Source organism: Gymnoscopelus braueri (genome assembly GCF_963280865.1).
Source record: "Gymnoscopelus braueri genome assembly, chromosome: 22".
NCBI classification, from domain to species: domain Eukaryota; kingdom Metazoa; phylum Chordata; class Actinopteri; order Myctophiformes; family Myctophidae; genus Gymnoscopelus; species Gymnoscopelus braueri.
The window spans coordinates 22,194,232-22,266,320 of NC_137624.1; the positions used below are offsets into that span (position 1 = coordinate 22,194,232).

At 39.9% G+C, this 72,089-nt stretch overlaps 4 protein-coding genes across 5 annotated transcripts; 1 reads left to right on the forward strand and 3 right to left on the reverse strand.

Moving 5' to 3' along the window:
- Positions 1-3,713: 3,713 nt before the first annotated feature.
- LOC308078229 (apelin receptor B-like) lies at positions 3,714-5,589 on the reverse strand. Its single transcript, XM_080419349.1, has one exon. It carries the CDS (start codon positions 5,413-5,415, stop codon positions 4,339-4,341), a length of 1,077 nt encoding a protein of 358 aa, XP_080275475.1. The 5' UTR covers positions 5,416-5,589; the 3' UTR covers positions 3,714-4,338.
- An 18,544-nt stretch (positions 5,590-24,133) lies between these two features.
- On the reverse strand, positions 24,134-38,225 carry LOC308077999 (TBC1 domain family member 10A-like). Its single transcript, XM_080419032.1, has 9 exons — positions 37,648-38,225; positions 34,662-34,761; positions 33,918-34,025; positions 32,854-32,960; positions 30,992-31,106; positions 30,482-30,547; positions 29,072-29,261; positions 28,277-28,431; positions 24,134-27,840 (listed from the first exon to the last, which is right to left on the reverse strand). The coding sequence occupies exons 1-9, from the start codon at positions 37,860-37,862 to the stop codon at positions 27,442-27,444; spliced, it is 1,455 nt and encodes a 484-aa protein (XP_080275158.1). The 5' UTR covers positions 37,863-38,225; the 3' UTR covers positions 24,134-27,441.
- Positions 38,226-40,777: 2,552 nt separating this feature from the next.
- On the reverse strand, positions 40,778-52,840 carry LOC308078109 (protein phosphatase PTC7 homolog). The gene is made up of 6 exons (XM_080419190.1): positions 52,309-52,840; positions 48,522-48,701; positions 46,120-46,318; positions 44,775-44,898; positions 44,514-44,643; positions 40,778-43,319 (listed from the first exon to the last, which is right to left on the reverse strand). Exons 1-6 carry the CDS (start codon positions 52,508-52,510, stop codon positions 43,261-43,263), a joined length of 894 nt encoding a protein of 297 aa, XP_080275316.1. The 5' UTR covers positions 52,511-52,840; the 3' UTR covers positions 40,778-43,260.
- Positions 52,841-55,988: 3,148 nt separating this feature from the next.
- LOC308077867 (uncharacterized protein) lies at positions 55,989-61,119 on the forward strand. Of its 2 annotated transcripts, none has more exons than XM_080418838.1 (2): positions 55,989-56,096; positions 57,419-61,119. In XM_080418838.1, exons 1-2 carry the CDS (start codon positions 56,068-56,070, stop codon positions 58,797-58,799), a joined length of 1,410 nt encoding a protein of 469 aa, XP_080274964.1. In that variant the 5' UTR covers positions 55,989-56,067; the 3' UTR covers positions 58,800-61,119. The 2 variants fall into 2 exon arrangements, with proteins under 2 accessions (XP_080274964.1, XP_080274965.1); XM_080418839.1 differs by having other exon boundaries at positions 56,046-56,122.
- The last annotated feature ends 10,970 nt before the right edge of the window (positions 61,120-72,089 follow it).

The following is a 72,089-nucleotide window of genomic DNA, read 5'->3' on the forward strand; positions in this document are numbered from 1 at the left end:
ACTGAAGTAAGTACCCCAGTCTCCCTTGGGGTCAGGTGGGGCATGCATCTTTCTTGCACCAGGGACCAAGCAGAGAGATGCTGCTGAAAGACAGGATATCCCCGGACAGGAACTCGTAACTTGCCCACCCGCCTCTTGACTTTCCTGCCTGGCCTGCTGACTCTATCCTGTCCATGATGTCCGTCCGTCCTTCTCTTGGAAGTGGGGGTGGCATGTTGGAAGGCAGGCAGCAGGAAGCCAAGGGTCCGCCAAGACGTTCCAGGGGTCATCTCTCCAACCCGCCATATTATGGTCAGGCAGGCTTAAAGTCCGGTCCTGTCCCCATTGTTCAGACTTAGGAGAAACGTGCATACACTTCCTGCATGTCTATTTTCTGCATGACCTGGTTTATTTGGCTCTGATTTATGACAGCTGGAGATGTGCTTCTGGCACAGGACTGGCCACATGGTCTGTTTTAAAACAGGGCAACTGCAACAGCTTGACACCCATTGATATGCCAATTGAGTCAAGGTGTGTTCCACACAAACCTCTGCCTTTCCCCCCACATCTTTGATCCCTTTTGATCTTGTGAGCAATCCATTTGGTGACTCTAAAAGCCTCAGACGTTTAGGGTGTGGTATCAGTTTCTGTCCAGAATTTGTCAAGTTTCTGTTTCTTTTCTGGAATGAATGATGACAGATAGGTTTCTCAGGTGAAGGCAGTGAGGTTATTTCTTTCATGCGATTTTTTAAATTAAAATAACAATAATAATTAAAAAAATACTGTATTTGTATGTATCTATATCTGAAATTCATTTTTGTACTGAAATTTGTACTCTTTAAAGAAGCAACCTAACAGTGAAAACATGCACCTCTTGTTCAACATAGACAATATTTACAGTTTTATTTTAATAGTCTGGCTGCACAAAACGCTTCATTAAATGTTACATGACACCAGTCGGTTATCTGTCTGGATAGTGGTTTAGTTGTTTGTCATTTTCTCAGTGAGTGAGAGCTTTAGCCCTCGGGATTCCCCATGGCAAGGCTGGTTCTGTGTATAGACACACTTGACACTGTTATTAGAGAGGAATGTTGATCCGAAAACATTGTGTAATAATTGCTGAACAGTCAGCTTACTTGTATTGGATTCCTTCTGTGTCTCCTCAGAAAAACATTGATAAAGGGAAAGAAATCTAATTTCTTTCATATTCTTCTGCATGGCACAAACACTATGGCTAAATGAGAAATCCGTTGTGGCAGGAGCAAGGATCATACCATGAAATCTTTGTAACGTGATCACTTTACCTCCATAAAACTTGAAAACCCATGAATCTAATCTATTCAGGTTGTGTTTCACTGCAGTCTTTGACTTTGATGCCGACAGCAGGTGGGGGATAATGTGAAAGTTAGTGTAAAATTCATCTATGTGAGATTGTCTGGTTGACATGTTTTTTTTAGACATTGTGTACTACAGTAGTAGGTAGGTGTACCACAAACTATGCTGATGAACTATGTCTGATCAAATTAATATGAAATATCGAAATATTGAATCAAGCAATTTAAAGAAAGTATTGGGTGCACACATAAGGTTGAGTAGATGTGAAAATGACCCCAGAAGTGTTTTAAAGTGAAATACCCCTTTACAGTAACTAATCAAAACCATGAAATAAGGTAGAAATGTAATCAATACATAAACTGACACATTCTATAGTGAGCTCAAATTCATAGAACTCTTTCATAAAGAATTCTTTGTACTTAACATAATTCGAGAGCTGTTTCCATTGATGAGCTAATTAGTAGCTACTTAAAGGATACCACCGCATACTTCCATGTTGTCTAGTGTCACATACTAGACACGGCAGGCCTATAAGTTCCCACTAGGGCAAGTTTCACAACATGCGTTGTTGAACAGTCCAATTAGAAGTATGTCAACTTGAATTAATACAGTACAATATTTTCTTAATTATTATGATGTATATTGTTGTGTATGTTTTACTTGAGAGCACACATTGCCTTTTTGTTCATTACTGTACTGTACCACTTCTCTCTGTATCTGTAACGTAACTGCTGTGAATTTCCCCCGCAGGATCAATAAAGCTCTATTCTATTCTTTGATTATGATAGATATGTCTATGGATTAATGTGAAGAGACGCCAACCTGGTGTCCCTATTTTGGGCATGTCGTTATAGGCGACATTCTTCAAAAATATTTTCTTTAAAAAAAGGAGATCTACGCAATGCGACACATTGTGAGCTTGTAGATTGTCTATTTTTGTCACACAACACCATTGTACGACAAAGTATAAATCAGGCTTGAGCGTTAAAAGAGTATATTCACTAAGGAAACAGAGATGATGTGTTTCATTTTGTTAGCATTCTCTGAATACAGTAGCAACACAAGCTGAACTCAGTACTATGCGATGGATTAAGACATCAGCTGTTCATTACATGGTGCTAACGGGGACAATTGTTCACCACTACTGGAAGTCAGTGGACTCAGGATTAGGAGCCAATCTTCTCTCCATTTGCTGATGGTGATTAGGCTATGTCCTGAAAAAGCTCATTACGGCAAAGTCACTGGATGTCAACTTAACCACTTAAGCCCTATTTTATACTTTGGCTGTTCGAAAATTCAAGGCATTGTTAACTTAGAGCTCGGCAACTTTTGGAAAAGTTTTGAAAACGTTTTGAACATTTTTGAAAAATGTCACCTATAATGACATACCCAAAATAGATGTGGTTAAAGGTCAGCACTGCATCCACGTGGTGTTTCTTTGCAATAGACTCAAAATGATCTCAACAATGTACCTTACACTGACCACCGGTTTAGTATGGATCATAGATAATGATTTTTTTTTACTTAGTAATAAAAAATATATATAAATGTTTTAGATGGTTGAATTGGTTGGACTTTTTGCTTCCTCTAACTAAAAAGGATTAGAGGCCATCTTAAAACTGCTGACATGCTAATTTGAGGCAAAGCAGCTCATTGTCTTTATGGCAGACGAATGACAGCGACAAAGCAAATGTGTTATATACCTTAACAGAAACTCATGCATTGGACATAATTCTGACCATCAGTGTGAGAGAACTGTGAGGAGCCATGAAGCAAGCATGCTGGAAGAAGGAAACAGAACTCCAACGTGCATTTCCTGTAGACACTTGCTTTGATTTTAGCCTCACAGAACACAATGGAAGGGAGAATGTCTCCCCTTAGCAATTCACTAACAGGAAGAGGCACATGCATTGAAAATGACTAAATTCATTCCAACAAGTCTTAACAGGCAATGACAAGTAACAGACAGACCAGGGAGAATTATTTTTGGTTAATCCACTTTTTTTTTTATTATTACAAATCATAAAGATTAACTCAATATAATGCATATTCACAATGTATATTCACATAATGTACTCATCAACGGTCAAGGTTTCTTTATCGTTCCAAAGAGTTCACCACCGTCACACTTACATTCAATTACAGTAACAAGACAAATCACACACACACACACACACACACACACACACACACACACACACACACACACACACACACACACACACACACACACACACACACACACACACACACACACACACACACACACACTTTCGTCTGTCAGAGCAGCCAGTCAACTTTTAATTGGGCCCCCCACCCTCCTCAAAACATTTGTCAGCTGCCATCTGTCTGTCTGTCTGGGACCCCCCCCCCCCCCACCCCACCCACCATGCCCTTGTCTCTCCTTACAACACTTATCAGACTCTCGGTCACCTCTTGCTGACTGGCAACCCCATTCACACATACACACAAAATACTGTCGACTGGCGTGTATAGATCACGTAAGAGGGAGGGAATTGCACCTCAAGTGCTTACAAATGAAAACAACAACAGCATGTGGCAAAATCATGAATAACACAATTCACAAGAGCTAGAGGACATCAGAGTTCCAAGCTCTACACTTTGCATCAACTCCACATAAACCAAAAGAAACATACGGGTCCATTGGTCCATTTGACACACATTCCACCGTGTCCAAAATGCTTGCATTGTCCTGCAGCTTGTTCCTTTGTTTTAAGAAGTTTGGTTTTGCATCAAACATCCCTTCCACTGAAAGTCAGTGAGGAAAATGTCTGTGGTCAGAGCTAATACACCACATTCCTCACTTTTCTTTATCCAGTCACACAGGTAACATGTTTAGTTTTGTTTATACTCACAGTCCACAAAACCATAGGGAAGTAAAAGATGTCACCCTGTCAACTGACCAAATAATGCTCAGCTGAAACACTTTGATTCACCTGCATTGTTTAAGTGGAGGTTGGACATATTAGTCACCCGTTTCTTGACATACTACGTGTGGTGATGTCACACCTTAGTGGCCAGGGACTGAGCCTCTGTCTTTTGGGAGGATAGCGAGATGACAGGGCTGGCATGCAATGCCTTCTTTAGGTTGAGCAGGCACAGGCATTGGGAGCGAAAGCGCAGGTCAAAGAAGGCATAAAGGAAGGGGTTGAGGCAGCTGTTGACGTATGCCAGGCAGGTGGCGTATGGGTGAGCCAGGAGGAGGAAACGCAGGAAGGCACACGTGCCAGGAGCCAGGTCCAGGTAGGAGAGTGCATCAGCACTCTTCACCACGTGGAAGGGTGTCCAACAGGCAGCGAACACCACCACCAGTGTGGTGATAATCTTCAGGAGTCTCCGCTTGCGTTGGTCTTCCTTGCGCAGGCTGTTGAAGTGGCGGGTGACGGTGCATCCGATGAAGCAGTAGCACACCATCATGGCCAGGAAAGGTAGAATAAATCCCAGGACTGAAGAGGAGAGGCTGAGACCGGCCACCCACAGGTTCTCTGTGTCCTTATCTGTTACCACCAGGCTGAAGTCCATGCCGCAGGAGGTCCGGTTGACTGATTCATCATGTTTGGTGGTGCGGAAGATCAGAGTGGGGGCAGCCAGTAGACCAGACAGAAGCCAAATGATTGTCAGGGAAGCCCTCATGTGGCCCCGGGTGCGAAGCTGTGTGCTGGACAAGGAGTGGACAATGGCCAGGTAGCGGTCAAAGCTCATACAGGTGAGGCAGAAAACGCTGGCGTACATGTTCAACAGGACCACGTAGCTGCTGATCTTGCAGAGGGCCACTCCAAAGGGCCAGTGGTAGCCCATGGCAGTGTACACTGCCCAGAGAGGCAGAGTGACCACAAAGGTAAGGTCAGCTAAAGCCAGGTTGCCTATGTAGACATCAGCAGCCCGCCGCTTGCCCTGTGCTCGCCATACAGTGAAGATGACCACTCCGTTTCCAGACAGGCCGAGGATGAAGATGAGCATGTAGAGCACTGGGATGACAGAGTATGAAGGCCCCCACTCGGAATAGTCACACATGGTGGAATTTTCGTTCTCCTCATAGTCATAGTACTCATCATAAAGACTTTCATTTGGCCCCTCCATCTCCTTTTGTTCCTCACAGATGATCCGTTCTTGTATTTGAAATCTGTTAGGCTAGGATAGGATTTAGTTTCAAATGAATTAAGGTTAGCAAGTAGCAACAATGTCCAATGTAATAAAGACTAAAATATTTCTGATGTAAATAAGTCCGAGGAGAAGTGGTCTTGTCAGCACTCTGAAATCTGTTGCTTGCTACATCTGATCTGAGCGGCCTGGCCTTTATATACCCTTGCAGCACTATGTGCCCTTCTAGGACATCCCCTAGCCCCCCCTACTAGGACATCCCCCAGCCCCCCCCCCCCTCCCTTTCCCCTCTGTCTCCTCTCTGGTCTGAAGAGCACGCTCATTCACAGCACACACCCACCATTCTCTCTGCTCATTACATATGCGCTTGAAATAATTACACGATGATCAGGCTATCACGAATAATGTCACAACAAAAATAATTCAAGCAAAATAAAGCAGAGTTTCCATTGTAAAAATGGGTCAAGTAATAATTAATAACAAAATAGAAACCCTGAATGAATGTGTAGAATATCTACATTAAATATCTTCAATGATCACAAATGTATTTATTTAAGATATTATTCGTTTTTTAACAGTACATATTGATTATATATTTCTACACTAACTACGAACCGTGTCTTGACATGTCATGACTCACAGGTTGTTTTACCAATGAGCTGTTTTACAATTAATTTGTCAATGCAGGTTCGTTCTCACACTGGAGCACTGTAGGCCTACTCCAAGTTGACTACTCCAATAGACTACTACAGCATTTCCATGTTAATGTTTGTTGTTTCATGGCTGTACATGTTGAAACATGTATTCTACTGACAACTAAATGAAAATGCCTTGAGCCCTAAGGAACTGCTGTGCAGATATAATATGTCTACCATTTTAATAGAACTTTGCTGCTATAATGAATACATCGCTTTGCAGGGTGCCAAACAGTGAACCCTTTGAAAATGTAAACATTCAGTAGACAGTTGAAAAGGATGTTCTCGAATTACTTCCTACAGTGCAGATGATAATTATAAAGGTAATATAGTATGACTAATAATACTACTATTAATAATAATAATAATAATTTGAAGTAAAAACCACTGGGTGTAAAGATAATGAAGAACAGAAGGTTAAACAGTCAAATTAAGAATAAGAGACATTTTAGATAAAATCTAACATCCAAGGGTGAAATGATGTGTCATGTATTTAATTGTGTCAGTAAATCTGGAATGATGTCACAGTTTGTGAGTCGTGTCAAGAGGATTATTAAGGCATATTATAAGTGCATGATTACGTTTGTCAGTGTAGTTAAATAAACAAGACGGGTTCTAATAATGGCGTGGCTTCCCTGTTGATCTCTGACATCATGTTGATGACATTAAATTGATGATGTGAGTCTAAATATGGTGGGATGGTGAATCTGAGATTTATAATTCCCCCAATTTAATGTGAAAACATTCAGAGATTTACTTCCTTGGCCGCCTGCTCAAGAAATTTGGCATTAATCTGCCTAGTGGTTTGCAAGAGCTGTGGACACAGAAACAGACAGATACACACAGACTCTCTTCTAGACGGCTTGCCCCTATAATCTTGTAGGTGCCACAAGATTTAAAAGAAAAAATGTTATTATGATGAAATCATAATATATACTGTGATTAAACGATTACTAAGCAACTAGCCAACTATCTCTCATCTCATCTCTCTCCCTCTTTCTCCGTCTCTCTCCTCATCCTCTCTTCAGTCTATGCTTTGATAGTTAAACCGACCTTTATTGATCCCGCAAGGGAAATTCAGTTGTCATAGCAGCACCGGAGCATGAAACACAGGACAGATATAGCCACAAGATGACATCATATTGATGATGTGAGTCAAGGGTAAAGAGATACGTCTAAGCTTCAAGATTATATATATTTTTTTAAATAAGAGGAAGTAAACAATACAAGGATAAGAAATAAGTTACTAAAAAAACAAAGGAGATGTATGGCCTTGCCTAGACCGCTGCACTTGGGCTGCCCAGGATTTGCATGTTGTATGAGCTATTAACAGGTATAAATATAAATGTAATCAAAAATTATGTGAACAATCTATCCCCCATACAATCTATTATTGGTAAAACATTTACAGGTTTTAGCCTAGGTTTTCCCTCTTTGGTGCTTGTATATGTGTCTGTATGCAGTGACCCAGGTGGGAAAGCTCATTCTACAGCCTGTTCTGTCTCTCAGCAGAGTGGCAACAGTGGCGCCAGGGCACTGACTGTCTTAGACACAACTAGCATATCACTCAACAATCTTCTCCTCCACCGATCCCCTCCTCCTTCCTTCCATCCGAGCCCTCTTGATCCCTCGCTTTGCCCTCTCCTCTGATTAGGAGAACCAATTCCCACTTGTTCAACTATTAACCAATGTCATTTACACTTTGTTTTTGACATCTATTATGACACAAGGTCATGGAATTTGTAATTATACTGATGAGATTGTTTTTACGTGTCCACCGTTGTCCCTTCTTAGTTGTCCCTTCTTAGTTGTCCCTCTAGCTTTTGTCCAGCCAGCTCTTGCAGGCCATTTGGCAGAACAGGAAAAGATGCAGAGAGAGTTTAGTCACAGCTAGCTTCCTATCTGTATTCCAATGGAGCTGTAGTGTATTTATACTTGATCATTTGTTTTGGATTGTCGGAGTTGACAGGACTATGAATCTACAGATATATTAAGAATTGGTGTCAATTACCTCATTCAACCCACCCACTGACTGTAGCACGGAAATGTTATGAAGACGCAAGTTTTTATCAATAGAAAATGATGGAAAAATTAAAGCAAACCAAGGCACTGTAAGAAACACTTTACTAACTTCTGTGCATATGATAGAATGTTGGCTCCGCATTTGATTATGACAATAATACTGATAAGTAATCCAACATTCCCTAAGAGTGACAAGTTCCGATGGAACAGATGCATTCCATCTTGACCACTGCTCCTTTCTCTTGCAATTGTGCAATTTTCTTAGTTGGAACCAGCAGTCCTGTTTCCACAGAATAGAATGTTTGTCCTCTGACTAATTGCCCACCTGTCTTTCAAATCGATTGTTGTTTTTGGTACTGTGTGCTGTTTATCCTGCTAGCCCCTTATCCTCTCCTGTGTGGCCTGGTGCTGTAAACCACACACCATGAAGGCATTGAAGAAGCTCCTTGTCACGTTCCGCACGCTACCCACACCAAGGCATCTCAGTTGCCATCATCTGACTGTGATCTATCAACAAGTCAATAACGTATGAGTTATCTGAGGCACATAAAAGGGATAAATACTGAGACCACAAATATACACAAACAGACACAGATAGACACGTAGGCTGGCTGGCAGACAGATAGAGAGACGTGCACACATGCACACAGACTCAGAGAGACTGACACGCAATAACATCATACACACTATAGTGACAGACAGAGGATCCGTATCTGTCTGCAGGGCAGCTGACACCCCTTTTGATCCTCTAGTATCGTCACATGACCTTGTGTGTTAGCCGGTTTATGAGCCAGGTTCTTCTGGTATCTGTGGCGCCAAATGACTATACGTTTGTGGAGTTGTCCTTTTGTGTGCGTGAGAGAGAGGGAGACCGAGAGTGAGAGAGAAACACAGCTCTTTTTACACATTTCTTTATTCCCTTTTAATTGCACATACTTTGATTGTTTTGTTCCACTTTTGCTTAGATAATGTAAATACATGTTTTCTCATGCCAATAAAGCCTATTTGAATTGAAATTTAATTAAGAGAGAAAGAGAGAGAGACAGACAGACAGCTAGAAAGAAAGAGAGAGAAAGAAAGTGAGACAGAGAGAGAGAAAGAAAGTGAGACAGAGAGAGACAGACACAGAGAGAGAGAGAGAGAGAGAGAGAGAGAGAGAGAGAGAGAGAGAGAGAGAGAGAGAGAGAGAGAGAGAGAGAGAGAGAGAGCAAGGGTTTCAGACGGGTGATAGGACGGGGCGGCCTGACAGTTGTTTGATGTGTGCATAAGCTGTCAGAGACCAAATACATTGGCCCCCTGCGGTGTGACAGCAGGTTCTGCGAGGTTTGATTTGTGATCTGACCAACGCCGGGCCAGAGACAGTAGGCACCACTCTTATCTATCTCATGATACCACACACACAACTGATAAGAACTGCTGATAACAACCTGTCAACCTGTATGATAAGGAGAATCTCTAGCAAAAACTGAGCCACTAGTCAGTCTGACCTGGCGTTCCTTAATTCACAGCCGTATCACAAGTACACAAGTAACACCTTCTTCACAGCTGGAGAGCGTGAACATTTGGCCTTTTTTACAAGCCTCTTCCACTCCCCCCCGGACCCCCTTTAAGCAGGTTTAGATTATTGACACCAGCTTGCTAAACACCGTGGCCACCTAGATTGACAAGGCACACCACTGGTTGTCAAAGTAGGGTCCGGGAACCCCCAAAGGTCCTTGAGGGTGTTCCAGGGGGTCCCCACTCCCAGCTCCTAATGAGCTGTTGTGAACTTGTAGATATTAGCTATTTAGTAGCTATTTTTGAAAAATGTTGACAGATGTTGTCAAATGTTGACTAACCTCCTCTCGTGGTGGTCCCTAGAACACAATCTTTTCAAGGGAGTCCGTGGCCAAATACATATCAATTTGGGGGTCCTTGACATGAAAATCTCTGAGAACCACTAATTTACACGTCTCAAGAGCCCGGTGATCCATCCGTTCTAACAGGCCAGTGTGACCTTAGGCTATCTCAGCAGTGACTGATAATAGATCATACTTTTGACCATGTTCACATCAAATCTTTCAGTTGGGAAATCTGTTCATTTGGGTGAGCTAAATGGTCATACAACCAAGTATGAATTAGCCATAAGAATGTGTGACTAATGTCTCTGACTCATATTTCTCTAATTGCTTTGTTTTGTGCAAATAACCAAAACAATATTGTGATTGCTCGAGGCCATATGACAGGCTTGCGTGATTTTGTGTAATGTTTACCTTTTCATAAAAATGTATTTTTACGCTATCTGTATCTAGATCAGGGGTCTTCATCGTTTTTCAACCCAAGGACCCCGCATATACCAGTATGTATTGTGTTGCAGATTAAACTTTTTCATAGATTTCATAGATAGCTTCATAGACTTGTTTGACAGCACTATCATCAGTGTATGTTGGATTCATGTTGATGTGTATTTTCACGATTTAACTACTTAAACTGTCAATACTTAGTAAACTTGACCTTTCACTCTTTACTTGGTCTGCTCATTTTTCCCTCTACACCAAACCTGTTTGTAGATAGCAGATCTACAAGTTCACAATGCCTTGCGCTGCGAGGCGTTGTGAGCTTGTAGATCTGCTATTTTTGGCCAAAGTTCTCCTCAGAATAGGGATGCTGCGGTTCAAGTGGTTACTGTAAAACATTTTTTATCCTATCACACAAAGATTTGGCGGCCCCCCCCTGTAGTAACTCTGAGGACCCCCTAGGGGTCCCGGACCCCCTGTTGAAGACCCTTGGTATAGATGTATATCTTTATTTGTTCTATTTAACTATTTTCTATCTCTTTCCCTTTACTCTCACTCTACCTGTTCTCTCTCTTCTCATGGAATACTACAAAACGATGCACAAAATAAATAATTTCACCCACTGCGTTACACCTGTAAAACTGTCATGTGACAAATAAAACTTTCTTTTAATTCTCCAACAGTATTTGTGATAGGTGCATGGAATGAATGAGTATGAACAACACATAAATAAATAAAAACTATTATAGTCTGTCATTTATTTACTTTTATCCTTGGCCAGTTTTTCCAAACTTTCAGTCCCCCCCCCCCCAAACATTTCCTTTGTGGATACCTGACAAAGCATGTAGTAGTATACAACACTTCCCCATAGACACACACACACAGTAAAATCCCCAGTGTTAATTTAACTCAAATTGTAATTCTTTTGCAAGTGTAAACATGACATTTTTGAAAAACCCTATATACTTTTAAATTGACAGGGTCCCCTAGGGCTCTCGGCTCTGTACTTGGCACCTTTCTTTTTCCCTCTACACCTGGGGCTCTATCTTGGGCCGAAGTGGCTAAACTCTCTATTTGGGGATTTAGCATGGCGCAAGGGGCGTTCCCATGCAAACGTTGCTATTTTCCAACACCAGCCTTATCCCTAAAACATCTGCGCTACCCGTTACATTATGCATAGTTGTGGTTTGGGCGTTACATTCATAAAACCAATCAACGTGCCAGATGCCACTGCCTTTAAGAAAAGACTGCACAAGCAGTCACACTTTTGTGGATTACAGTAAAATTGTAATGACAATCACATTCACAATCACTTAATTCAGAAGTGCCGGGGCGGTGCGTCCGTGTCCACTCACTCTGCAGCCGCACTGAGGCGCTGATAACGTTAGAAACTATACACCCGAAGTTTGCTCCATACGCTCTAGCCTTATTGCCTTTCAATAAAACCATATTTGATAGACATAAGTATCACCTACATGTTACTGATTAATTATAGAGTTATGTTATATTATTGTAGCCTAATCTGTTCTTTAATTCCTGCGCAATGGATTAACGAAACTGAATGCATCGCCCCCGACGCGCAGCACAAATTACTGTCTTCTTTGAATAGACTATCATCTTATATAAACACAATTGACACAAGGAATTGACACTCTCACTTCTGCTGATAATAGGAAAATTATAATCACAGAGATTAGTTGAGAATTAGGAGAGAGGGAGCTTCTGAATGTTGTGCCGTTGTGCACCCGGCACATGGCCAATGCAGGCACACTCTACCAAACATAGCATAGTGGGTGGTTTTAGAATCCGCTATGCGCTTTCCCAAACGTGTGTAGTGTGGGCAAGATAGCAATTTTAGAGATAATGCAACAACATGCCCACGGCCACACCTATAGAGGGTAGTGTGGCCGTAAGATACCGTTTAGGGACAGTGCCAGTGCGTAATTCACGGGTAGGCGCCGCCCAAGATAGGACCCTGTATCTCTTTGCCACAAATTGCAGATCTACAAGCTCTATGTAAAGGAAGTATTCGCACATCCACTTCATTCGGATGCAGGTGCGTTGGACAGTGAAAACTGAAGCGAACATGATATATATTTTTTCATGAACAAAAAATCCAACACACTGCTCTTGCTCAGATCTACAAGCTCGCAATGTGTTGCAACGTGACGCGTTGTGAGCTTGCCTTGTACATATGCAATTCTCGCCGAATGTTCACCCATTTATTATGACATGAACAGAATAGGAACACTACTGTAGGAGTCAAATGGTTAAGTTAACACTGAGCATTTGTATGAATGTCAGGCACACAAACATCTCAGGGTTTTTGTGTCCTGATGAAATAGGACAAGCGAATAAAAAGGCGGCCATTATTGGTTTTTCCTCTGTGCAATTAGACAAAGTGAAAAATGGGCAGCATGCGGCTGCTGTGCTGTATTTATTTTACTGTCTCTTATCAGCTCCTGTCAGAGGACATGGAATTAATGAAGAGAAAAAGCCCAGGCTCCTTTGTTCAGTCTGCCTTTACTGTATGAATGACTTGCCTGTATTTTGATGGCAGTCGATGTGCAAATTGTTAGAAAACAAAGTCTGTTCTAACCATCGACTCACTGTCACTTAAGCCCCATTTAAAGTTTGTGTCACGCGCCAATATAGCCAATCTACAAGTTCACAACGCATTGTGGATGCAAGGCATAGTAGATCTGCTAGCGTTGTAGATCTGCTATTTTCAGTGTGTGACACTATCTTACGATGGAGCATAAATTAAGCAATACTGAGATCTTCCTTGGGTATGTTTGAGAGACAGGAGTCTATTATGAATCATAATAATCAATTTCTATTATATAGCCTATCAGTTATGACAATATAAATATAGGTCAGTTATAATAACACTGTTAATATTACATTTTGTTAAATTCCAACAAAACCCTTTGTTTTTCCCAGTTCCACAAGGTGTTTTCATGACCTATGGCCTACATGCTTGCAGCTATCCTGGACCTGCCGCTAACCTGACCGATATTATATTGGTGTCAAACCCACAAACCCACTGTTTGTGGGTCAGCCCATCCAAATCTCTGTGGTGACACAATTTCTGCTTCTGTCCCCTTGTTGTTGTTTGCTGAGGCAGCAGGAATATAAATATTTATCAAATATAAAGGAAGGAGTGGGAAGTCCCAGATTGCTGTATCATATAAATAACTTGCACTCAGGGTCACCAGTAAAAAATACACTGTAACCTTCTTGGATAGGACAGGGAAATTAATTTAACTCTGAAAGTGGAAAACAACACTGACCGTTTTCAGAGTTACAGTCATCAATATCAAGGCTTCAGAAGAAGTACTAGATTTTTGACTTAATTAAAAGTATCAAAACCACAATTTAGAAATACTCTATTAAAAGTAAAAGTCCTGTATTAAAATATTCTTTTATTTCTTCATATGCTGCTGTGTAGCTTAACCTATAATAATACAAAATCATTTATCAGTTAATGTACGTTTTGTAATAATACTATAAATGTGAAAAGTAACGCTAATGTTAATGCGCTCATATAATTGAAGTGGAATCAAAAGCACACTAAGATGTAGTGGAGCAGAAGAGTAAAAGTACCTCAAAATTGTACTTAAGTACAGTGCTTGAGTAAATGTACTTTCCACCGCTGCACTGCAGTAACTCATTCCCAGTGCCCATGAGCAGTTTGTTTCCATTGACAGCTGTGGCAGTGTCACTGGTGAGAGTATGTTTCCTGTCTGACACAGGATAGGGACCAATAACTTAAAGGTGGGGGATGGAGTTCGCTCCTTAAGTCACTGAGGATTATTGACACTATGGCAACAGGGTTGTACATGCCAAGTGAACACTAGAATTAGCACTATAATTGACTATTATTAGATATTGTCGCTATTGGGCAATAAATACACTTATACGTCCAAATCCAATCCATTACTTTTCCAATCCAATTATTATTTTGTCACAAGCTCTTGTTAAAACCCACAGACAGACTTAACCACTTTCAACCTTGCATAGTTTTTTCAAAATCAAAACATTAAAAAAAATTGCTGTACTGTTAGTAGATCGGCTATTTTTGCTACATTTGCACTACACTGTCAAACGATGAAGTATAAATGGGGCATTCATTTATGAAAGAAATACATAAAAAGATGAAATATGGAAATGCAAGGTTTCTGCCCAACAGCGACAATATTACATTTGCTGTCTTTATCCTGAATATCATCATCGATTCTCCATTCAAAATGTTGAAGTAGAAGAGATAAGGCCTCGTGCCTCATGTCTTCTTCAGTGTAAACAGCGGAAAAATAGCAGCAATAAAAACACAACCCCTCTTCCTGTAGAGAAGGTCTACAGGCAATCCTTGTCTTGGGCTTAGAACCGGTTCACATGCTGGCCACTCTACAGGGCAGTAGAGTGGGCAACATTCTATAAACTGTGAGGGAAATGCTCCAAATGTATTGTAGGATTTAGTAGGTTTCTGAACTTTTATCCTTCACAAGTAACATGAACCTGATGGATTTTTATGGCTGTCGGGCTTCACAGTGTTTGTGAAACTTAAGCGCCCGCATTTATGAAAGAAATACATAAAAAGATGAAATATGGAAATGCAAGGTTTCTGCCCAACAGCGACAATATTACATTTGCTGTCTTTATCCTGAATATCATCATCGATTCTCCATTCAAAATGTTGAAGTAGAAGAGATAAGGCCTCGTGCCTCATGTCTTCTTCAGTGTAAACAGCGGAAAAATAGCAGCAATAAAAACACAACCCCTCTTCCTGTAGAGAAGGTCTACAGGCAATCCTTGTCTTGGGCTTAGAACCGGTTCACATGCTGGCCACTCTACAGGGCAGTAGAGTGGGCAACATTCTATAAACTGTGAGGGAAATGCTCCAAATGTATTGTAGGATTTAGTAGGTTTCTGAACTTTTATCCTTCACAAGTAACATGAACCTGATGGATTTTTATGGCTGTCGGGCTTCACAGTGTTTGTGAAACTTAAGCGCCCGCTTCGATTTACTTCAAGGTCTAGAAGACTCATGCATAGGCCTACATCTCACACACACGCACATGCACACACACACACACACACACACACACACACACACACACACACACACATACACACACACACACACACACACACACACACACACACACACACACACACACACACACACACACACACACACACACACACACACACACACACAGTGTAACACCCATGACTACACCAGTTGGAATACAATAAGCTATTGTAACCTCAAACCAAAGGTCTTGCCGCCCATATGGTTTTATCATTACTCTCAATTATAACAGAGCTGTGAGGTCACTTTCTGCTGTACGTATTAACGCATTTATCCCTCACACTTTCTGTGCGTACGTACGTGCGTGCGTGCGCGTGTGTGTGTGTGCTTACAATCTCCACAAGACTGTAAATATTCAATCTACTCTCCCAAAAGATATGAATGACTGTGAATGAAGTGTAAATATTGTGACATGTTCTGCTCATTTACCAGCCCAGCTCATTTGCTACGTGCTAGGGAACCAGACCTTCTGTTTTCTCTCTACTCTATCTGACTGTTATCAGAGTCTGCTTCTGCGGCTTCCCATCCATATCAACTTAAGTCTGGTCCAACTTTCTCAGGGCCAGGGTAAAGAAGAGGGTTCTTGCTTACACAATGACACACACTAACAAGGCCTTGCATGCTCAAAGGTGTGCACATACACTCTCACTCACGCATGCATGCACGCACACACGCACGCATGCACACACACACACACATGCACACGTACGCACGCATGCATGCACAAACATCAATATATGGCATGCACCCACAGTCCTGCCCCCCCTACTCTATGGGTATCCTCTCTGAGCCCCTGGTTTCCTTGTCAGGGAAAGAGGGAACTAGATGGACAGGAAGAGAGGAGACAGTAGGGATGTGACACAAGAATAGCAGGAAGTGACTTCAGATCAATACAGATTAGCGCGAAGAGCACCAACATGTAAACACTGTAACAAACTTCCCCGAATCCCCGGTGAACAGATAAACAAGAAACACGTTCCCCTTGCCAGAAGTTATTCACAAACACGCTATACTGTAAGCAACTTGATGAATAACATTTAAACAACAAGCCAAAGAATAAGCAGAATACAAGGCCCTTGCAGACCATTAAAACACAAACTATTCTAAATTTAATTCTGAGCACAAACGAATTTACCATAAAATAACTGAACATGCAATAATCACAAGTTTTGAAGTCTACCTTATACTTCACTTCTCTTTCACAAATATACAGTAATTTGTCAAATACGCCTATTGACCTCTGTTTTGGAGATTAACCACTTAAGCTCTATCTTATACTAATGTTGTTGTTGTGATTTCTTGCATGAGAATAGCGAAAATAACCAATCTACAAGCTCACAACCTGTTACGAAGTGGCACTTCAGATCAATACAAATTAGTGCAACATGTAGACACGGTAACAAACTTTCCCTGTGGACGGATAAACAAGAAACATGTTCCCCTTGCCAGATAAGATATTCACAAAAACACGCTAAGCAACTTGATCCAAGGCCCTTGCAGATCAATAAAACACATGGAAATTAAATCGTAATGTAAACTATCAGAGCTTGTCTGAAACTCTTCTCTAATTTAACTTCTGAGCACAAACTCCAATGCTGTGTCAAATAATGGTAAGCAGGTGTCATTTATACTTTGTTGTGCGACATTTCTTTTTTAATCTTTAAAAAAGAAAGAAAATTATCCCAAAATTGGGACATGCCCAAAATAGGGACAGCAGGTTGAAAGTGCCTAAAAGAAGAGCCATCACCAGTTTTTTTATTTAAAAAAGTAAGAAAAGAAAATAGTCTATTTTCTGCAAGCTTTCATCCTTTCTCCCCATTTTTGCATTTTACAAAATTACCAAGGACATGTCCAAATAAACACAGTAGGGACACATCGATCACAATATTCTACAAACCATAATCAAGTGCAAAGCAAAGAACAAAGCCAAGATGTGAGATCATTATAGGAGCAACTATTGTACTCAAGCTACTGTTATTCTGAAAGAGCACCATAAAAGGGCACACACACTTCCTGTCCACTGTCCATTGAAAGAGCATCTGTCTGACCCCTGATGCCCTCTACCTGACGCAGCTTCCTGCTCCACATGTGCAGGTTCACTACTAGAATGTTTCAGCAAAGCCAGTGGTGGAAAAACATACTCTCATTTTTTGCTTGGGTAAAAGTATCAATACTGCAATGTAGAAACACTCTGTTACAAGTGAAGTAGCCTCGATCTCCAGGCTTTTATTGCTTAGTTTTGCTAAAAAATAAAAGCCTGGCCCAACTATAGCCTGTACTGGGTATGAGGAAGTGTTTCATTTCCCAACCAACCAGAGTGCAGTGGGCGTCGCTCGTAATGTTGTGTTAACGGGGCGGGGGTTGACGGACAGATCGGTGAACCAATGGGATCAGGCGCCGTCTCTCGCCGGCTCTATACACACGCCCCTTTATACACGAAATCAGGAGGGTTGCAGCAGGCTACAAGTGAAGTAAAGGTCCGGTACTACTACTTGAGTAAAAGTACAAAAGCATTGGCATCAAAACATACTTAAAGTACCAAAAGTAAAAGTACTCAAGATACAGAATGTCCCAGAAAGTTTTCAAATGTCTAAAATGTCACAACGTGTCGCACCGCAACGCTTTGTGAGCTTGTAGATCGATCAGCTATATATTTTCAAATAGCCAAAGTATATAGGGTGTATATATAGGGCTGAAGTGGTATATAAGTAACTAGTAACTAAAGTTTTCAAATAGTAAAAAGTACAATATTTGCCTCTGAGATGTAGTGGAGTAGAAGTAAAAGAGTTGTGTAAAAGAGTTGAGTAAATGTACTTAGTTACTTTACACCACAGATCAAAGCTCACCCTCCCATCAGTGGAAATGTTGCAAATATTGTCCATAAGGCCTCAATTCTCTCTCTCTAGCTCTCTCCCTTTCTCTCTAAATATAAATCTAAATATTCGATATTCAAGGACATCAGTGTTTGTAGGTCTAGGACTACTTTCTTGTAGAAATTATTATTGTGTTGAAATGTTATTATAGGTATTTGGATTGAGAATTGTTTACAATTTATACGTTGCCAAATTTGGTAACAGTTTTATAAAAGCAATAACTCAATCCAGGCCAAATTGTCATTATATCACAGCTAAGGGGGGTGTCAGCCCGATCTGTAATGCGCCTTGGCTGTGATACAGCTATAGTTCTACATGACTGTAGATTAGAACTATAACTCTGTATAATGGTGGTGTTTTTTGTTGTCCGCCCTTGACCTCTACCCTCTCTAATCCTCACTGGGCAGGCCACAATACATGGAGGCAGTTGGCAGGCAAGGGGATAACTGTTAGGGGGCTCACTGTTTGTTACCAAAAAGCTTAAGAGGAGCTTTACAGCTTTAAATGAAGTCAGACTCTAATCTCCCAGACGCTTCAAACATATGGCCCTATAATATAGTACTTTTCCCCACCCCCCAAAAAGAATGTAACAATGCATCTTCACAATAGATGATTAGAGGAAGGATTCGTTGAGGGCCTGCCCCTCAACTGTACTCCGAGCTGAAATAAAGGTTATGATGATGATGATTCGTTGGTAACCCTTTTGACAGGCTATTACTTACACAGTAATAACTGGAATGCATGTGTGTGTGTGTGTGTGTGTGTGTGTGTGTGTGTGTGTGTGTGTGTGTGTGTGTGTGTGTGTGTGTGTGTGTGTGTGTGTGTGTGTGTGTGTGTGTGTGTGTGCGTGTGCGTGCTGTATGTATATAAATAGCACAGTCACCTACAGTATGTAGTGTGGCGGCAGTGGTGGTGGTAAAGTGAACATTCTATCTGAAGTGCAGTATAATACTGAACAAGAACAAATGACATAAATGTAAATTATGACTGTGATAACAGTCTGAAAACAGGGCAGTCCCTCGACCTCCGTGGGAGGCGTTCTTTCGCGCCCAGGCCGGCTGGGGAGCGGCGGACAAACTTGGGTGCGAGCCGTTAGATGCGCCTCGCCAACCAATATCCAATGAGCTGTCTCTGAGGAGCGCTATGGCACACTAGCATTGCATCATTTGCTAACGTCTATATCATGCTAAAGCTATACAAGCACACATACCTGAGATATACAAAGTTTTTGAAGACCTGCAGACGATCTTCCGACATCTCATGACATTGATGCTGTTATTATCCTGTTTAATGAAATGGCAATTTCTAACTTCACGGCACTCTGTCTGCCATATCGAAATCTGTGATCGCCCCTCCAGAGCAGGGGAACTTAGGAAGCGATAGCGAACCAATCATGAAAAAGTCCTGCTTAACGCCCACATTTCGAAGAAACGCCCCTTTTTCGGGAAGAGACACACTTTTTGACGGCTATATATAGGACTGGTTACCCCAGTCAAATATAGCAGTAAAAATCAGAAACCGCAATACACAATGTGAACAGAATCAGGTTACAGCTTTAATAATTTTCCTGAGTTCAGAAGTCTTATGGCCTTGGGATAGATACAGTCCCTGACCCTGAGTCTGCTGGACCGACCTCCTTTGGGTACAGAGGCCGCATGGCTGGCAATCTTGTCCTGGTGTGCTTAGCTGTTTTAACCACCCCATGTAGAGCCTTGTGGTCATTTGAACATCTTCTGTGTACCAAGCAGTGATGCAGCCAGTCAAGAATCTCTATGTGGTGCACCTGTAGGGTATCCTGGAGTCCATGTGGAACCTCTTCAGTCTACAGAGGAAGAAGAGGCTCTCAATTCCTCTCTGTAAAGGATGCCTCGTCGTTGTCAGCAATCTGGCCAATGACGGTGATGTCGTCTGCAAACTTCATGATGGAGTTTGAGCTGTACATTGGCCCCACAGTCATGAGTGAACAGGGAATACAGGAGGGGGCTGATCACACAGCCCTGGTGGGACCCAGTGCTAAGAGTCAGTGTATGGAAGAGGTGCTGGTGCCAATCCGCACCACCGCCATCTTCCAGGTGGAAGAGGGCAGTGTGGAGGCTGAGGGCGATAGCGTTGTCCATTTACCTGTTTTGGCTGTATGCAAACTGTAGTGGGACTATTATATTGTAGCCTGGAAAACCGGACGATTCTGCCAGTCCGAATTTCTTTTTAAACGTGGTTCGGCACTGCCTCTTTCTCTTGCTGAATCGAGTGCTGAAACAAAGCAGTCGCTACATTTAGATCCCATAACCCGAGGGGACGGGTGAGACAGACTTGTGATTGGCTGAGACATAACCAGCCTCTGTTTTGATTTCACAATAAAGGTTGCAAATAAAGCCATTGCAGCTAGATTTTAAGCCTTAGCATAGGTTCCGTTAATCAACAGCTTCTGATTTGGAAATGACTATATGGTAATCCTCAGTAAAATGATGCACTTGCTGATGTATGCAGTGCCAGTAACTGATTCCGTGTATTCATCAATATTATTTTTAGGGGCAGCCGTAGCTGAGTGGGTACTTCTGGTAATCAGAAGGTCGCCAGTTCGCCCCCAGCCCACCCAGTCTGTGTCCATGAGCAAGACACTTAACCCCTTACTGCTTCCCGGCGCTGTATTAATAACACTTCTCCACTGCTCCTAACAGTCGGATGGGTTAAATGCCCAGGACAAATTTCAAGTATTTACAAATGTACAGTGACACATTGTAAATAAATGACTGTAACTTACCATGGCCTGTAATTATTACATGAATACATAAGGTCCTAAAGTAACCCTCCCCACCAAGATATCCTGAGGCTACATCAGAATTTTGTGACTCTTACTAAGGTCTGTGCACAGCCCAGGCATCTATTGTAGCCTCAGGATATCTTGTCGGTATTGCCTCCTACCAGGTTTCGGAGTTACTATTTATATGTAATATAAAGTCATTGGCTGCAGCGGTGGCAGTAAAGTGAACATTCAAAAGTGCAGTATAATGGCCCACAAAAACAATTGCAGTAGAGATCATAAATGGCAATATAAAATGTGAACGTAATCTACACAGTCAGTATCTGTAAACTGTAATCCTGTGACTGTTCATATCACTTTGAGTTTTATATTTGTCTCCGCCAGGCCGAAGGCGTGGCAGAGACTATGTTTTGCACCCTGTCTAATCTCCGGCACCATTGGGCTGATCGCAGCACAACTGTGCACGCACACTCCCTGGGTGCCAGAGCAGAACCTCTGCCCCAATTTTTTCACATCGGCCTGTTATAGCGCCTCCAGGAGGACGCTTTTTTTGCGAACCACATTTTTTGACAGTACTCCTAAAGATTTTGTCCAAACGTCACGCAAATCGGTACACAGTATTCCATCCTGATTGGCTAGATTGGCTTCCAAAGTTTGCAGGAGTGCTCTGTTTTGAACAAAATGCCTCAAATAATGAATGCAGCGTGCTATTTCCGTGAAATTTTGCACACACATTTCCACTAGGCAGAGGAAGAAATGCCACTTGAATTTGCCCTGCATTTTTCACATCTGCCTTTTATAGCGCCACCAGGAGGCCGACTTGTGTAAAAAGAAATATATATATTACTTCATATTTTATCAAAATTTCACGCAAATCGGTTAGATTTTTCACATTCCATCCTGATTGGCCTAATTGACATCTAAGATTTGCAGGAGTGGCCGTTTTGAACAAAATGCCTCAAATCATGAACGCAGCGTCCGGTTGCGGTGAAACTTTGCACGCACATTCGCACTACATTGAGGAACAAATGCCACCCTTTTGACATTGCCCTATTACAGCGCCACCAGGAGGACGATTTTTGCAAAAAGAATATTGATATTGCTCCTACAGATTTTGTCCAAACATCTTGCAAATCGGTACACATTATCTCTATAGCCAAGTGATGAAGATGGATCTCTCCGATTCTTCATATTCCATCAACATTGCAGGCCCACAATAACCCACGTAAATAGTCGAACTACAAGCCAGCGATGAGTGGCATTGCGAGCTTGTAGATCTTCATTTAGAGATTTCTTTGTAGAGAAAAATACTAGCAGACCTAGGATGGAGCCCTTCAGGACCCCGGTCAACTAAGTATAAGTATAGGGTTTAAGTGGTTAAGAAAACTGAACAATCAAAATGCATGTCCTAAAATGCTGAATACAGCTTGTGTGTCTGTGGGCCAGTCTTACTTTGTCGTGCGGCTGTGTTGCTCATTTTCGGTGAGCAACACAGTTGTAGAAGGTATAAACTTGACTGGAATGCCACTGACTGAGCACCAGTGGAGAGGGACAGGTGGAACGGCAGACAGACCAACAGTGTTTACCGAGAGAAAAAGTAAAACGATAATTATAAGCAGGGAGAAAAACTGAAAATATCCAAATGACAGGCATCGTCAGACAAAAGCACAGACCACCATACATAGAAATAGAAACCATTTTGACGACCCTGAGGGAATTTCAGGAATGTGAATTGTGAACACAAATACTATGACAGGCTGTATCTGTCATCAGATCAGATCTGAGCTGTCCTCTGCCTCTTGTGGTAAACCATTTTCCTTTGAGTATAATAAATTAAAACCCTCTTCTTCATCGTCACCATTTACACCGACTCTTGGGCCCTAAGAAGGCCTGTATTCAGAAGTCTCCTACACCCATTCACTGAGACAGATTAAAGTCTATTTTATACTTCATTGTACAACTGTGTCACTCATCCAAATAAGAGATTTTTCAGGTGAAAATTGTGTTTTCCCCTAGGAAATCAGTTATTTTCAGTGAGCAACATGGTCATAAGATTAAATATAAATTAGGCTTAAAGCAATAGGACACATTGGTAGAGGGTTGGGTTGTGTAGTTCCCTTGTCAACTCCAAAGGTGCGAAAGATGTAAAAAAAATAGTTGCTCCATTGATTAGAAATGCATAATAAAAAATATACTCCTCATTGACTTACATTGCAACCGGAAACAGCTCTCAAAGTCACCGTTTTAGCATATAAACAAATGCAAACTAAGCTGATTCTGCCAATATATAACACCCCAGCTTTTTTGTTTAAACAAATGTCCACTTCATGTTGATTTTACTATTTAAAGATTCAGATCCACAGATCCAGTCCGGGTGTTCTTCCTAATATAAATAGCTAAATCAACAGGAAGTTGACATTTGAATATATACATTTATTGCGTTCATTTATGTGTAGGCTACAAAAGATGAATTTGAGAGCTGTTTCAGTCACCATACAATGTAAGCCAATGAGGAGCAAGGATCAATTTCTTATCAATGGAGCAACTATTTCACCCACCTTTGAAGATAATACATCATGGCAAGGTAACCTACACAACCTAAACCTCTACCAAAGTGTCCTATTGCTTTAAAGGGAAATGGTTGAGTTTGGCGCTTGGGTAGAGCGGGTGTTGTGGGAATTTGCCCAATTTGGGATGCAAATTCCTTACAGAGCTGAAAGACTCTGAGAAACAGGTGTCCAAGAAGTGTACTACTGTGTGTGTGTGTGTGTGTGTGTGTGTGTGTGTGTGTGTGTGTGTGTGTGTGTGTGTGTGTGTGTGTGTGTGTGTGTGTGTGTGTGTGTGTGTGTGTGTGTGTGTGTGTGTGTGTAGAGAGGGGGGGTCTTGAGTGATTGCACTAGATGCATTGAATGGGGCTTATTCAGACAGGTCTGTCAGGCGTTTGAAATTAGGACAAATTTTAATTGTGATCAAGAGTATGACATTTTATTCATATAAACGTGATTTGGTACAAAACATTCGGTACATACAATAACAGTAATTTACTGATTAAATTTGTAAAATGAGAGGGAGGTTGTAGGCTACTATAAATATTTGAACATAGAAGAACAAGTTAACAAAGCAGGTTTCTTCCACAATAGATTCTTCAGTAATGAGCAGTGTGTAGCTTCATACTGGACATATTGTGATGCAAAACCCACTGAAAGACAGTTAAAGATTTGTGTCCCAATCCTGTGACAAAGCTAACTGGCACCCTCTACATGACAGCATAGAGAACTACTAGTACCTGCTCTGTTAGTCGATACTAGATTGTCAGTTGGTTTGTGTTGGATAATTGTGCATACACCAAAGCTTAACATAAGTATAACTCTTAATCTCTTAACAAGAAATGGCTAACTTATATGGCACTATAACCACAATGCTGTTCCATTACAGCTATTTGAGTTTCGGGTATTGCTTCAAATGGTGATTTGTATTTGTCAGCTATCCCAGTTGTCAAAACAAAGCAAATTTCTAACCAGATAACAGTTTTATGTCCCCTTCACTCAGTTTAAAGTTGACTTGCACTTTATAAATCAGCTATATGAATGTACAGTATGTACAGGCAATCTCTTCTAAATTAGTGTTGAAAATACAAATGGTATTACATGCAGATATAAAAGGTTCATTGTTATCTTAGACTCTTTAAAGGATTTGGCAAATAAATGGATGAACGGATGAAAATAAACCTCTTTTCTCCAGACTGTTAAAATCAACACATTTAAGACAAACTTCTTTGCAATTAGTGTCTACAGTAAATATATCATATGATTGATAACAAAATTGCGGAATTGACAGAGACAGTTTAGCATTGATTTTCCTATAATGGGCTATAACTGACAGTTAAAAAAAAAGGAAGAAAAAACAAATATCGGTTCGCATGCACTTTGACATTTAGCACATTTTGCTGTCCAACCAAATAATTTAACAGTGCAGGATTGCTGTATTTGGCTTTTTCTTTTCTTTATCTACAAAAGTTGTCCATTCAATCAATATGAAAATAAACCTCAAATTATGGGAAGGTAAAAAATTCATATACAAGAAAAATCTAATAGTGATCATCTAGTGCAAAAGATACATCCTTGTTTAATTTTCATCCAATTGGTGTCCATAGAAAATGTGTGTCCAATATGTTGCTTGTGTACTTTTCACCTCACATTTAATTTGCAGTTGTGGGGTTGGAACAACATTTTCCATTTACAACATATTGTTCTTCATCTAAAGATTTTTACATGTAGACTTGATCCCAATTAACCACATGAACCCTTGCTTCCCAATTCTTCACAATAGGAAAATAGTCTGTGAAAATAACAGATCTACAAGCGTGCAACATGTTGTCATTATTGGGTTGTGGGCTTGTAGGTTTGCCTTTGCCATTTACATATAACGAAGTATATAAGGTTTAAGTGGACCAAACAAAACATAAGCATAGTGAGGACTGTTCGGTTCATTACTTCATTTAGAGTGCAGTTATTGAGGTTTCAAAGAAAAAATAAATCGCTCTCTCACTGTTCAATGTAAAGATACAAAGTATGCACTTTCGGTGGAGTTTCTCTCACTTCATTTTCACGGACATCCACAGAAAGAAATGGACAAGCATTTTGATGGGTCGAGGCCCGAGGGAATCAAACATTTAAGCATTGTATACGTATTCTCCCATACTTCATTCAGAACATAAATTTTAATTCTGCTTTCCCTCTCCCTTACTCAGAACAGAATATATGTTAAAAAAAAGAATAAGTGAAAAAAAGAATTTAATTTACAAAATAAAATAAAACGTCTTTGGTTTGGTACTTTCCCTGCTAACTTTTTCCTTCATTGGAGTCAGAGTCAACACCTAATATCAGTTTTCACACTCTCCAAATTGCTGCTGGTAATGGCTGAGAACCATTTTCACGGTGCCCTCAAGTGTTCAACAACAGCAAACAAAAAGACACAGACATCTTCATTCCAGCCAAGAAACCAACCTATATTATCAAACTGTGCGCGGATGACTTTGAGTTTTAAAGGTGGTATAAGTGATATTCTTTGGTAAAATAGAAAAGGTTGTTAAAAGGTTAAAAATATACATTCCAATAGTAACCATTGCTATGTAGTGCTTGTTCAGTAACAGGTGTTTCTCCATCCCTTTAATAAACAGAAAATACAATTTCAGGTAGGGATAGCAAGTGTATCCGATCAGAAGAGATAACCCCACGCAAGATAATTTGTCAGCTTCAATCTTATAGTGTTCAGGTCCAAATTAGTCTGCACGTTTTTTTGGTTCATTACTTCCATTTTCACTTGTTTAATCTGTATCCTGTATGAGTTCTCTCTCCTAATTGGATACAATTGGTATCCTGACCAGAACATGCGCTTTCTTTTTACGAGCTGGAGAGACGGGATGACGGGATGATACAGCAATGATTGCTATCAGAATATAGAGCTTTTGAACACTTATTTTAATGTAAAAATATCCTTTACACCACCTTTAAATGTGAACAATTTGATTCAGTATAATAACTTAGGATAAGCATGCAACTACTGTGCTGATGTAGTGATTGTGTGTCAAGAGGAAGACTATCAAAGGAAAAGTGCTATAGGAATAATCCCAGTTAAAACTAAATCAATTTCATTAATAAGAATTTAGCATTCAAGATTATCACAGGAATCATTTTAGAGGCAAATCATTGCACCAACATTTGTGATAGTCAGTGAGTGTATTTTCCAATAATATGAAGAAAGACTAGTCCGACTCTCCCACTGTCTAAAGCATTCTCTGTGTGCAAAACAACATGGTCCCCACTCCCCAACCCAAGTTGCTCATTGGACAATGCATTTATTACATATCCTTCCAACTGAGTGCATGTATGGCTAGGGCTATGGAAGGTATCAATTACACTGAGGACTTTGATGATTGTCAGATGTGGTTTTTGTGTGTGTGAGCGAGTGTGTGTACGTGCGTGTGTGGTGCAGGTCAGTTGATCGGACGGACTGGTATACAGTACGTTTAACCACTTAAGCCCTAATTATAGTTGTAGGACCAATAGCAAAAATAGACAATCTACAAGCTCACAACATGTCACCTCGCGACACAATGTAAGCTTGTAGATCGCTATTTTCTGTATTTTTTATGTAATTACCTTAACATTTTGGATATTTTTTAAACATGTTTTTTTTTGTTTTATGTTTTGTCTTGCCCAAAATAGGGATGCCAGGGTTAATGCGGTTAAACTGGAAGGGGTGGGAATCCCGATCTTCACTGTTACAGGTAGGTGTCGTGCTCTCCACTACTCAGACTCTCATTGGACCCTTGGATAGGCATGTGTTTGGGGAGAGGTGAGGGGTCACTGGGAGAAAGGTACGGTTTGGTCATCTCTGGCGGTAGAGAGGTTGCTTCCGTATTATTTTCCCCTATGGTCTTTTCCTCTGTCTCTTCTCTTCCCTGCACATCACTCTTAGATGCTAACGGAGACTCCACTATGATAGTGGGCCTCTGTCTCAGATCCTGCCGGCTGGGGGGATCGGCAGTTATGATCGCCTTGGCACCGTGCATTCTCGGAGGGGACTTACAGTTTAGATCACCACGTGTTTCTTTCCATTGCCGCAGCTGGGCGAGGTGCTCCTTCTCGATGTCTCTTTCCGATATCTGCAACTCGATGATCTAAAACATGCAGAAAAGACAGAGAGAGTATTGATAAACGGGTAATTTTAAAAATGTATTAAGATGTTATATGTGGCTTGGCCAAGTTTTTACTTTGAAATATGAGAATACATATTCATGATTTTAAATGAATATTGTCAATTAAAAAAGGTAATATTTAGGCTACGGTTACATTTTTAGGCTGCATTGTTTGTATTTGATTTTCCACTAGGTGACGACACAGTGTATTTTGAGACTGAATAAAGTCGGTTTGTAAGTGTTGGAGGCTAAAAGATTATTGGCATATTATTTCATAATTCAAACAAGAATTCAATTAGATGGCTGAGCAACCACACAACATAAACCATGATGCTACTCTAAGAATATCTACTGTATATTAGTATGTTACATTTCTGATCCAAAATACTTTTTGTGAGTTGTTGTCAATATAACCTACCTCCCGCACTAGGAAATTGTCTTGCATGTAGCGTGGCTCTATCGCCTTCAGCAGTGACATTGTCTCATACAGGCCTTGACAGCTCTTAAGTTTCTCCTGAGAGCCCAGCATGCATTTCAGCAGCACCAGGCCAACTCGAAAGATGATCTTCACACCTGAGAACAGTAACATCAGCCAACATACATTAAGAACAGTGGTTCTCCCTTCCTTTTAGATGGTGACTGCATTGTACTGAATTGCCTTGCAGGGAAATGTTTTCCCACATCTTCTAATTTCTCAGATTTCTGCCCTCTTGCGCCTGCACCTCCCCACCCTTCTGTGTTTGCAGCACAGAATGTCTACCAAAGTAAAAGTTTGTAATGTTAAAGATTGTGAATTTGGCTAGATAATTTATGGCATTGGTTATATCATGAGTCGATAATAAAATAAGTAAAGGAGGGTGAGTATTACATTGATCTTGAGCACTTGTTATATCTACAGACAACCAGAACAAACAAAACCTTCACCCTAGGCATCATAATGTCTGCGTCTTGTCCAGTCATGTTAATGTGTGTGTCTTGTCTTGTCTGTAACATAATGCAATATACTACAAACCCACTGTTGTAATGAGCCAATCCCACTGTTGCAATGAGCCACTGATCATTTGCACAACTGTCCAATGGAAAAATACATTAATCCCTATTTTAGTCGTACACGGTGTCTACAAGCCCACGTTTGCTTTTTTCCACCGATAATGACATGCCAAAAATAGGAATGCCAGGTTGAAAGTGGTTTTAATGAATTCATTCATCTTGCCTTCACAGAGGAACATGTCCCAAACACGCAGAACTGAGGCCCACGGCAGAGTCCGAGAGAAGGCACACATGAACCACTCAGTCATGTACAGAATGGGTTCCAGCTTGTGCTTCTTCAGGTGGCGGTAGCCCACAGGAGACACCCGCTTCAGTAGAGCATTGAGGATCTCTCCATCCAGCTGGATAGCTTCCTATGGGTATGACAAGGGTCAGCATGGAGATGGACAGAAAGGGAAATGGAGAGATAGAATGAGTTTGTGTGAGAGAGAGAGAGAATGAGTGTGTGTATTTGAGTGAGACAGACAGGCAGAGAGTATGTGTGTGTGTGTGAGTGAGTGAGTGAGTGAGTGAGTGAGTGAGTGAGTGAGTGAGTGAGTGAGTGATAGAGAGAGAGACAGAGAGACAGAGAGACCGAGAGAGAGAGAGACACACACACACACGGTTGCATAATTGCTTAATCACAGTTAATACGCGCTCTGTGTGTTATGCCATGGGAAGTAAGAATGAACAGAATCTTCTCTCTCTCTTTAATCTGATAGACATTTTATCGAGGCTTCATTGCCTGGTCACCCACTCATGGTTGTTAAGTAATTAGTGTATATCATGGTCAGGCTAGAGACACACTAGCAGCAACATACCCAGTACTGAGAGTGTCTTAAGACTGACTGTGTAACACATTGTAGGAGGAATCAGCTGGTGTCTGACATACGTATGCCATTTGTGTGTGTTTTGCTTGTCAAATCAGGTGATCTTAGTCTCATTCTAGACCTTTAACCACATGAACCCTGGTGTCCCTACTCTGGGCATGTCATAATAGGTGAACACATACAGTACAGCAAAAATAGCACATCTACAAGCTGATAACGCTTGTGAATCGGTAAAAGATTTGGTGTAGAGGGACCAAGTATAGACCCTTGGGGGATCCCGGTTAACAAAGTATATAGAGTTTAAGTGGTTAAATGCCAGGATTCATTTGACAGCTCGAGTGCCAGTAGTCCATACACAATCTTCAGTATTCAGAGAGTTAAATGAACATTGAGAATTTTACTGTGTAGTAATTATAGACATAGTCTACATACTAAAATTGCCTTACATTTGGTACAAACGGACAACAGTTGTAAGTTGTTCAATTTCCAACACAACATGTTGAAAATTATGTTTAGTTTTTGTTGGATTTTTTCCAACTTTAAAAGAACTGACTGAGCAAAACATTTGTTTACATATCCCTGACAATTATTAACATGCTGAGCAATGTGAATATGTAATCTAATTTTAGAGTCAGCTTAACTGTGTAGGACCTTCTCTAGTTCACACTTTTCATCAAGTGATGAACTAGACTAGACTCTAGCTGCTAGAGAATGTGCCACAATTCAGACTTTTTTCATTCAAGCTAACAAGATGTCAGTCTCACCAGTCCAACACTGTAATATCCAGGAAGGTACTTCTCACAGATCTGGACCAGACCCCAGAATGCCTCCTACAATGAAACGAAAATATTTAGTATTTTAAGTCAAAGGCAAGGCAAAGCAATTTTATTTATAAAGCACATTTGAAACAAGAGTTGCCCAAAGTGCTGAACAGTATGTGAATAAACAGTATGAAACATAACCGACAATAACAGAAGGTTAACCACTTATTAAATGGATATTTCACTTTCAAACATGTTTGGGGTCATTTTAATGTCTACTCTGGCTTTTGTGTGCACCCCAGTGATTCAATATTTAAGATATTCAGCATAAGCAGGGATGTGTGTTTTCAATGAGTTTATCATGGCGTGTCTAATAAAATGAATATGAAATGTCTAAATATTGAATCAAGAAACTGTCTTGGGTGCACACAAAAGCCTGAGTAGATGTTAAAATGCCCCCAGAAGTGTTTTAAAGTGAAAAAAAAAGTGTGTGTGTGTGTGTGTACTGTGTACCTCTGCTGGCATATGCATCAGAAGCACAGCAGCAATGGGAGCCTGGGCCTGACAGTAGCCCTCTTCTGGACGATACAGAGTGTAGGCCTTCAGCACACGGAACAAGTCTTGCTGCCTACAATATGCAAAGAAAAAGACACCACCATTTTAAATCACTCTGACAAGCTGGCAGTACAAAGGGCTATAAAGGGCTGCTTATCCAACGAATTATAAAACCAAAACAAATTCCACTTGATTAATCATACGGATATGTAATAAATCATAATTTGGAGAACCTAATAGGTTATAGCTTGGTTGTATACATATTTTGCTTGTCAAATCTGCCTGGTAGCCTATATTTTTGGAATTTCCATCTGCTGTAGTCTGTGGACAGTTCTTTTTTAGATTCTGACACTATACCAAAGATCGTTAATATAGGAAGATACACAATCTCCATTGGAGCCACTAGAGGTGAAATAGTACATGTAGGAGCCAAGTGTGCACTAAAGTGGGTTATTGGTATGTGATTGATGAAGGCACCGCATTGGCACCTAGGAGGTGGGAGTGTCGCTGTGGGTGGCCTCAGTGTCTACAAGGTGGTGGCTCTCACCTGCTCACTCTAAGGATGATTTGATCTTGGAGGTGGGGTGAGCTGGGAGAGCTACATTTTTGTTGACCGCATTTTTTGTATTGTTAATTGCTCACTGTTTAAGTTATTTGGCGCACATATTTATTACATATTTATTTGTAAATTGTAATAATTTGGTGACACAGCACAGTAAATACTTTTAAACTTGAGCATTTGTTTGGTACTGAGTTTTTACATTTTTAATGCGCGTCATACAGTTTTTAAATCTCCCAGGCTTAGCCTGCCGGCTGATTATTCATTGGGACTATTATCAGCCGCAACAGTACACAAATCCTACAAATGGTCTCCTAAGTAGGCGTGGTTTGCATCTCCCCCTACCATCACACCACCCTCCCCCTCCCCTCTCCCTGTCTGCCAACGTCATGTGGATGTGCATTTGTGTATTTTCTTCATTAAAGAAAATAAATGCTTTACATGTTTGAAGGTGCACTGTTATTGGCAAAGATGCTTTTAAAGAAACTCATAAAATTCCCACCACAAACTCACACGTATTATTCAGTCTTATGCTAGATGTGCTCCTGTTTTGCTCAACATTGTAACAGGTCCTTTTATTTATAAGGTATATATTTTACCACTATAGAATATAATGGGTTTAGCATGAATGTTTAGCAAAATGTCATGATTCCCAAATCAATCCCATTCCCATCAACCAAGACAGTTAATAATGGAAAATTATATTATTGAGCATTGGAACACACATTTTATTACATTTTTTAAATGTCCATAATGATTTCACGTAGGCCTACTACATTCACATATAGAATCTCAGTATCAGTTTTTAGAACATCTTATGGGGACAGAGCATAGAGTTCAAATCTAATATAATAATACAATATAACATAAGGGACAGACAGAGCCCTCTATGTCTCGTCCGTCAGACTGCAGATGGACTCTTCAGATATCTTCCCAAATCTCGCGAGAGTGTGTTGCTAGGATAGAGAAAAGTCGATAACAAAGTTGATTTTCCCCTCATTTGGGTCTCTAAAAAAACAATTTTACTATGAAAATATTGTACATATTGTGTGTCTTGTGACGATTGGGTCCAATATTTAGTTCAGTGACCATGGAGCTAAAGAATGATTCAAAAGCTGTGTTCACGTTCACTCTTCCTTTCGAATCAATGGACTCCAACTTGCTTCCTGTCTGCTAAAAAGGTGTCCACCTACGTCACGCAGAAACGGGAAGTAAACCGGAGAATGCGACTCTTGCTATTTCCCTCTTGGACTATACTCACCCATGGCCTCCTCTCGCCACAAACATCTCATGGAAAGGGAACTGTCGATGGAGGTCCCTGTGTATCACGTCTATCCACTTGGGATCCCCTGGCTGGCTGTCCAGATCCTGAAATGTAGTCATGCAAACACAGTATTAACAGCACAGCATAGTTTCATTTTGGATTATTTGGGTTACCTGCTAGCTTTAAAAAGGATCCCTGGCTAATAAGCTTTATTATGCCTTAATACATTATAATTGCCCTCTATAACTGAAATTAGAAAACCAAATAATAAAAAAACAACTTAACACTTCCTAAGGTTAATATGAGCATCAAAGCAATATTTTAAATACTTTTTATTAGCACATGCATTCCATATGGCTGGACCACACATGGACAAATTACATCATCAACTTCACCAGGAGGAGTCCCTATTGAGTGAAAGATTAACTAGTTCTTTTTTTCTAAATTTTTATCCCGCGATTTTTTGTAACCCATTTTTTTCACCCGGTGCCAATTTCCTAAGTGATCCTGGGCGCTACACCAGCCCTACACCAGCGCTACACCAGTCCCCCACAGCCAGGGATTAACTAGTTCTAAACAATAAATAAAGTATTTAAGGTGTTTTAGTCATATAGGGCAATTATAATGTATTAAGGCATATATGGCTTATTAGCCAGGGATCCTTTTAAGTCAATTAGCTCCATTGTTAACTTCAAGACCTCCATAAAGAGCTGGCTGAAAAGCAGCTGGACCTAACCAGTAACAGGTTCCTTTTACAGTACCCATGTTGTTCCCCATTTTACTTGTCTAGTACGATGAAATTGTATGAATGTATTTATTTTCTTTCCAAGACTGAATTTTCCTTATTGCCTGTAGATCACCAGAGAGACTTGTTGTAAGCAAATATTATTCAGTTCATTACAAAGATATCAGATCCAAATCTGTTTTGTGGAGGTTGTTGTTGTTTTCTCTATACAAGGAATGTTTTGCCAAGGTACAATAAACCGTGAATCTTTTATTGTCAGGAAACTTGAGAGTTGTCTTACATAATCAGTGAATTTAACAATGAAAGTATGGCTGACCTGAAACTTGCCCAGGTTCTGCTCCTTTTTCACCTTCCCCCCAGACAGGTAGAGCCATGCCCGCCCCCGTAACGAGGGTGGGATTCCCTTTTGACAGCGCAGTTTCACCTGAAAATTTAAAGAAAACCACATTGTTATCACTACAGAAATATATGGAGTGAAGAAACTAGGCAACAGGATAACTTGAAAGAATACATTGACTATTTGCTAATGTTACTTATTTTTAAGTGTTCAGATAAATTAGACATGGTGTGTGTACCAGTATGCATTTGCTGGCATTCCACAGTGACGTGAAGGAGGCAAGGAGCAGAACCAGCTTCAAGCCAGAATAGATAATAAGGGATGGAATGTGAAAAATGCTAATGAAACATATTTGCAGAATATAAGTGCTAACAGAGAAAAAACTATTTATCCTTTTAGTTGACGATATCCACAAAGCAGACATTTTTCTTATTTTATACTCTGGGTGTTGGGGTTGGGTGGGAGGTGGTATTTCTCATCCCCTGAGTTAAAGCACAAGGACCAGTGTCTGCATATGCTCCATTCATGATGAGTACATTCAGTAGTACATTTCAGTCAATTCTCAGTCAACCTGATTTAGTTTATTATGATCAGGCTACAAGTCCTACTTTATAATACATTCATGTCAGTAAAATCTGTTTAAATTTGAACACATTAGATGAGAAAGGGAAAACACATGTTACGCAGTCTCTTTGGTAAAATCAAACGGCAATCAAGGCATACCTTCTTGTGTTTTTTGGCCATCCACTTGTCCCAGCTGCTGAGCATCTCTAGCCATTTTGCCTCCCGCTGTCTCAACACCTCAGGGGGGATGTCTCCAGCACTTTGGAGACAGGAAGACAGGTATTAGGGCCAGCAAAAACAAACAAATTAGTGTTAACGGTTTGCAATTTCAATTTCGAGTTCGTGAACCCAGATGGAAACGATACTAATGCAAGGAAGATTTATGGGCCAAAGAAGAAAGGCAATTATCCTAATCGAAAATAGCCAATATAACAAGATTTTTCTCCATCAACCAGAGAGACCGAAGTCGTGCTTTAGTTAGAATGATAATTTCCCTGATATGTAAGTTCAAAGAAGGTTGTTGATGGAAGGCAAAGACGAGCATATACACTTTGGATAGGCCTAATGATGCATTCAGCCACACAACATAATGTACATTAAGATTTGTGAATTCAAGTTGTTTTTGACTTGTGCATAAGGGGAAGCTATATGAAATTATGTCAACTTACAAGTGTTAGAGGCTGTGCATGCACGCTGATTACCATAAGCTGGATTTGTGTAGAAGAGGATCAGATTACAACCAAGTGGGCACAGATATATCTCAGGAATACAAATAAGCCAAATGAGGATGCTGTAATAGGTGCATGCTGCCGTGCAAACCACACATACATAAACACAATAGTAACAATGAATGAAGAATAGCCCTAAGGTGTGGCATGCACACTTTTCATCACTTCCTGGTATTCATGATGGGAGAGGCCTGTCATGGGAGGGGGTGGGACAGTGCCTGATCTCTTCCACACAGGAAATCTGTCCTCAGACAAAACAGTGGAACACTTGCCACTGCCAGTGAAGTACATGGAAAACAGGAAGTTGAGAGAGAACTTTCCTCTAGTTATTTTCTCTACAGCCTCGTACATGACATTCTCTAATATCTCACTAGAGTCCTACATTATGATGTTATAAAAAATACTAAGACAGCATTAAGAATTATATGTTTTTATCCTACATGACTGATTATATTTAGCAAGAGGTTTATCATCAACACAAGGAAAAGATCCATGGCACAACATGGGCCAGGTCTCCCTACTTTTCATAAAGTAGAATTTGCATAATGTTGTAGAAATTCTCATCTCACATCACTAACTGAAGAGTTTGTCCGAGCCTAAATAAGTAGACTCGCATACATTTAACATATTTTACATATTTTACATACTGTACAACAATGCGATAAAGCAGAACTCAGAGATAGATCACTATCGCTCCTAAGCTCAAAAGCTATGCAAATACCCTACACAGCAAACATCTTTGCTGATATGTTAGTCTGATACATTACAGGCCATTACAGATGTAATGTGATTTTAAAATAGTATTGAAGGGACAAGTTATTGATTATACAAATTGTGGTTGATCTGGGAATTGACATTGAGGTGAAAATGTGGAAAAACGCTAACAAACAAAACAGAATTAAGAATTAGGCTAGCTCAGGTGGTCTGGTAATACCACTATTCAGGCTAAGCTCGTCATCAGTCATATTAGAGAGAAAAAAGCTTGAATGCATCAAGCAATTACCAAATAACTTCTCATTTGATTTACAGTATTTCCTCTACAAAACTGATTCAGGTGACTTGCATAACATTTTTACCAGCTCAGTGGCCTTGTAGTTAAGAGTGTCCGCCCTGAGATTGGGGGGTTGGGATTCAATCCCCTGGCCAGGTCATACCAAAGACTATAAAAACGAGACCCCATGCCTCCCTGCTTGCCACTCAGCATCAAGTGTTGGATTGGGGGTAAGTCCCTGCGACATACTAGCGTCAGCCGTCAGGGGATGTACTTGCCCACCATGGCTGGGGATGCACTTGTACATCAAACCACCTCGCACTACAGAAATAGCCCTATTTACTTGAATAATTTTTTTATTCATTACCAAGTACCAATCAACATCCAAACTCAGTATCAGTCAGCCATTCCCTGTGGCTTACTAAATCAAAAGGAAGTGACAGGGGATGAAGTTAAATAACTGACAGGTAGACTAGAGAGGGGTGTTTCCTGTTCATCTGGTCTGGCAATCCTATGGAGTATGCGTTTGTTAGTGAGTGCAGTGCTCACTCGGTTATTATTAACTCTATGTTAATACAAAATTCTTCACTTCTCTGTGGTTTTCTGTTCAGATCGTGCCAATTGCCAATTCAGTCCATTCTGTCTGCCTCATATTATTGCAATTTTAACCATGTACAACAGACTGATTCCATATCTGGTGCTATTTTAACTGCTTCATTGTATTGCTATTTTAACCCTGGCCTGCACCTCAAGTATATATAACACTGCTTTGCAATGGCATGCATTATATTCGAGATAGGCTAGCTGACCTATCTGAAGTGTCTTTCTTTCTATTCTTTACCCTTTTCTTGAAACCGGGAGCTGTCTGATAAATACAATAATTGATGTTCTTACAATACAATTTAATCTGAATCTGATTCACCAACACTATGCAGGTGAATTAATATCCAGTGGGGTAAAGTAACTAAGCACATTTACTCAAGTACTGTACTTAAGTACAATTTTGAGGCATTTTTACTTTACGTATTTAAGTATTTCCAATTTTCAATAATTTTACTTCAACTCCACTATATCTCAGAGGCAAATATTATACTTTTACTACACTATAATTATTTGAAAACTTTAGTTACTTTGTAGAAATTTGATTATTAATACAAAACATATATTACCCACTTCAGCCCTATATACATTTCGGACATTATCTACAAGCTAGATCAGCTATTTTCAAAAGATTACATTTGAAAACCTGTGAAATGGGACATTCTGCACAATGAATACCTTTACTTTTGTACTCGAAGTACATTTTGAATTCCAAACGTTTACTTGTAACAGCTAGTATTTCTACATTGCAGTATTGATACTTTTACTTAAGGAAAACATGTGAGTACTTCTCCCATCACTGTTCACATCAAGAAATGCCACTTACGACTCGTCGGCAGCACATTGCTGGCCATCCCTGAGGAATCCATATCTGTCAGTTTGTCTTTCTCCAGAGTTTGCGGAGCCGTTCAGTTCCGAGTCGGAGCCCAGAGAGTTGTCTTCTTCCCCATCAGCTGTCACATTCTTCATGGTGGTGCTGCTTCGCAAACTTGTGCTGGACTCTGCTGAGTGGAGTCCATTGCCTTGCTCAATTCTTGCCATTTAACTCACATTTAGCATTAGCTAGTTCACATCTAACGTACTTAAGTAACACACTTCCTCGACGGTGTGTGACATCTCCATGAAGACGTCCCGAGCGGTATTTGATAACTAATGTTTTGGTGCTCCACTTTTAAGTCGCTAAGAGGAATTGCTGCCTAGCAACTAGCTGGTGCTAGCAGTGGTAGGCTGGATAGTTTTATGTCATCTACAAATATTTGCTGTCATCACGTATAGGTTAATGTTGCCGTCGCTGCGAGGTTAAAGTGAAAAGAACCCGTTTAGAATACGATGCTAAATAAATGACGCTTAGCGAGCTGTTAGCTAAGTAAAGGAGCTAACCTGCTAGCATCACACAGCTGTCAGCTGACAGACACACACCTTGAATGGACTGAATCCCTGTTGTCAGCAAGTATGTGGGAGCAGCAGCGCTAAACAAACACCGGTGCCAGTCTCACCTCTGTCCTGTACTGCCATCTAGTGGCACAAAATGACATTATGGCTCAAATAAAAGGAAATAAAACGAAAATTCAAACATTATTTCCAATATAGTTTCCGTTTTATATTTCATGTGTTTTTTTTAGTAAATAAAAGGTGATATAACTTATACCACCTTTAATTTACTAAAACAAAAAACATAGAATTGTTCAGTAACAATGGTCTCCCCATCTCTTTGGGGACTAGCAATGATTACAATCAGAATATAGAGCTTTAACCTTTGTAACAAAAACGTTTTGGTTTTACAAAAAAAATCACTTAAACCACCATTAATAATGAATAACATGTTACCAATACTATACCCATAGTAGTGCCTTCAAATTATAAACAGTTTCATCATTGGAATCCAAATGTATTTTTTCTGTTTAAATAAAAAATGGCTGATTTTATTTAAAAATGAAACCAAGTCAAATCTACAGATAGCCTAGGTAGACAGAATAGTTTACTGTAAACATGTTTCCCTTATTATACTAGGATGAGACTGGTGCAGGTGTGAGTGTACTTGGTGACTTGGGTCAACAATGTTGTTTAATAAGTCAACAACCCTGAATCTCCTCTCTTAAACTGTTCATATATCTCCTTTCTGCTTCTCTGATGTGGTTGAACTTGATTGACTTAAATTACTCTTTTGTCATGACTATGATTTGAGTTACACAATCTGCAGACAGACTGTCAAGATTGCACACAGATACACACTGCACCATGTCTACTTACACACGTGACTAAATAATCTATTGCCTCCAAGACTATAATTTTTGATTGATTGATTAGTCAAATGTTTCAACATAAAATAACTAACTGGATAACTAGTTTACCCATGATATTAATCTGTTGGTATAGTTTTTCCACCAGAATTGACACAAAGTCTTGTATGTCTCTGCTCTTAGTCTATGCTTATAAGTTATTACTCACCATAAACACAAATTAATGATTAAGGGAAATATCACGAGACAACATTCCAGACTAATTTTACGACATCACACATAGAAAAGATGACTAACACTTCAGGTTCAGAATTAACTATTCTTAGACAGTCAATATCGTCAATTCACAAACTGTTGAGTTATTGACTTAAAAGTGTGTTAATAGTTGGTGAATGATTTGATTACTTATTTTTTCTTGACAAGTGCACTCATGATCATAACTCCTAAATGGTATGGGCACTTGTTCCTTCTGTCCCCCAAGTAACACTAACATTTTCTTTAGATTCCCAGCTAACTGCCCTAAAAACAGTCCTAGAATGTTCACTCATTTCACACTGTGCATTGATACAGTATGTCACACAACATAAAACATTAACATGTATTTTGTAAATAAAAAACAGTATGACAACATTACTAAGTAGTATGCTGCAAAGTTCAAACACAAGATATGTTAGTGTCTACATAATTTAAAAAAACTCAGATTAACAGATTTAGTATAAATACTAGATTCTTTATTTAAATATTGTACATCTTTTAAAATATATATACAGAAATTAGACCTGCATTGTTACACAGTATATATGAGTAGAACGTTCATACACACAAACATAGCTTGCTGGACAAAAGAACAATCATACCTTGTACTGACTGTAGAAGCACCTTTGAAAAACTGCTTTAGAGGGACAGGAGAAACACAGGGGCAGATTTCATTCACAGTAAACACTGCACAACATGACGACAAGAAAAGCAAGGAAAGGCCTCTTTATTATTACAGGTCTAACTTTTTTGTTAAGGCTGAAACTGTGCACCAGCACCACACCACAGTTCACCGCTCCTGCTTCTGTGCATGGAATATTTTTTTTAAATCTCAAATGTCAGTAAAAACTAAATTCATCTTTACATATAAACCATTTTCTTCACTTGCTTGAGAAAATAGAATTATAATTATTTTAAATAAACTGAAGTGCACAGTAGTTTAAAGGACAGATATTAATGGATGAGGCAAGTTGTATGTCAACTGACATTCAGTACAATGACAACTTAGTTTATGTCAGGGGTCCAAATAACTAGTGGGAAATAATTCATGCACAAAAGAAAAGGGGTCTCATTTCTGGATAAGCGTAAAACCAGAAATATATTTTAATCTATATTATGGTATTCATTGGAGAACTCAAGTTTTGGTTGCACTGGTACTCAAGCTTATAGAATTGTTTATAAAGTCCTGTTTGACTGTTTCAGGAAAGATGCCGAGTTGAGACTGCTGCTTGTTTTCCTTCTTCTTTTTTAGACCAGACAGTGACACTATTTGTCACAATGTTATCTTGACAGCAGGGCCCAGATAACTGTACCCTAATGACATGTCTATGGCTTTCCTTCTTTGGTTGTATAAACCTGCCTTGTAGATCATCATAGATAACCAGTCGCATACATCTAAAGCCATAACTATGATATAAGCACTAGTCTGGTGAAAGAATTTTAGGCAAGGAAGTGAAATCCCTCAGAATATTTTTATGAAAAAGACTGCGGGACATCAAGCATGAGTGGACAGTACTGTTACATGTTTTGCTTGCTAAAAAAACATAATGATGTAAGTAAATAAACGGTGTCTTTGGTGCAATTGCTTTTAAAACATTTTCCAAACCACATGGACAAGTGTGGGCAGCATATCATCAGTTATAAGAAAGGGAATGGACAAAATACCAAGACCAGGACAGTATCATGATTTTGAAGAGCATGACTCCATTAAATCCAGCGCACACATTTACATACAATTAATACAATCATGATGACCATGTTCACGTAGATCATGTACAGGTATACACAGACAGTTGCATTACAAAATAGAAGCAGCAAATTATTACAAAGGGTCGGGAAATAAAGAACCGGAACAAACTAAAAAAAAAAAAAAAAACACACACACACTCATTGCGCAACATCTGATTCATGTTAAGATAGCATTCAAATCTTTTTAAACATCCATCACACTGTGCCAGATGACACTTGGAAATCTTACTCATAAAACTAAATAACAAAGCTACAAAAATAAATCTTTTGTTTCAATTCATGCCTGACCTATCTTTGCAGTTGTAAGCATTCCCAGATGCTAGCGCCAGCTTTGCAAAATAACAAGTGTCAACATTAAATATCTCACAAATTCAACAGCTTACACTTACTCAGACATATGACACACACACACACACACACATACACACACCTCTCCACTCTACAGACACCCCAAGAACCTGCTGTGGACTGTGAACATGCACAACCCTAATGGCACTGCTGTCAATCTCAGCAGACATCTTATTTATTTTAGCCAGTGGAAGTGCAGGATTGATAAAGCTTACTTCAAGATCCGATCCATTAGCTAAAAAACATATTTCTGGATGCATGTGTATTGTGTACATTGTTCAAAATAATTACATAACTCTTTGCTTTAACAACCAAAGCAATAAAACAATGTAAAGGCCCTAAAACACAATAAACAATATTTACAACGTGTACACCAATGGATCTATTCTGTAACGGGCTAAGCCATGTGACAAAAAAAATATTTACCCTTCATTTATAGGATATACTTAAGATAACTCACTCACTAGGTATTCCAACAAGCGCATACTCTGACCAAAGCCATGGACCCAAACCCTCACTCTGCATCTCCAAACCGTAGCTCTCGATACCATTCTCACATCCATAAACTCGTCTTACAAATCCATCTTCCTTATAACCCCCACATCAACAACATTGGACAGAGTCTAAAACAGTGGCGCACAAACTTGTGTCACGACCCAAACGTGGGTCAGAGGAGATATCTATTTGGAATTGTATAATGCAATGGGAATGCAATTGCATGAGCCAAGTAATGCCAAGTAAAGAAATACTTTAAAAACATGCTGCATTGAGTAATATCAGTTTTAAACTGAATTTCCTGATAATCATAATCATATGTTGTTTACTGGGATGTTGCATGCCTTTATTTAAGCACATTTATATGATATTGGTAAAAATTTAAAAACAAAAACAAGCAAAAACTTCAGTTTGCATTAAGAAGAAGCTTTTTGACAAAATAATGATCTGTTAATTTCTGGAACTTAATCCTTTTCTTTAGATTCTGATTCTGGCTGTTGTCAGCAGTCGAAAACAATTAATTGATAATGAATTCTCATGTATGAATACTACAATGGGTAGTGGGTCGTGACAAGCATGAATCAATATTTCTGGATCATTGCTGAAAAAGTTTGTGCAACCCTGGTCTAAAACACTAAAACACAGCCACTCCGTTTCATTAGGCAACACTACCAATACAAAGTAAAATCCTCAGTGTTAATTTATCCACTTGTAACTCTGAGTTAAATTAACAGAGGATTTTACTGTGTACTTTCAAAAAATAACTCCAAAACCATGGCTTACTCCTCTTATGATATCACATTTATGAATGAGGGCTATACAACGTCAAAGTCCTCAGCCTTAAGCCTGATTTATATGTAGCTGAATGCCGGTGTTGTGCACCGAAAGTAGTAGATCTACAGGCTCCCAATGCGTCACGCCACGACAGATTGTGAGCTTGTAGTTCGGCTATCTTCGGTACACGACACCGGCACGCAACTAAGTATAACTCAGGTTTTCTCCTGGTCAGTGAAAGCAAACTGTCCCTCCCTCACATACATTACATAGAAAGTGTTCAACATCATGCAACGAGACATTGGAAACTGAAAGATATCCCCTAGCCCACTCTTCTCAGCTTCACGCGCTTCATGATCAACATGAAAATATCCTAGCTGCCCGCTTCCTGTCAACCTTTTTGAGCACCAGCACTAAAACGGACAACCTGGTAGCCTTCAGTCCCACAGCAAGGAGTGTGTGGTGTGGGGTCGGGCCTCCCCTGTCAGCCCCAAAGGAAGCAGTGCAGTTGAGAGGGCCACAGGTGGAAGACTCAGGCAGGGGGAAAGGAACGATCAGCACACATACTCAAACACACATTAGTCTGTGTATTCAGCCACAATGGACAGCAGCACTGTAATATCATCTGGTTTCCCTCCTGCAGAAAAACATGAAGACAGATGATAAGAATTTGACAGGCCTGAATCGTTTTAGGGACGAGATCAATTAAAGTCAAAATAAATAAATGAATTGGTGATTGACCAATTAATGGACAGGTTCATGCCTAAAGAATTTCACCAAATTCTTGTGACAATAAAAGTGACTTTGATTCTAATTTGTAGCCTATGTCCAAAATCATGTCTTCTTTAGGCTGGTGCACAAGAACATGGAGGGTAAAACAAATAGTACTTTATATATGACTATTTTGTCATGGCTATGATCTGAGTTACACAATCTGCTGACAGACTGTCAAGATTGCATGCAGATATACACAGTATATTTATGTTTTAGAGGTGTCACGATTCTCCAAATCCACGATTCAATTTGTCTTTTTAAAGGACTGGAATTTCAACTAACTCAACAATCACAGTCATCCTTAAGTAGTGTGTTAATGTAATGTAGCTCTGTGTTGGCAATTTATTATGTATCGCTCAGCTCAATCAATAACACCTTATTGTGAAGTTCACTGACGGGAAGTCAAATGCTTACTTCCATACGGCTTGATGAACGTACAAAAATGTGCAAAGGTCAAGGAAAATACTGCAGTTTATGAATCTGACATAAGGCACCGACATAAACAGTAATGCTTCTCATACAGAAGCCTCTGGTAAGCTTCTTGCTCCATGATGGTCTTTTCAGACAGCCTCTAGCAATTCATTTTCAATGGGGGGCGAGCGAGCAGATCCCGCCTGTCACGGTCGGCTCTGCTGCACTGGTGCAGTAGTTGAATAATCTTGGCAGTCAGTAATTTAGCTTATAATTTAGCTTTCAATAATAAAAATTATGGCTGTTGTCGGCAGTGATGACAGCAGCCATGATGATTCGGCAGTAATTCTCTTTAATAAGTGCAAAGAGAATTACGGACCTTTTGCCAGCACAATGTATCTTCACTCCGAGTCCGAAGATGACACAGTGCTGTTGAAAGGTCAGTAGTTCTCTTTGCCCTTATTAAACGTTTTAAGGTGTCCAGTGTGCTCCAGCCTTTTCCTTTTTGATGGTTTGGTCCTTGTCTGAGAAACATATACACATCACACTAACTATATATATCCTATAATGTAAAAATTGCCTTGTGGGTGGACGTGGAACATGGTCTTTCAAATGGGCACACAGTGATCATTGAAATTTGACATACCTCTGACATTCAGGCCATTGGCACAGGCAAACTGTGCAAATGGGGACATGTAGTTGGGGTCATAGGCTAGGTTATGAGCCTGCTTTGCAATGCTCTGTGCAGTCTGCAAGATGCTGTCATAGTTGGTGGTCTGCAACAACAATGCATTGCATTACAACATGGAGAAGGCACAGCAAATGTGTTTTCTGGATATACTTAAAAACACTGAGCTGGATATGCATTGCTGCATAATGTATATTTATGGACATCAAAATGTGGCACCTTGAGTTTTTTGAGCTCCTGCAGAATCATGTAATCTGGCATGTTGTCAAAGAGGCCGTCGGTGGCAGTGAGGATGATGTCACCAAGCTGGACATCAAAGGAGGAGCTGTCAGCTGCTTCAGGGCTGGTGGAAAGACGAGGGCACAGCCAGGTCGGTCACAAGTGAAACAGGAGCATGCGAGTACTGCTAGTTCCACTAACCCATTTAGACCGGCAACTCCTATACGTAACTATACCTTTCAATCCGGGAACCCCTTTTGGGGGGGTTGTTGCTATGTACAGTATATAGCAACGTAATTTTGGAATAAATATTTTTTTTCAGAAAACTTAGGTCAGGATTTAGAAGGCGTTTTTAGAATCGGCCTCAGGTCTAAATGGGTTAAGGAACATCTAGGTCTACGGTAATTCTCTCAAGTCTTGAGGGTGGTGGGGATGGTAGTCACAGCTGACTCTAAAGCAGCATGCCATGTCTTTCTATGCCATGTTTCTCTCATCTCAAGTAGATTTGCCTTTGCATTGTATTTAGCGATGGCCTAAGGTTTATCCCCTATTAAACGGTCTACCAGGGTAGGAAACTGAATGTTGTAGTAACACCAATTACTGCTACTGAATGCATGCAGCCAGCTTTTGTGTGCTTGTTATTTCACTTTCTAGCGTGCACATACCTTTGCAATTGCACAGAGACAGCTTGCGCAATAGGCTTTCACACAACAAAAAAATAAGGATGGATATAAATCATTCCCCAAAATGGATGTTGCATACAGTATCTGTGCTTCGCCTGGGATGCAATACAAAACACAGTAAGTCTACTTGAAAACGGATATACAGTAGAAGATTAAAATACATATACCCATCTTGGGGCGACCAGATACCTTTGTTTGAAAGGTAGCAGAAAAAAGATTGAAAAGAACCGGGGTAGAGAATAAAGTCCACCCTCTGATTGTCCCCCTGGGTTTCAGTATGTGGCCTCACCCACTGTTGGCATAACAGCTGAAGTGAAGGTCTGTTGTCACATGGCCAGCTCAGTAGCACATGCTGGCAGTACACAGGGAATCACGTGCATCGTAGATCAAGTTGTAAAAGACTACGGGGGGAGGGGAGATTTTTGGGGTCACAGCATCATGTGACTTACTCTAGCTAATAATGGAACCCATAAAGCTCACTCTTTGCCTTAGTTTTTGTATCAAAAAAATCATGCAAAGCCCCTTGGTAGTTTATCATTTCTCAAACTACTTTTCTTTCTTTGTAAAATGTTTGTTATGTTTTTCATAATTTCTGCTCACTTTCTTCTAGTGACAAAGAAAGTGATGCTAGGGTTCATGTGGTTAAATGTAACAGTACTGACCTATCACTGAGTACCACCCCTTCAGCCCCTGGGGGGGCAATGGACAGCTGAAAGGGAGTGTTGAAGTAGTGCTGTTGCTCGTCGGATCGGTGCACCACCTCTCCTCCTCGCACCACCAGGAATCCTGAGTCACCAAGGTTACACGTGTGCAGTCGGTGACTTCGACGATCTAGAACCACAATACAGGCTGTGCTGCTCCCTGGAGACATGAGAAAGATTGATAAGCTTATGGATAAAGCACAGAGAGAGGGAATATTTGATGAACAAGATTAACGGCCCAATTTTCACGGCGCAAGACGGCCCTAGGTACAGCGCAATTATCTTTGCTATTTTCCTACCAACACAGTAGGAACGCAGTCATTTACATGCCCAGCGCCCACGTTGTATAAATACTAGGCCTGTCCCCTGAAAGCTGTTTTTTTCTTTTGGTCAATTATTTTTATAGTGTCAGTTACGTAGGCTATACGGTGCAGAGTTCTGATGTGTCATGTACTTCTAATTTAGTCCATCTACTTCCTGTAAGTAGACTTAAAAATAAAACCAGCTGACTAATCATATTACAGGAGGCTCTTATTTTGAAATCTGCCGTTTCGAGAAGAAATACTTCTTCTGTTGCTACTATGATGCTATGAAGGTTTTGGCTAAAGTTCATATTTATAATATGAAAACCATGCTCCTGTGACTTAAACAATGTACACCGTTTGGAAGTGTGTTGAACTCTTTGAAACCATGTTAGCTAAAGTAGCGCTGCGGTTAAGAGATGTCCGCACACAGCCAGTAGCTCTGATTAAAAGTTGACTGTGCAATTATCAGGTACACAACATTTCGGTCTTTCCTCTTATGGTTATTTATTTTGTCTTGCGCCAGCGACTGCTGGATCTGCAACATAGCTCTTTGATACAGTAGCGTTGCACTCTGAACTGTTTGTAGTCCTACAGTTGATTGTTGTCAATTAAAATAAGCAGTCTGCAGTCATGTAGTTAACGGATTCATTGCTTTTAAATGTTCAGAAAATGTTCATATGGCTCTGTTGCACTTCACAATGCAATGTGCTCTAAATCAGCACTGAAAGTTCCTGAAACACATGCAATTGTAGGCTCCAATTAGGTCACCTATTTTCTATTTAAAAACGAATCGTCGACTAGTCGCATTAAATTCCTGACTCTGATTCGACTACTTAAATCCTGAGTCGGGGACAGCCCTAATAAATACCAAATGATATTGCGCCCAAGCGATTTGCGCTTTAAGACCAGCTCCAAGTTGGTCTGAAGTCCAGCGCAGGCGTTTCCTTTCTATTTACAAAGCGCAAGATTATTATATTGCATTATGGTGAGTGCCTGTTTTCATTGCATTAATGAAAACTGATCTAAATCTAATTTTATATTTTTCTTTCTTGCCCATCTCAATCTTGTCCAACTTTAAGACAGCCGGTGCTTAAGTTACAATGTCTTGTACCACTTTTTTGTCAAATAAAAAATACAGGGGGGGAAAAAAATCCCATAATTTTAATATTCTGCTATGTGTACTGCAAGAAGCCGATCATGGAGGAGGTAGATTTGAGATGAAGTCAGGGCTCTAGCTGAAAAAAAGCAAGGGCATATTCCTTTCCCTGTCCCTGATCCCCACTCCAGTAACGGCAGTCCTAACAGCCAGCAGGCCCAGTAACCTTGAGCACTGACTGTCAAGCACACACCTTGTCACAGTTTCCCAAAATATAACTAGACCTTTTGATAAACATCATGTCAAGCGGGTTAACATTTAGTGTCAGCTCTCTGAGCTCTGGCAGGATTCCAGACATACTGAATCTCAGTAGAAATGTGACCTCTTGGCATGACAGCTTTTAAAGTCTGTTTGGCCACAGCTACAGTTCCTTTCCTGTGCCTTTAAGGTAGTTTGGACCATGAGGTGCAATGTAGATCCGCGTTAAGGGGACAAAGTTTGTCCTTATGACCTCGCCGAGTCTCAGCGTCTGGGCTGAACGAAATACAATCTGATCACCTTTGAGTACAGTTTGTTACTTCATCAGTATTACACCATTCAATGGAACAAACATTGAGCCTAGTGTTCCTTCTAAAGGCATGTATAATCCTGTTCATTCTAAGCATTTGTGCAAAAGTAGTAGTGTAGCAAATTCCAACAACAACATTTGTGTTTCAGTATTTGAGAGCGAAAGAACTTTCTGTAGTTTGGTATGCTGGGCCACTGTCGACTGTCTCTGACTCATCTTGCAGCTATGTTATTTATTTAACTGAACACAGTTTAAATTGGTAGCTTTATCTATGACTCATTCTGCCATTGACTTTGTATGAAGTTAGTTAGGAGGATGGTTTAAATGCAGGACAAATTTCACGTATGAGCAAATATACCCCTTTTCCGTGCGTGAGTGTGTGTCCTATACTCACCCAGCAGGGGTACTTTGTTCTGTAGGAGCTCATAGTAACCAGAGGTGAGGATGCCCACTGGGTTAGTGGGTATGAACCGGCCTTCCTTCACCAGTCGCTCACATGTCCTCATCAGAGTGGTAGAGAACTGGGAGGGGTCGACGCCGTAGTCACGCCAACCACCCACGCCATCTGCTACACCTGATGGTACAATAACAAAAGACATTTGAGTAACAATGACAGTGTAATTAATACACTACACTTGTTAATGGCTGATATATTCCATTTTATTTCACTTAGTGTAAGACCCAACATATTATGCATTTCACTGATTGTACCGGTAATTCCATTTCCGTTTTCCCCAAGCAAAAGCCAGGATAGAAAGTCCATAATAAATGGAAAAATAGTTCACATTACATAGATAGGATGTAGACACACCAAACTTAAAGAGACACTTGCTTACACTGTGAACAAAAGTAATCCATAAACTCACTATTGCATAGACATAAACGAAGCCTGATGAGCATGTTTCAAATTTTAACAAAAACAAGTACATTGTTTTAAGAGGCTTGTGACACAAAAGCCAGCACATCTAAATTACAATCATAATTTTTTATATGATCTTATAAACTTAAAGGAAATATAAAAGGCAAGACTTTGGACAACATTACAAGTCCACCCTGCAACAACTGCACACAGCAGACTGTTATGAGCATTTACCATGATTTTGTACAATATTATTTTAATTTACCATAATTCTTCAAAAACATTGCATGGAATTGATTCATCAAATGATCAGAAAATGGACAGATTAATCGATTATTAAAACTAAAAAAGTGCTCCTCGGAGCACAGGTCTCCGCCAGGTCAGGTAGGTTATTGTGGCCTCCTGGTGGTGCTATAATAGGCCAATGTGAAAAGGGTGCTATTTCTTCTTAGGCCTTTCAATCAGACACTGCATTCATGATTTGAGGTATTTTGTTCCAAAAATTTGTTTTGCTAAATTAGACCTGCTGGTGGCGCTATAACAGGGCAATGTGAAACGGGTGGCATGACTTCCTCGGCCTAGTGGGAAGGTGCACGCAAAATTTCACGGAAATCGCACACTGCGTTGATGATTTGAGGCATTTTGTTCAAAACGAACCAAGCTTAGCCAATCAGGATAGAATGTGGAAAATTGGACAGATCCGTGTTGATCACATGACTATAGATACTGTGTACCAACATGCGTGAGGTTTGGACAAAATCTGTAGGAGTGATATCCAAAAATATGTTTTGCACAAATCAGCCTCCTGGTGGAGCTATAACAGGCCAATCTGAAGAATTCGGTGTGTGTGCACAGTTTCGTAGCGGCCGGGCTAACGGTGCCGGAGATTAGCTGTTCACAGACAGACGGACGGACACACGGACAGACACATGGACGGACGGACAGGGTGCAAAACATACTCTCGCTATGCCTTTCGGCCCGGCGAAGACAATAATGGTTCGTTTCAGCCCTAGTTACTTTAGTGGTTGATCAATAAAATGATTGACAATGACAACATTTATTTAAAAAATTGCCTGGAACCATTTACATTAACAACCACAGTATTAGGTCTGCTTAACAGGGCTGGCATCAACAGGGCTGGCATCAGTTTGACATTTTCAGGACCAATGTCAGAATGGATAGAATGAATTCTAGTGCGGTTAGTTGCTGCAGTTTTACTTATAGAAAACACTGAATCCAAATGGGTAATACGGCTTTGTTCAGACTGCAGGCAAATCTGATTTGTTTCTCAAATCTCATCTTTGGACTGAAAGTCCACACTGTTATTTGCAAGTGATCTGATTTGCATATTCAGACAGCGTGGACCTATCTATCGGCATTGGTTGCTGTGGTAACAACATAATGACATACTGTAGCAGGTGTCGTGTGAGTGTTGTTCTGTCACTTGCTGAAAATAGCAGAGTGATGCAATGCGTTATAATATTGACATTTATTTCTGTTTGCAGATGTTTTCTCCCAAATTCTAAAATAAAAAAGGTGCATGAGTGTATTGCACATTTTATTTAATGTACTTTCATTTCTGCATATGAGGACATTTATGATACCCGACGTCAGGTATCACTTTTTTCCCCATGTCAACCATTAGATAACATACACAAATTACATTCAAATATTGCATGACAATGTTTATCATTACAATTACAATAAATATCCAATATATTGGACACACTGGTTAAAGGCACCAGAGGTAAGGTAGCATCAGAAGGTATGCCTCAGATAAAAACCCATATCTGCTTAATTTCTTTCCAGAGAGAAACTAAAACCATGAATTGTTTCTATTTGTAGTGGAAATATCCATAAATGAATGAAGGAGAAAGGGCCATGGACAGTCGACCATACAAGCTGGAACCTCTGCATCCTCCTAAGTTTGCAGGAACACACTCCAGCAGGGTGACAGAGGGCAGACTAAAAAGCTTAGCTCTCAGGGCAAGTCACAAACAGTCATGGCCCATTAAGCCAAAGACATTATATCCAGATGTCACTGCACCAAGAGGTGCACACATGCACCAAACATTTTTACAAAGCTAAAAGGACCCATTAGTGTTACTTACAAATGTTGACCAGAGCCACGTTGTTTTGTCGTTAATTTCTGTCTAGGACTTTACTGCTCTGCGCTTAGATCCGATCAAGAACCCGCCTACTGTATCCGGGAAATTTGCACGTATGCATACATAAACGCACAAAGACAGTTTCCGTATCCGCTCTAGACCGGATATGCAACCAGTACAGCGAAATCGATTCCAGCGTAATAAGGACAAAGCCGTTTAAAGCCAGCTGTATTAGCTAGGTATAGCTAACAACGTTAGCAACATGGCTGCCTCCATGCACTACCATTCTGACCTTTATTCTAAGTAACAGTTTAGGCTGAAATGTTGATCTATTCTGACCTCGATTGAATCATATTTGGAGAGAGGCATTGTGTTTCTCTCGATCTGTGGGTTTATTTCAGGTTGTGTCGCCGTGGGTCTTAACACGGATCTCTTCTAGGTGAAAGGTCATATAATGGTTCACCTTAATAAAGTGTTCTCCTTCAAATGTCCACATATTCACTACACACATATCCTAATTAAATGCACATTGAGCACTGTCAGCTATGTCAAACATGACCTTGATGGCGTTGTTGTTCCCATGCTACTATAAAAGTTTTTTAAAAATGTATTGTACAAGAGGGTGGGCTGGGGGTGGAGAAGGGTCTGTTTTGTTTTCATTCGTGCCAGCGTTGCCAAGTCCGCTATTATAAGCGACTTTGGGCTTCTTTTTCCGTAAAGTTGCTTGTAAATATTGGTGGTTGCTGTTTTTTGGGCTTGTTTCTAAAATGTACTTGCTAATTTAGACTTGCTTCCCAGACTTGCTTGGAATGTTAAAAAAAATAATCCAACTATTGCACATTGTATTGCAAGAGTGTCTGAAAATAGCAGATCTACACGCTCGCATCGCGACGCGTTGTGAGCTTGTAGACCGGCTATTTTAAAATAGCCAATCAATATAGGTTCAAAGTGCTCATGTGGCCTACCGTAGTTGCTTCTTTTGGGCTTGTTTTCCTAGACCTGGCTACTGATTTCTCTCTCAAAATCTGGCAACACTGATTCGTGCACGTGCTGGCATCGCTCACTCACAACTGAAGGTCATCCAACCACAACAAGACGGATGGCATAATATTAACTCACTTCAGTGGTACTGAGTGGTAACGTAGTGGATCATGAATGGAACCAGATATGAACGTTTACAAATAATAATGATGGTTGATGCATCAGCCACGTACCCAAGACATCGGCGGACTTGTTTCGTGCTATGAAACAGGCGTCGTCCCCGTAGCACATGCCTTTCTTCAGGATCCCCTTGCGAAAGTCCTTCCCGAAGCCACAGCTGGCTGTGACCAGACTGTAGTCCCGACCGTCCGTCTGAGAGAGTCCGCCTAGGACAGCCCGGGCGACCAGTCTGCCATAAGAGAGCACGGATAACATCCCCGATCCCCCCCTGTGTGTCTTCTTCTTTACAGCCCCCCAAAACTCCACTTGATCGTCTTCTTCTGGGACAACCTTCACACAACGCTCACTTATTCGCCCATCAGTCGGTGCAAATTACGGGAGAAGAAAAGAAGAACAAGCAGGGTAGAAACGACCCCGGAAACGTCACTTAATTTGTCCGACTGACTACGATAACGATACTGTGTTTATGTTTTGGTAGATTTCATAGACACGGTTCCTCCGGTGTGCACTATTCTTCCAGACATGTTTCCACTCTTCCAACCATACACACACATGCAACACAAACACGCAGGGCTGCTGCCTGCTGCGTAGTGTGTACGAATCTCGCGTCACCGCCAGTGTTGCCAAATTGTGTGAGAGAAATAAGGAACCAGGTATAGGAAAACCAGAGTGTAGAAAAGAGAGTAACGACACGCTTTGATCTCGCCGCAAAGTTCCAAACATTGGAACTATCTCGTTGAGATAGACAGAGCACTTCCGCATTCCATTCTTACAATGGGAGTCAACGCTAGTGTCAGAACTCTCTTTATGGCTCTGAGGAAAACAAGCCCAAAAGAAGTGACTAGGCCACATCAGCCCATTAAGCTACAAGCTCACAGGCGACGCGTTGTGAGCTTGTAGATCGGCTATTTAGAAAAAAAAAATCTAGAAGAAAATGTGGTATATTTTTTGAAAGATTTTAATAACACCAATCTTGTATGGGGGTTCCTGGCATGAAATATTTTCAAGCGAAAAACAAGCTCAACGTTGCTTATTATAAGCGGACATGGCAATGCTGACCGCAAGGCTTACTTAAGTACCCGTGGAAAGCCTGGTTTCTATTTACTGCTCAGTGCTCAGATCCGGTCTATTGTACCCTGTAATTTCCACAGACACATTATATATATGTGCGCAAACAGACCGTTTCCGTATCCGCTGTGGACCGGATCTGCAACCTGCAAAGTTAATTGGTCCTCTGTGTGTCTAGCTTGTTACGGGTCCTCACGATAGGCTGTCCTGACGTCACGTCTTTGCACGCGGGGGCCCGTCCGTGATAAATAATTAATAATAAAATCTGATGATGTCCGTTTATTTACAAATACATTTACATTGTGCACCGACCACCGATGGACCTGTAGTTTAACCTTAACAAGGCTGAGAGCTTCACAATCAAAGCGGGTGACGATGTTATCACAAGAAAGGAGGAAATTACCTATGTGAGTTCCATCTTGGAGGCAAACCTCTCTGGTGATAAGATGGCAGAAAGAGTCATCAAAAAGGTCAATCAAAGAACACGTTTTCTGTACAGGATCAACTTTCTAGTCAGTAAGAATACCCTGAAGATTCTCTCAGGGGCCCTCATCCATTATCATTTCGACTATGCATGCTTCTCATGGTATCACAACAGGCTCCAGACATCCCAAAACAAAATGGTAAGGCTACTTCTTGGCCTCAATCATACAACCCATACAACCCATCTAACCCCTGCTCACTTCGCTAGGGTTGGATGGCTCAGGGTTGAGGACAGAGTATGGCAACTTGCTATGGGCCTAGTCTACAAGATTCGACACAACATTGGGATCCCCCTGTATAGTCAAAATACTTCCAAAACGTAATTGAAGTCCACAATCAGAACACCAGAGGCAGCTCCACTGATCATGTTCAACCCGGATTTGGCACAAACAAGGGAATGAACTCTTTCTCATGCTATTCAACAAAAATGTGGAATGCCCTACCCAAAGGAGTAAAGGAGTGTAAAACCCTACTCACTTTCAAAACTGGCCTAAAGAATCACCTTCAGGAGGCTGCAATTCCAAATTGGCCCCTGTCAAAGTCTTAACCTACCCCATAAAACTGTCTATTGTAGGCTACATATTCTTGTTTTTCATACCAGTAACCTGTAAACTGATTGTATGACGTTCTGCGTAGTGTATTTGTATGTCTTCTTAAATGTCATCATGATTTGAGTGCACAGCGATCTCATTTTAAATAAGCCAAGTGCTTTTATGAGGATCCAGTTTAGAGGACCTTGTATTGTGAATTGTACTTCCATGTAGGCCTACTTTACCATGTCTTTCTAAATAAAGTATTCAATCAATCAATCAATCAATCAATCAATCAATCAAGCAAGTTTATTGTAGGGTAACAGGACAGATGGGCACTACTATGTTTGTTTGTTTGTTTGATTGATTGATTGATTGATTGATTGATTGATTGATTGATTGATTGATTGATTGATTGATTGATTGATTGATTGATTGATTGATTGATTGATTGATTGATGTACTTTATTTAGTTAGACATGAGAACAACAGTACATGGAAGTACAAATTCACAATACTAGGTCTACTAAACTAGAAGACTCATTAAGCACTGAGCTTGTTTAAGATGAGATCCCCATGCACACAAATCATGATGAACAGAGAGTTTACATCATGTATACTTTACTTTACTTAAAACATTTTCCAAATATATAAAAAAAAATATATCTATAAAAGTCCACAACAACCAACACTGGAGTCCTCTGTCTGGAATTCCTTCGTAGTAGGTGATTGACCTCCTTTAAAATTATCAATTTCTAACACAACATTTAAAAATGAATTTCCATCAGCTACTTCACTTCTCGCGTTGTTATGACCATGGTTATGACCAACAAAGAACACGTGATGTAATGTTAGCGTAATTAATAGCAAACATCCACATTTTTTCTTTCAATTATATGCGTAGTGCGCAAGAAGCAGGAGTTTAAGCATGTATAGCAGCCCGTTATTTGTTCATTTTAGGTCAGACTAACTGGTGCATGATGTGTGAAACAACAAACACTAGTGGGCAGTAAATCGAGCACACCCATTCTGAAGCAGTGTTGCCATGTCCGCTTATTTTAAGCGACTGGGCGACTTGTTTTTTTTTGTTTGGGCTTGTTTCCTAAATGTTGTTTAAACCAGTGGTTCTCAACATTTTCATACCGTGACCCCCAAAACAATAGTATTTGAACTGGGGACCCGGCCCCCACCCACCCTGATAGGCATTACATTTAGTTTGACACAGCCGATCTACAAGCTCAGTTTGACCAGTTTTTGTAGAATAATTTGTTGATTACTTGATGCAGTAGGCCTAATGGTCTTTTTTCTTTTATTTCTAGATGTATTAAAAAGGTCTTAAAAGTCCATATATCACTTCACTGTCATCTGGGGACCCCCTAAAAAATTAGAATATGTATTTGTCATTTTGTCTGCAGACCCCCATGTAAAAACATGTTATGCCAGGGACCCCCATACAAGATTTGTGCTGTTAAAATGTTTCAAAAGTATTCCTAATAAAAAAAGAAGAAAAAAAGAAATGCGACGCGTTGTGAGCTTGTAGATCGGCTATTATCAAATAGCCAATGTATTACGTTTAAAGGGCGAAGGGCTCGCTTCTTTTGGGCTTGTTTTCATAGACCCGTTTGCTTGTTTCTCTCTCAAAACCTGGCAACACTATCCTGAAACACCCATACAGGACCAGATCCTCTCCTCTCACATCGCAGCAGTGAGATTGATGAAAATCCTTCCAATATGAGGCCACCACCAGCCACCAATTTTGGGTAAGAAAATCCAACCATACACAACGGTAATGTTTAACGCCGCAACGTTGTTTAACTATAATAAATATCTGGCTTATAGCGAATTCTGCGATGACGCATTATTATTAACATCATCATGGTAACGGACACAGCTTACTGCGTTGTTCCAAAACAGTCTGGTCGTGTCATTGTTGCCACTGTGTGGGTGATGATGATGACGACGGCCCGCAAAATAATATGTATTTTCTTTTACAACATATGTGTTGTTGTTGTTTTTTACTCACAGCCAAAATTACCTTCTTTTTAAGATTTTTTTTTTTTTTTGTTTTTGAAAATAGCAGATCTACAAGCTCACAAGGCGTCGCAATGCGACGCCTTGTGAGCTTGTAGATCGTCTATTTTCAAATAGCCGTAGCCTAGTCGCTTCTTTCGGGCTTGTTTTCATAGTGGTTGCTATTGTTTCTCACAGCCACAGCAAAACAGAGAATAACCCCAATAATTTAATGATGAATGATTAATGGTTGTTATCAAGGAGCCTACGTTGTATTTATTCAAACGTCAATAAAAAAATGGAAAATGAAAGAAAAACAACATTTTCTCTGGCTGGTCCAGTGGCCTACACAATCATATGTACAGCCCTGTTAACCATAGGCTATATCAGTGGTTCTCAACCTTTTCAGGCCATGACCCCCCAAATCATGAACTGGGGACCCCCCAAAATAATCATATTTGAACTGGGGACCCCCAAAAATAATCATATTTGAACTGAGGACCACCCAAAATAATCATATTTAAACTGGGAAGTGAACCCCCCACCCCGACAAGCACTTGGAATTGTAGGGGTTGAGGCATTACAATTATTGACTCGGTTCCACAGACAAATATTGTGAAAATAGCCGATCTACAAGCTCACAACGCCTCGCAAGGCTTGTAGATCAGCTATTTTCAAAATGTTTGCCTCTTTCTTATATTATTTGACTGTTTGACCAGTGTAGTTTGTTGGATTACTTTTGATGCAGTAATGGTCTTTTTTTCATTTCATTATTATATTTTTGGTATTAAAAAGGTCTTAAAAGTCCTTAAATTGTCACCTTACTGTCATCTGGGGAGCCCCTCAAAATCATGTAGGGACCCCCCTGGGAGTCCCGAACCATAGGTTGAGAACCACTAGGCTACAGTACATCATTATTTGAACCACAGGCCTATATAGGTTACAGAAGAAAACAGAGTCCTCTTTGTGATAATTAGGCCAAAGATATTTGTTTATATTTGTAGGACTAATTGTCATGGGCTGATTTTATTGTCATGACACGTTTCACCAAAATACTTTCCTCACTTTATAGGTACATGATGGGAAATCTGTACAAGGTGGTTCTTGTGTCTCTTCTAATGGTTGCTGTCCTGCACACTGACCTAACATGGGCCAAACGAGGCAGCAGCAGCGGCGGCAAGAAAGGCTCCGGCAGTAGAGGTGGCTCCTCATCCTCCCCAAAACCACCAAAAGCAACAAACACTCAGCTAGGTAGTAACTACCCCAGACAGCCGCCGCCACAGGTTCCCAATAGAAACCCGAATCCCTATCCTGCAGGCGGAAGCTACCCTGGCAGAGGCACCAATCCTGGAGGCTATCCCAACCAGAATCCAGCGGGGGGATACCCTGTGGGGAGCAACCCTGCTGGTAGAAACCCAAATCCATATCCGGCTGCAGGTGGAAGTTATCCTGGCAAAGGCGCCAATCCTGGAGGCTATCCTAACCAGAATCCCGCAGCAGGTGGTTATCCCGCAGCAGGTGGTTATCCCGCAGCAGGTGGTTATCCAGCTAGAAGCAATCCTGGAGGCTATCCCAACCAGAATCCAGCAGGTGGCTATCCAGCCGCAGGTGGCTATCCAAACCAAAACCCAGGCAGAGGGAATTATCCTAATCAGTACCCAGGTGCTGGAGGCTACCCTGCAGGAGGATACCCAGGAGGTTATCCAGTCAGAGGGGGGAATACTGGACAGGGCTGGGGTCAGGGGGGTGCAGGGGGCTACCCGGGTGGAGGAATGGGGGGACAACCCAATTGGAACCCAAATAATCAGATCCTCAGTCCCCGCTATGGTGGAGGAGGCTACGGATATGGTGGTGGACAGGGCATGGGAGGGTCTCCTTTCTCGCGTTCTGTTCAGGGTATGGGACACTACCCCTCAGGCCAGTCTCAGGGCTTTGCAAAGAAAGCCATGATGGCAGCGGGTGTTGGAGCTGTGGCAGGAATGGCGATAGGCTATGGGTTAGGGCGATTCCCTCGACCACCAAGTGTAAACTTCCGCAGTCCCCAAGAAGAGCAGTATTACAACAACCAAATGTACAATCGTTATGGCTCCAAATCCACAGACGAAAATGACTTTGGGCGTGATTATGATTACAGCTCTCCTCCTCCAAAGACGTATGACAACTTCATGGATACCTGCATGAAAAGGACGGATCTCATTACAGGCGGAGGTGATGAGGAAGGTGACGACACAGTTGGCATTGAAGAGGTTGGGTACCCAGCCCTAATTGAGCAACTTAAGTCCCGGCGATGTGTGGAGCTTTATGTGGTTTACTCTGAGCCCTATCTGAAGAAAAAGACAGCTGAGCAGCATGTTGGGGCCCCCCAAAACAAGAGCAACCCTCTGAGTTCTGGGCTGATGCAGCTTTTCGCCTCCCTCCTCATGCTTGTGAGTAGCATGCTCCTGCTTCAATGAACAAACAGCATATTGATGTCATATACGTATTCCACTGTACTGCAGCACATACTGTTGAGGAATCATTCCATAAAAACTACAGTTTAGTAGTTTTATTTTTGTTTCGTTTTTACTATTGTTTAATAACTAAACAATAGTGCAACAACTGTACATGTTTTGCTTCACACACATGAGTAACTCGGAAGAAAACCCGAAAATATAAGGGAAAGAAAATTCTTTGTACATTTCTAAAACACTTTTAAGGATAGCATATTTGTTCTACTGATGGCACATTTTTTTATGTTCTGAAATTAGCACTAATACCAAAACTTCCTGAATCACAAATAAAATAAATACTAGCAAAATATAAGAAAGTATTTGTTTAGCACTTCATGAAAATACAGATTCTGATACTTGCAAAGTTGAAACATTTCTAGTATTTAATTTACACATACAGCTTTTGATCAGTCCATAAATCATATTAATGAATGTTTAAACACCATATATGAAACAACATATTTTATGCTAGTGCATGGTATTTCATGTATTTTGCTTGTTTTACAAGACTGTGTTGTATGTCTGTGTAAAATACAAAAGAGTAAGGGTTTGTATTTTATGTACACATTTTTGTTTTCTTAAAGTAACACAAACACAAGGAAATATTGTGCAATCTCTCTTAAATGTTGGTAGACATAAAGTAACTAATAAAGTATTTCAATCAATCAATCAATACTCAATTAGTCAGAAATGCAAACAGCATGAGGTACAGTCAGTCGGACATTAAGGATAAAAGGATAACACAAAAAAAGTCCTGGGGATTTGTTTCCATTTTGGTCCTAGTATGGGATTAAGGTGCAGATTTCCACTGTAAATGTATGGGATTACCAGATGTTATATTGTTTAGGCTATTCCAGTGCTTTTTGCTCATAGTCCTGTATTTCACGGTGCCAATTATTCTACAGACCTTTAAATTCAGTATTTGGACAGAACAAAGTAATTTTTCATGAAGAAGTTATCTCAGTGCATTGACTTCTAAATACCCCACTACCAGAGTATAAATATCACCTATAAAAATCACCACAGTGTTTTTGTCAGGTTCATTTGCAGCCTTTTTAATGGTTCAGTGCTGTGATGCCACATCGCTGTAAATTACAACTAAAAGCATTGAATAAAGATATATCAACACAACTACAAGGTTAGGATGTCCAACTCTAGCACTTCCCTATTTCTAGTAGGTGTTATTTTGACTGGACAGTATATTGGGAAATGCACAAAAGACAATAGTCATATTGAAATGCAAAAGGACAGGACGAAAACAAAACAGAACAAAAGCTAGAATGTTATATATCAACAGTAAAAGTGTATTAAAATGTCCACATAGTGTATACAGTAACGTCACATACTTATGTCTAATCAGGTCTCATTAGTATTGGCAGCCTGAACTGTGGGACTATAAACAAACGGGTGTAGATGTTGAGGGAACTCCCACAAATTCATAAATCACATGGGACAAGTCTATTACTGACCAGTCACCAGATTTATGGACCTCATTGTATATCTGCATCTGCCCATTGCAGCAACGGCAGTATATTTGGCAAATTGTCCACTTATTAGTCACTCCAGTCTCTATAAAGGCTCTATTCATAGGGTTTCTCCTTTATTCTCTTTAGATCTTGGTCTGTATCTTTCCATGCTCGGCTGCCAAGTAGGGTAGAGTGTTATTCTTTTATTGGGTCCAATTCTCTTTTCCCTGCTTCTGTGAACACATGTTTTGTTTTTGTGTGTTTCATTTTCTGCTAAAGTATTAGATGGTGCATTCTCATAATTATTATTGGCTGAATTACCCTATTGTTTTCTAAATAGAAATATTTATTTATAATAATTTTCTTCTCAACATACAGCAGTTTAATGTCTTAAATTGGATAATCAACTCGATTTGTATTGATGCTGTTGAACAGTTGTAAACAGAAGACCAAAAGAAAGGCTTCACCCGAGATGTTAATGTGACAATAACGTTTACTTTGTGCTGTATCTTCTTCTCTGTGACTCGGCTCCAAATGTACCATTTTATATTAATTCCGATTAAAACAAATTTTCTTTTAATAACTAGCCCCAGTGTTTACCTTGTAGAATACCACCCAAGTGCTCTTATTCATCTTTACAAGTGGATATTCTGTCTCAGGCTGTATCATTATATTCATGCCTTTGTGATGTCTTTGTACAGTAAATGCTTGTACTTACTCATGTATGAAAATACATCTAACTGTAAATGTTTTTGCTGTTGATATTTAGTTGGTACTTACTGTACATTGCTGTTATTTAGTAGGCTACATGTCCCAAATAGAAATGGATTCAATAAAATAAACAACATCACACGTATTCATTGTAAATCATTAACTCTTAACATAAAAATATGTCTCCAGTACATTCAACCTTTCAAATATGGCGCACTGCAGCACACAGCTCAATTTAAATTTCCTGTGACACTGCCCATAAGACAATAACATTCATATTTCAAACGGTTAGACTACACACTACAGCATCATCATAATCATCATCATCATCATTATTGGTCATAAATGAAGCAATACAAGAGGAACTTGTTTAAAGGACATTTTATTGTCAGTTTTTACACGAGTTAGACAATTACATTTGTATTCAAGTGATGAAAGGTGACACTAAATTCCCCTTATCCAGGCACCAATTAAGAAAGGAACAATGGGTCCAAGTGTAATGAAGATGTTACTCATGGGACCAGTGGCAGCTCCACTTCTGAGCAGGCGCTTGTTGGACAGGTTGTGGACCCCTTGGCCTTCACGATGGTATAGTTGCTGCCCTGCGCCAGATGTACCTCTTTCATAGCCATAGCCGTGCCCGTAACGCTGCTTTGTCTTACCAAGTGACCCCAGTCCATAGCCAATGGCAGCGCCTCCAAGCGCACCGGCTGCTGCCGCCCCCGCCAACTTCAGGCCTTGCTTGGAGGAGGATTTGCTCTTTGGTGAGGGTTGCACTTTGTTATCTAGCTCGTCACCCTTTCCTTTTCCACGGAACCCACCTTTACGTTTAGAGTGTACGCCTGGGCACAGCGCTGCCATGAGCAACATGCATGCCCAGAGAATTAGAAGCTTCTGCTGGCCAATCATAATGGCAGATCCCTGTCATGCAAAAATACATGCATTAATGGCAATATGTATTATGTATGATTTGACCACTTTCAACCCGGTGTCCCTATTTTGGCCATGTCATCAATACCATAAGTGAAATTTTCAAAACTGTCAAAAATAATCCAAAATTGCAGATATACAAGCTCACAATGTGTTGCATTGTGATGTGTTGTGAGATTATAGATCAGGTATTTTAGCTACACATTTCTTTGTGAGGACATTCACAATAACATCAGAAATGCAGTGAAACACTGTGTAGTTGTCTATGTCATTCAAATGGATGCTAAGTCCACTTACACATGGCCCATTGCACATCAAAAGCTTTTGAGTCACATGCTTACCAGTGCCAACAAACAAAACAAAAACAAAACTACCCGCATGTTCTTTTGGCACTAGGACTGCTCAGGCCTTGTCGATCTATTGAACACAACAGTGTACCACCCTTTCACAATGCTTTTATTCAATTCCCTGGCTCTTTCATTCAAAGTATTTAACTGGTCTTTACAAAAAACTAATTGATACCATCAAACTAGATGATATTCAAGTAAGTATACTGTGTGTGTGTGTGTGTGTGTGTGTGTGTGTGTGTGTGTGTGTGTGTGTGTGTGTGTGTGTGTGTGTGTGTGTGTGTGTGTGTGTGTGTGTGTGTGTGCGTGCTTGTGTATATATATATATATATATATATATATATATATATATATATATATATATATATATATATATATATATATATATATATATATATATATATATATATACAGTATATATATATATATATATATATATACAGTATATATATATATATATATATATATATATATATATATATATATATATATATATATATATATATATATATATATATATATATATATATATATATCATAATATATGATTATAAGATTATAATTATTTTCTCAACAACACAAACATTGTACGCAGTAATAGCAGTTACTAATAATTAGTATTATCAGATTTACTTTTGGAATAGTCACCTTGAGAGAAGAGATCTTGTGTGTTGATGCTGGAGCAGCAAACTGTTTTCAGATCATACCACTTACAGTTCAGCAGCACATTGATCTGTTATCACTGCCCAGTGATAACTGTACCCAGTCAATAGAAAGCACATACTGTAGCTCCTCCCCAACCCCCCTGCAACCCCCCCACCTGCACCCCCGCGCGCTATTGGTTCGAGATCACTAATACAGTAGAAGTTGAATGATTTCTGCTGATGGGAGTTTTCTAACGACAGGAGTCCTCACTGTCCTCCCATTATGCAGCAAATGTGATGTTTATTTCAGTGTGTATGATAGAAACTTGGCCAACAGGAACAGATCTATTATTGTCATAAAGTGCTGATTTCTATTACCCTGCTGCCTAGCTGTCCTAGTTAGGTGCTTGCTTCTGGTAATCACTAAAACACTACCATAAGGAGCATACTGTGTACATTCAGGCTCATATTATGGTTCAAGATACATGAGCCATCATATTGGCGTATCATTTTTGCAAGTGCAAAAAAAAGTCAAATTTGCCAGCATTGCTGCTGTTCTTCATTGCTTCAAACAATTTTTTTTAACCAATAGATAGACCATAGCGTCTCTTTTCTAGGCAAACATTTTGGTAACGAGATTTACAACGTATTTTTTTTAGGTATTATTAGAATAGTTTTACAAGGGGTGTGTGTGGTTTTGTTTAACGTTAAATGGAGGCAATTTCTCAACCGTCTTCATAACCAATGTTTTAATGATAGTTAGAGGGGAGGAAGCCAAGTTTTTTATTGCCAGCCAAACAGATTTTTTTTTTTTTTTACTTTTTACGTCAAACCTGGATTCATCACTATTAGGAACTATATAGGAACTGTTCCTGTTGGATATCATGTCTTCCACACTGACCCAGAACTTCTGCACATTTGGACATTCAGATTGTACGAGACTGTCCCCTTGCAATGCTCTCTCTAGACAATAGACAATAGCTGGCTGAGTCAGATACCCAGGAAACTGAGCTTGCTTTAATCACTTGAACCCTAGCATCCCTCTGGGGGGGGGTGGGGGACATTCGCTGAAAATAGCAGATCTACAAGCTCACAATGCGCCGCAACGCAACATGTTGTAAGCTTGTTTGTGGATTGGCTGTTTTTGGCAAAGGTATTCAGCGTGGAGGGGGGGGGGGGGTATAGCTGAATCCAGTCAACCAAGTTTGTTAGTTTAAGTATACAGGGTTTAGGGGACACCAAATCATCAGGAAATTAATTCTGGGAAGTGAAGAATTGATTGGAACATCTTGATTGGAACATCTTCCAAAATGTATATACTTTTTTGAGCCCATGTTTCCAGAGTGAATTATTTGCCACCTGACAGCAAATTGGAGTAGTGTCATGAGAGAATGGTTGCGCCATTTTTACATTTTAAGCATTTGCAATGGTTTGTATTGTGTATGATACTATTGGTATAAAGAGAAGCACGTTTTATAATTTAGCCCAGAAAAGGAGAAATTAGTTCTTATTCTTAAGGTTCCCAAGGACAATGCATCTCTAGATCAAAACAGAAACTTAAGGCAGTGATTTTCAAACTTTTCTTTTTTTCTCTGGCCCACTAGTATTTTTCGAACAATCCTCACGGACCACCCCACCCAACCTCCCCACAACCATATATATATAGTTAGTATATAAGAAAGCGCAACACAGTCATTTCTATTTTATTTAAATGTATTTTATTAATATACAAAGTATATCAAGCCCTTAACAGTCATTATTTAATTTAAATCTTTTTTCTCCTTTCTTTTGCCTATTAGTTCCAAAATGTTCTTCATTTTGATAGTATTTAATTTTGAAATATATATTTCTATATATCTTTCTGTAGTATTTAACAAAAGTACAATACTTTCAATATTCAGTCAATGTCTAGTAGTTTCTAGAAGGAATTCCTTTATTTTCAAAATGGGGAGCCAGAAAAGGGCCACCAACAACCAATCCATCATTTTCCTCATGGCTCAGATGCTGCTTCTTTGTCTGGGGTTCCATTGACAATGGTACAGAATGAAACATATCTTCCATCGTCATTTTAGGAGTCACTGAAGACTTCAATCTCTACATTTAAAACAGACATACAGTAGATGGATGTGTTAATTAATGTGTCATGTGAGAAGCGCTGGCATCTTTAGTGTAAAGTAAAAAATATATAAACATATTGGCGCACTATTGTATTTCTAGACTCTAGAGCTTACATTCCACTTTTGTTATGGCAAATCACTGCATAGATGGGAGTGGAATGACCGACATGATATGAGTCATATGACATTAACAGGCTCTCTGATCTGAGGCAGAGACGGTTCCGTAAGCATTGCCAAAAAACGAAACCAAAAAAATCTGTCATTACAATGATATACTATGGTGCTACAGTTCTTGTATTCCAATGCAAAAATTCTTAACATAGGGTTTATGATTTATGCTGAAAATACAGTTCATGTTTAACATCAATTCCACCCTTCAATATCTCAAATGTAATGTGTTTTTTAAATTTAGGAAAAAAATGATAAAAAAATTAAAGAACAACGTGTCAGTCAGTCTATTAAATAAATACAAACTAAAGGGCCCAAGCATGATAGTCTAGGGTTATCATATTGTGTATGCAAACCCTCATATTTAAATTAGCAATATTGTGTAGTTAGTAATACACATCAGTGTGCTTTAATTTCCTTACCATTAAAAAGGTCCCTTTATGATTGTACAACTCATGCATGGCTCCCAGAGGAATCCACACGGTGGCCACCAAAGCAATGAGCCATGCCACAGCATTTGCCCATTGTGGATAGTAATAGGTTTTTCCATAGCGAAGAGGGGTGTATTGGATTAAACTGGACACCAATATAACCTAAAAGTTGAACCAAACAATATATTTTTAAGCTGGTAATATATTATAGAGAATAGAAATATTGTATTTTGTTGTTAAGTCACCACAATGGCCTAATGACCAATGCAATTTGATGCACACAAGCGTGAATGAAATATTATTGTATATGGCATCTACCTGTAACAGTTTTACAATTAGGCTGTTGGCTTGCATAAATAGAGATTGTGAAATAAAATGTAACTTCAACCTACCATAATCAGTACAGGGGAGATCACCAACCAACATGCTTTGAAGAAAATACTTGGAGGCTTCTTCAGAATTCTTTCTACCATGACGGAGAGACGACGCACTCCTGAAAATAGATTGCATTTTTTTGGCAGATACAAAAAGCAAGCTAGAATTAATATTTGAATACTACCACCATGCAATATAAAAATTAGATAAAGCACTGAGACTACTTGCCAAATATCCAGGCGATGGTAACAGTCTCCAGTAGAGCTGTTAATGCCATTGGAATGCCAATGGAATGGTCAAAAAGCTGGAAGATGTAAATACCACCCTGTAAACAACCAGATCAAATTTCATTAATTAATTTATTATCACAAAAGTACAACTAGGCATGGCATATTATACTTTTGGTTCTGATCAAACAACATATTTTTTGAATAATATCACAGCAAGGATTTAGACAGATGAATTAACTCAATCAAAACTTGATAAGTTTCATTCAGAATATGAAATCAGATATGTAAAAACTCAAGGTTGTATAAAATCATTAGAACATTCAAGGTTGTGTTTCTAAGATCTGCGTTTCTATAGTTTGAGTTGAAGTGTTATTTACACACATCCGTGTTCTATACTGCATAAAGCAATGCTGAACCTTGGTAGAAGTTGCGTTGAATATGTCTATCATGGTTATAACTCATGATACAAGTCCATATATTGGTGATCATCTTTATCAGTTGCTTCTGTGCTCACTGTGGTTCTGGACAACCGTCTAACAGACTACTACACTCCCTCAGGTCATCAACGACACAGAGTTTCATAGAGTTTGAAGTCGGACGGACGGACGGACGGTTCTTGAGATATGTGAACTACAGACACACGTACAACCGGACACTCAAAAGACAGACAGACAGACAGACAGAGATTTCGCGCATTTATAGTTTTATTTGTATAGTTTTACACTCATATTTTCATAATGAGTGAAAATAGCAGATCTACAAGCACACGTTGCGGCTTGTTGTAAGCTTCTATTTTTGCCATTTTTCGCACAACAAAGTATAAGGTTTAAGTGGTCAAATTCTGGGCATTTCTCTCTCTTTCTTTTTCAAAGCCACACAAGGGCATGCACATACGCATGCACGCACACTCACACACCTGGGTGATGCAGGGAATTCCAGTAAGAAAGACAAGCAGGCAGATGAATGCAGTCACACTCTCCTTTCTTTTTGGTCGGCAAAGAATTTGATTTTTGGAACCAAAGGTGTCAATTAGAGTTGTCACTAAGAGCTCAACGTGTGCAGTCTGCAGTTGGAACAGAACAGAACAAAATAAAACACATTTTTGTTACACAATGAAGGGTCGTCTATCGTTGTATGAATGGTTACATGCATTGTGTGTGTGTGTGTGTGTGTGTGTGTGTGTGTGTGTGTGTGTGTGTGTGTGTGTGTGTGTGTGTGTGTGTGTGTGTGTGTGTGTGTTCACGCACGCACGCGTGTTAAGTGAGAATACATTATGATAGGAGGGGAAACGTAAAAAAATTGAAATATAGAGGAGATTAGGGTGAACACTGGTTTCAATATACTCAACCTGGCAATCCAGACCAAGAGTCAGGAGCATGAGAAAGAAAAGAAATGCCCAAAGCTGAGGGACTGGCAGAGTAGAGAACACCTCGGGGTAGACCACAAAGACTAAACCAGGCCCTGCAGAAAACACACAGGATTATATGATATGATATGACTTCTTATTAAGGGCAATCATTGGCTAACATTAAACTTTCAGTTACTGTAGTTCTCTCATGCAAAGGTAGTTATAGTGCATCTAGGAATCACCACACCCTGCAATTCAATACTTATAGTCACATTGAAAAGGCCAATGAGTGTTACTACATCCACAACTCTTCTTTTATTCCTGCCCGATCTTTCCATATATTTGGGTCCTGCTTCAAAAGACCTGACACACACTACAGTAGGCTACATTTCACTGTACAGAAGCGAATCAAAGCGCTTACTGCAGTCGTTCGATGGACACTTTGCCCCTGTTGACAATGTCCATCCCCCAAGTAATAGAGGTGACCAACCAAAATAGATGATATAGACAGCTACTGAGCTACTGTACCAAATGCTGAATTCACACCAGCAGTACTGAAGTGCCTCATCATCATAGGAATTTGATCAGTCTTACCTCCAACAGCAAGGTTGTTTATGTCAAGTCCATGAATGTGAGCCATGTGTCCAATTCCAGAGAAAATGGCAAACCCAGCAAAAATGCTTGTTGCGGAGTTGGCCAGTGACACGATCAATGCATCCCTGTTGAAAGATGAAATTAATGTGGTGCAATTTGTATGTTTTGACTTATCAATACATGGAATCTGGTACAACTACCGTATAACTTCCTATTAAACCCATTGAATTAAGCCCATGAGGCATTTAAACGTTGAAGCATAAACTACTCATCATAATGCTTTTATGCCTGCTCTCAGACTACTCTAGCTGTGCCCAGACAATAATGCCCTTTATGTACTGTAGCTACATCCAACATCTAATAATTTGCCAACTCACTATTAGTCTGATCATGCATAGCCAACTGTACTGTTGAATATGATAATATGATACCAAACACATGTGCATTCTAAATATTTAAAATGCACTGATGCTCTGTACCTGAGCATATTGTTTTCAAATTTATTATGACTGGATATGGAGATCATGACGCCCAACCCAACCCCTATGGAATAGAAAATCTGTCCACTGGCATCAATCCAAACCTGTTAAAACAAGAAAACGAGACATCTTTAGTTTGAAATTAGGATCAGTGAAATGCTGCAATCCAGAACTTATTTCAATGAATAATGTTATTTTAACAAATCTGTATGGTAAAATATGTTAATACAATATAACTAACACATCTGCAGTGGTTGAAAGTGGTCCTGGTTTCACATAGCACCCCTACTGGTTCATGAGTAGTACTGCCTGAACCACATAAACGCAATATCTCCCTGACCAAGCGGGGACTATTATATCTCATTTGAGAGTCATGTTGAGTCTCCCATGCTTTAGACCTGGGTTCAAATCCGGCATAGGACACAATTTACACATAGAGTAGGGATAGTAGCTTTAACAGCTGTTGGAAATGACCTGTTACTTTGAATTACTTTAAATTGTATTGAATTTACTGCTGAAGTCCAGATATATGAAAGCGTTATATAATATCAGATTTGAATCGTTTGGCTTAATAAGGACTATGGCTAATAAAAAGTTATAAAGTAGCCATTCCATCAATTTCACTGACTCACCTGAATATCCAGTAGTTTATTCCATCTGGGTTTCAGATAGAGGATAATACCATCCATGGCTCCAGGGAGCCTGAGGTTATTAATCAATAGTACTAACAGCACAATATATGGAAATAGTGCTGTGAAGTACACCACCTGTTTGCACATAAAGAAAAAAAAAAACATTAACACAAAAATGTGTTCTGAAGCACTGACATGTTATTGGACATTATGTAATGCACATTTTCATAAGGGGTGGAGGTACACAGTAAGATCCTCAGTGTTCATTTATCCATTTGTAACTCTGACAGTGTAAAATCTAACCAAATGGACCGTATCCTTAGGGGTCCATTTGGTTACATTTGTACCCTCTCAGAGTTTATTTAGGCATTCCACTGGGCTCTGACTATCTGGTGCGTTGTTAGTCATCTATAAACATACAGTACGTAAGGAAAGGGTCACACGCAGAAAAGTCTGTTTATTTAGTTTAATAATTAATGCGTATGTCACACCACAAAACGTTTTCTGACGTCTGGCCTTCGTCAGTGTGTACAAATGATTACACTCTCACAGAGTTACATCAACACTGAGGATTTGACTGTGGAGCTGCTTTTGTGACGTAATTGAGCAGTACACAACCTTTCCTGTGGATTTGATCCCTTTGAAGGTGCAGAGGTATATAAGTATCCATAAAAACAGAAGGGTACCAAAAAGCTCCCATCGTATGTGTCCCACATTCTCTATTCCTTCTGTGGCCTCCAGGAGTTTACGGCTATACATTTCCAAAAGACAATCATTATCAAATTGTATTCAATGCAACATTTAAAATACAAATTAAGTTGAGTGGGTTTTATGTTATCAAATTGCATTATTATAATTATAATACGTGGCACTTTACAGTGATTTACGGTGGTTATCTGTGGCATATACTGCTCATATTCTGTATGCATACTGTAGGTAGATAGACAGACAGACAGACAGACAGACAGACAGACAGACAGACAGACAGACAGACAGACAGACAGACACACACGTTTACTAACAGCTAAGTTGGACTACTGGCTGTGACTGCAACGCTGAACTTACTCAAAGAACTGCTGGGAGGCGGTCTGAGTGTGTGTGGCATTCCCAGCCATAGAGCAGTTCTCTGGGATGTTCCAGGTGCCATTGCACAGGTTCCAAGGCAGAGAAGTTCTGAAGGTGTTGAAAAGGTAGTACAGAGTCCAAGTTATAGCAGTATTGTTGTAAGAGCACAAGATGAAAGTCAGTACCACGGTAGAAATGCCCACTCCTGTAAATAAAATAAGAGATAAAAAGTGATTTTTGAGAAGAGACAGTGGCACAATTCAGTAATATTTTTTCTTTGGTAATATTAATATAAAGCCATTTAAGCTCAGAACCACTGACGTGATCAAAAATAGACAAGAGAGCAAAGAGTCCTAAAATAAACAGCATATTTATTTTAAATGATCAAGATGCACAATAAGACAGTGTTTTGTTCAAATTATCTTTTCTTGCATTTGCTGGTACTTTGCCAGGCAATACAAAACTTACTGGAAACTGAAGGATTCACTATGTATTTTAATTATTATGTTTGTACAGGCTCTGTGTCTAACAACCCAGAGACAATGAACCAACCTTTCATTAGAGGGCAACACTTGGAGATGGCTTGTATCGGGCCCAACTGTGTGTATTGCCCCAGTGAAAATTCCAAGAATACGAGTGGTATGACACAAAGACATGTCAAAATAAAGTATGGGATAAAATAAGCACCTGCAAAAAGAACATGGCAAATTTTATTTTGGTGGAAAAAGCTTCATGGGTGAAAAATAGTAGCCAAAACATTGATGAAGAATGCTTTCTTTCTTTATTCCTTTCTTTCTGCGAGTATGTGACTACGAGTAATAACTGGTGGAAACAAAAGGAAAATATTATTCAGCATGATTATTTTATTCTTTACCTATTTTAGGCTTTAAAGGGATAGTTCAGGTTTTTACATTTGTGTTTGATATTGCATCTCCCAAGTTCTGTGTAAAATATAATAAATACATTTTAAAAGTTAAAACCACTAAGAAATGTACACTGGAAGCTATACATTATCTTGCTATCGGAAAACAAAGCTAGCCAGTGTCTACTGACTTATAACCAGTATCTGACTGACTAACCCATATTCAGTGACTCGCTAGTCGCTACCCAGTATCTGACTGGCTAACCAGTATCTGACTGGCTGATACTACATAGTATAATGCTCAGCATCCATGCTGAGTCAGCATGGAAGTTATGGGAAAGCTCTAATGCTGCTGCTCCTACTTTGCTCCTTCTTGTTATTATACTATTATTATAACTTGGTAACCTGGCATTCCTGTGACTTTAGCAGTAAGGTCTATACTATTTCTGGTTGCATACAGAATATTTTTGATATTACCTCCACCGCTTTTGAAGCATACGTACGGAAACCGCCAGACATTTCCGAGTCCAACCACATAACCTACTGATGCAAGAATAGATTCCACACGGTTTGGCCATACAGGTCGGCTCCCTTCCAAGGACTGCATCATTATGAAGTCATATGTCTTGTGCACAATGCTTCACTCAAAAAACTGCTGGGTTACAAATTAGCCCAACCCTAACCCCACCGGTGGGTAACTGTGAGACAGAACACATTCTGGTTTGGTTTGACCCAAGTGCTTAGTTTTACCACTTAACACATAATGCTGTTGAGGGGTCTCATTTTATACCATTTTCTGATGGATCTAAGTGTACCATTTCCGTTTGCATGTCAATATGGTTAAAATTGGCTGTG

Bases quoted from the DNA above. Each gene is read 5' to 3' on its own strand.
- LOC308078229 (XM_080419349.1), bottom strand. From the start codon at position 5,415: ATGGAGGGGCCAAATGAAAGTCTTTATGATGAGTACTATGACTATGAG.
- LOC308077999 (XM_080419032.1), bottom strand. From the start codon at position 37,862: ATGGCAAGAATTGAGCAAGGCAATGGACTCCACTCAGCAGAGTCCAGC. The intron at 32,961-33,917 runs GTCAGCCATACT...ACTACATTTCAG, and splicing joins AGAACCTGGGCAAGTTTCAG to GATCTGGACAGCCAGCCAGG. The intron at 31,107-32,853 runs GTGAGTATAGTC...TGCATATTGTAG, and splicing joins GTGGCGAGAGGAGGCCATGG to GCAGCAAGACTTGTTCCGTG.
- LOC308078109 (XM_080419190.1), bottom strand. From the start codon at position 52,510: ATGTTATCCGTGCTCTCTTATGGCAGACTGGTCGCCCGGGCTGTCCTA. The intron at 48,702-52,308 runs GTACGTGGCTGA...TTGTACCATCAG, and splicing joins CAAGTCCGCCGATGTCTTGG to GTGTAGCAGATGGCGTGGGT. The intron at 46,319-48,521 runs GTGAGTATAGGA...TCATGTCTCCAG, and splicing joins GAACAAAGTACCCCTGCTGG to GGAGCAGCACAGCCTGTATT.
- LOC308077867 (XM_080418838.1), top strand. From the start codon at position 56,068: ATGAGGCCACCACCAGCCACCAATTTTGG. The intron at 56,097-57,418 runs GTAAGAAAATCC...CTCACTTTATAG, and splicing joins CCACCAGCCACCAATTTTGG to GTACATGATGGGAAATCTGT.